Raw genomic sequence first — 70,031 nt, 5'->3', positions numbered from 1 at the left:
TATCCCGAGTGTGTAGGAAGCACAGTTCTTTTGTTCTGAGCAAGCTCACTGTTCTGGCCCTATAGGAAACACAGTAGAGTAGAAGAGTGCTCTTTTCTCAAAAGCAGAGTGTGTTTCTCGTAAGGCGAGCTAGAGTTTGTTTCCTAGTCCTAAATGGAGTTGAATCACATACAGTTTCTGGTCCTACGATCCAGAATTGTTTTCTGGTAAGAGGAGTCACTATTGCGCTCCCATTGCCATACACAGTGCAAATAGCACTAGCGTCTGTTCGAACAAGTACAGTGTATTGGAATGAAGAGAAGCTACTGTTCTTGTCAGTTTCCTAAGCGGAGTTGAACTAGATATGGCCCGTGTGTGTAGGAAGCACAGTTCTTTTGTTCTGAGCAAGCTCACTGTTCTGGACCTATAGGAAACACAGTAGAGTAGAAGAGTGCTCTTTTCTCAAAAGCAGAGTGTGTTTCTTGTAAGGCGAGCTAGTGTTTGTTTCCCAGTCCTAAATGAAGTTGAATCACATGCAATTTCTGGTCCTACGAGCAAGAGTTGTTTTCTGGTAAGAAGAGTCACTATTGCGCTCCCATTGCCATACACAGTGCAAATAGCACTCGCGTCTGTTCCCAGCAAGTACAGTGTATTGGACTGAAGAAAAGCTACTGTTCTTGTCAGTTTCCTAAGGGGAGTTGAAATAGATATGGCCCGTGTGTGTAGGAAGCACAGTTCTTTTATTCTGAGCAAGCTCACTGTTCTGGCCCTATAGGAAACACAGTAGAGTAGAAAAGTGCTCTTTTCTCAAAAGCAGAGTGTGTTCCTTGTAAGGCGAGCTAGAGTTTGGTTCCCAGTCCTAAATGGAGTTGAATCACATGCAGTTTCTGCTCCTACGAACCAAAGTTTTTTTCTGGTAAGAGGAGTCACTATTGCACTCTCATTGCCATACACAGTGCAAATAGCACTCGCGTCTGTTTGAACAATTACAGTGTATTGGACTGAAGAGAAGCTACTGTACTTGTCAGTTTCCTAAGGGGAGTTGAACTAGATATGGCCCGAGTGTGTAGGAAGCACAGTTCTTTTGTTCTGAGCAAGCTCACTGTTCTGGCCCTATAGGAAACACAGTAGAGTAGAAGAGTGCTCTTTTTTGAAAAGCAGAGTGTGTTTCTTGTAAGGCGAGCTAGAGTTTGTTTCCTAGTCCTAAATGGAGTTGAATCACATACAGTTTCTGGTCCTACGAACCAGAGTTGTTTTCTGGTAAGAGGAGTCACTATTGCGCTCCCATTGCCATAGACAGTGCAAATAGCACTCGCGTATGTTCGAACAAGTACAGTGTATTGGACTGAAGAGAAGCTACTGTTCTTGTCAGTTTCCTAAGCGGAGTTGAACTAGATATGGCCCGTGTGTGTAGGAAGCACAGTTCTTTTGTTCTGAGCAAGCTCACTGTTCTGGCCCTATAGGAAACACAGTAGAGTAGAAGAGTGCTCTTTTCTCAAAATTAGAGAATGTTTCCTGTAAGGCGAGCTAGTGTTTGTTTCCCAGTCCTAAATGGAGTTGAATCACATGCAGTTTCTGGTCCTACGAGCAAGAGTTTTTTTTTGGTAAGGAGAGTCACTGTTGTGCTCCCATTTCCACACAGTGCAAATAGCACTGGCGTCTGTTGCCAGCAAGTACAGTGTATTGGACTGAAGAGAAGCTACTGTTCTTGTCAGTTTCCTAAGCGGAGTTGAACTAGATATGGCCCGTGTGTGTAGGAAGCACAGTTCTTTTGTTCTGAGCAAGCTCACTGTTCTGGCCCTATAGAAAACACAGTAGAGTAGAAGAGTGCTCTTTTCTCAAAAGCAGAGTGTGTTTCTTGTAAAGCGAGCTAGAGTTTGTTTCCCAGTCCTAAATGGAATTGAATCACATACAGTTTCTGGTCCTACGAACCAGAGTTGTTTTCTGGTAAGAGGAGTCACTATTGCGCTCCCATTGCCATACACAGTGCAAATAGCACTCGCGTCTGTTCGAACAAGTACAGTGTATTGGACTGAAGAGAAGCTATTGTTCTTGTCAGTTTCCTAAGCGGAGTTGAACTAGATATGGCCCATGTGTGTAGGAAGCACAGTTCTTTTGTTCTGAGCAAGCTCACTGTTCTGGCCCTATAGGAAACACAGTAGAGTAGAAGAGTGCTCTTTTCTCAAAAGCAGAGTGTGTTTCTCGTAAGGTGAGCTAGTGTTTGTTTCCCAGTCCTAAATGAAGTTGAATCACATGCAATTTCTGGTCCTACGAGCAAGAGTTGTTTTCTGGTAAGAAGAGTCACTATTGTGCTCCCATTGCCATACACAGCGCAATTAGCACTCGCGTCTTTTCCCAGCAAGTACAGTGTATTGGACTGAAGAGAAGCTACTGTTCTTGTCAGTTTCATAAGGAGAGTTGAACTAGATATGGCCCGTGTGTGCAGGAAGCACAGTTCTTTTATTCTGAGCAAGCTCACTGTTCTGGCCCTATAGGAAACTCAGTAGAGTGGAAGAGTGCTCTTTTCTCAAAAGCAGAGTGTGTTCCTTGTAAGGCGAGCTAGAGTTTGTTTCCCAGTCCTAAATGGAGTTGAATCACATGCAGTTTCTGCTCCTACGAATCAAAGTTGTTTTCTGGTAAGAGGAGTCACTATTGCGCGCCCATTTCCACACAGTACAAATAGCACTCGCGTCTGTTCCCAGCAAGTACAGTGTATTGGACTGAAGAGAAGCTACTGTTCTTGTCAGTTTCCTAAGCGGAGTTGAACTAGATATCGCCCGTGTGTGTAGGAAGCACAGTTCTTATGTTCTGAGCAAGCTCACTGTTCTGGCCCTATAGGAAACACAGTAGAGTAGATGAGTGCTCTTTTCTCAAAATTAGAGAATGTTTCCTGTAAGGCGAGCTAGTGTTTGTTTCCCAGTCCTAAATGGAGTTGAATCACATGCAGTTTCTGGTCCTACGAGCAAGAGTTTTTTTTTGGTAAGGAGAGTCACTGTTGCGCTCCCATTTCCACACAGTGCAAATAGCACTGGCGTCTGTTGCCAGCAAGTACAGTGTATTGGACTGAAGAGAAGCTACTGTTCCTGTCAGTTTCCTAAGCGGAGTTGAGCTAGATATGGCCCATGTGTGTAGGAAGCACAGTTCTTTTGTTCTGAGCAAGCTCACTGTTCTGGCCCTATAGGAAACACAGTAGAGTAGAAGAGTGCTCTTTTCTCAAAAGCAGAGTGTGTTTCTTGTAAGGCGAGCTAGTGTTTGTTTCCCAGTCCTAAATGAAGTTGAATCACATGCAATTTCTGGTCCTACGAGCAAGAGTTGTTTTCTGGTAAGAAGAGTCACTATTGTGCTCCCATTGCCATACACAGCGCAAATAGCACTCGCGTCTTTTCCCAGCAAGTACAGTGTATTGGACTGAAGAGAAGCTACTGTTCTTGTCAGTTTCCTAAGGAGAGTTGAACTAGATATGGCCCGTGTGTGCAGGAAGCACAGTTCTTTTATTCTGAGCAAGCTCACTGTTCTGGCCCTATAGGAAACTCAGTAGAGTGGAAGAGTGCTCTTTTCTCAAAAGCAGAGTGTGTTCCTTGTAAGGCGAGCTAGAGTTTGTTTCCCAGTCCTAAATGGAGTTGAATCACATGCAGTTTCTGCTCCTACGAACCAAAGTTGTTTTCTGGTAAGAGGAGTCACTATTGCGCGCCCATTTCCACACAGTACAAATAGCACTCGCGTCTGTTCCCAGCAAGTACAGTGTATTGGACTGAAGAGAAGCTACTGTTCTTGTCAGTTTCCTAAGCGGAGTTGAACTAGATATCGCCCGTGTGTGTAGGAAGCACAGTTCTTATGTTCTGAGCAAGCTCACTGTTCTGGCCCTATAGGAAACACAGTAGAGTAGATGAGTGCTCTTTTCTCAAAATTAGAGAATGTTTCCTGTAAGGCGAGCTAGTGTTTGTTTCCCAGTCCTAAATGGAGTTGAATCACATGCAGTTTCTGGTCCTACGAGCAAGAGTTTTTTTTTGGTAAGGAGAGTCACTGTTGCGCTCCCATTTCCACACAGTGCAAATAGCACTGGCGTCTGTTGCCAGCAAGTACAGTGTATTGGACTGAAGAGAAGCTACTGTTCCTGTCAGTTTCCTAAGCGGAGTTGAGCTAGATATGGCCCATGTGTGTAGGAAGCACAGTTCTTTTGTTCTGAGCAAGCTCACTGTTCTGGCCCTATAGGAAACACAGTAGAGTAGAAGAGTGCTCTTTTCTCAAAAGCAGAGTGTGTTTCTTGTAAGGCGAGCTAGTGTTTGTTTCCCAGTCCTAAATGAAGTTGAATCACATGCAATTTCTGGTCCTACGAGCAAGAGTTGTTTTCTGGTAAGAAGAGTCACTATTGTGCTCCCATTGCCATACACAGCGCAAATAGCACTCGCGTCTTTTCCCAGCAAGTACAGTGTATTGGACTGAAGAGAAGCTACTGTTCTTGTCAGTTTCATAAGGAGAGTTGAACTAGATATGGCCCGTGTGTGCAGGAAGCACAGTTCTTTTATTCTGAGCAAGCTCACTGTTCTGGCCCTATAGGAAACTCAGTAGAGTGGAAGAGTGCTCTTTTCTCAAAAGCAGAGTGTGTTCCTTGTAAGGCGAGCTAGAGTTTGTTTCCCAGTCCTAAATGGAGTTGAATCACATGCAGTTTCTGCTCCTACGAATCAAAGTTGTTTTCTGGTAAGAGGAGTCACTGTTGCGCGCCCATTTCCACACAGTACAAATAGCACTCGCGTCTGTTCCCAGCAAGTACAGTGTATTGGACTGAAGAGAAGCTACTGTTCTTGTCAGTTTCCTAAGCGGAGTTGAACTAGATATCGCCCGTGTGTGTAAGAAGCACAGTTCTTATGTTCTGAGCAAGCTCACTGTTCTGGCCCTATAGGAAACACAGTAGAGTAGATGAGTGCTCTTTTCTCAAAATTAGAGAATGTTTCCTGTAAGGCGAGCTAGTGTTTGTTTCCCAGTCCTAAATGGAGTTGAATCACATGCAGTTTCTGGTCCTACGAGCAAGAGTTATTTTTTGGTAAGGAGAGTCACTGTTGCGCTCCCATTTCCACACAGTGCAAATAGCACTGGCGTCTGTTGCCAGCAAGTACAGTGTATTGGACTGAAGAGAAGCTACTGTTCCTGTCAGTTTCCTAAGCGGAGTTGAGCTAGATATGGCCCATGTGTGTAGGAAGCACAGTTCTTTTGTTCTGAGCAAGCTCACTGTTCTGGCCCTATAGGAAACACAGTAGAGTAGAAGAGTGCTCTTTTCTCAAAAACAGAGTGTGTTTCTTGTAAGGCGAGCTAGTGTTTGTTTCCCAGTCCTAAATGAAGTTGAATCACATGCAATTTCTGGTCCTACGAGCAAGAGTTGTTTTCTGGTAAGAAGAGTCACTATTGCGCTCCCATTGCCATACACAGCGCAAATAGCACTCGCGTCTTTTCCCAGCAAGTACAGTGTATTGGACTGAAGAGAAGCTACTGTTCTTGTCAGTTTCTTAAGGAGAGTTGAACTAGATATGGCCCGTGTGTGCAGGAAGCACAGTTCTTTTATTCTGAGCAAGCTCACTGTTCTGGCCCTATAGGAAACTCAGTAGAGTGGAAGAGTGCTCTTTTCTCAAAAGCAGAGTGTGTTCCTTGTAAGGCGAGCTAGAGTTTGTTTCCCAGTCCTAAATGGAGTTGAATCACATGCAGTTTCTGCTCCTACGAACCAAAGTTGTTTTCTGGTAAGAGGAGTCACTATTGCGCGCCCATTTCCACACAGTACAAATAGCACTCGCGTCTGTTCCCAGCAAGTACAGTGTATTGGACTGAAGATAAGCTACTGTTCTTGTCAGTTTCCTAAGCGGAGTTGAACTAGATATCGCCCGTGTGTGTAGGAAGCACAGTTCTTATGTTCTGAGCAAGCTCACTGTTCTGGCCCTATAGGAAACACAGTAGAGTAGATGAGTGCTCTTTTCTCAAAATTAGAGAATGTTTCCTGTAAGGCGAGCTAGTGTTTGTTTCCCAGTCCTAAATGGAGTTGAATCACATGCAGTTTCTGGTCCTACGAGCAAGAGTTTTTTTTTGGTAAGGAGAGTCACTGTTGCGCTCCCATTTCCACACAGTGCAAATAGCACTGGCGTCTGTTCCCAGCAAGTACAGTGTATTGGACTGAAGAGAAGCTACTGTTCTTGTCAGTTTCCTAAGCGGAGTTGAACTAGATATTGCCCGTGTGTGTAGGAAGCACAGTTCTTTTGTTCTGAGCTAGCTCACTGTTCTGGCCCTATAGGAAACACAGTAGAGTAGAAGAGTGCTCTTTTCTCAAAAGAAGAGTGTGTTTCTCATAAGGCGAGCTAGTGTTTGTTTCCCAGTCCTAAATGGAGTTGAATCATATGCAGTTTCTGGTCCTACGAGAAAGAGTTGTTTTCTGGTAAGAGGAGTCACTATTGCACTCCCATTGCCATACACAGTGCAAATAGCACTGGCGTCTGTTCCCAGCAAGTACAGTGTATTGGACTGAAGAGAAGCTACTGTTCTTGTCAGTTTCATAAGGGGAGTTGACCTAGATATGGCCCGAGTGTGTAGGAAGCACAGTTCTTTTGTTCTGAGCAAGCTCAATGTTCTGGCCCTATTGGAAACACAGTAGAGTAGAAGAGTGCTCTTTTCTCAAAAGCAGAGTGTGTTTCTTGTAAGGCGAGCTAGAGTTTGTTTCCTAGTCCTAAATGGAGTTGAATCACATACAGTTTCTGGTCCTACGAACCAGAGTTGTTTTCTGGTAAGAGGAGTCACTATTGCGCTCCCATTGCCATACACAGCACAAATAGCACTCACGTCTGTTCCCAGCAAGTACAGTGTATTGGACTGAAGAGAAGCTACTGTTCTTGTCAGTTTCCTAAGGAGAGTTGAACTAGATATGGCCCGTGTGTGTAGGAAGCACAGTTCTTATGTTCTGAGCTAGCTCACTGTTCTGGCCCTATAGGAAACACAGTAGAGTAGAAGAGTGCTCTTTTCTCAAAGAAGAGTGTGTTTCTCGTAAGGCGAGCTAGTGTTTGTTTCCCAGTCCTAAATGGAGTTGAATCACATGCAGTTTCTGGTCCTACGAGCAAGAGTTGTTTTCTGGTAAGAGGAGTCACTATTGCACTCCCATTGCCATACACAGTGCAAATAGCACTCGCGTCTGTTCGAACAAGTACAGTGTATTGGACTGAAGAGAAGCTACTGTTCTTGTCCGTTTCCTAAGGGGAGTAGAACTAGATATGGCCCGTGTGTGTAGGAAGCACAGTTCTTTTGTTTTGAGCAAGCTCACTGTTCTGGCCCTATAGGAAACACAGTAGAGTAGAAGAGTGCTCTTTTCTCAAAAGCAGAGTGTGTTTCTTGTAAGGCGAGCTAGAGTTTGTTTCCGAGTCCTAAATGGAGTTCAATCACATACAGTTTCTGGTCCTATGAACCAGAGTTGTTTTCTGGTAAGAGGAGTCACTATTGCGCTCCCATTGCCATACACAGTGCAAATAGCACTCGCGTCTGTTCGAACAAGTACAGTGTATTGGACTGAAGAGAAGCTACTGTTCTTGTCAGTTTCCTAAGGGGAGTTGAACTAGATATGGCCCGTGTTTGTAGGAAGCACAGTTCTTTTGTTCTGAGCAAGCTCACTGTTCTGGCCCTATAGAAAACACAGTAGAGTAGAAGAGTGCTCTTTTCTCAAAAGCAGAGTGTGTTTCTTGTAAAGCGAGCTAGAGTTTGTTTCCCAGTCCTAAATGGAATTGAATCACATGCAGTTTCTGGTCCTACGAACCACAGTTGTTTTCTGGTAAGAGGAGTCACTATTGCGCTCCCATTGCCATACACAGTGCAAATATCACTCCCGTCTGTTCGAACAAGTACAGTGTATTGGACTGAAGAGAAGCTACTGTTCTTGACAGTTTCCTAAGCGGAGTTGAACTAGATATGGCCCGTGTGTGTAGGAAGCACAGTTCTTTTGTTCTGAGCAAGCTCACTGTTCTGGCCCTATAGGAAACACAGTAGAGTAGAAGTGTGCTCTTTTCTCAAAAGCAGAGTATGTTTCTTGTAAGACTAGCTAGTGTTTGTTTCCCAGTCCTAAATGGAGTTGAATCACATGCAGTTTCTGGTCCTACGAGCAAGAGTTGTTTTTTGGTAAGAACAGTCACTATTGCGCTCCCTTTTCCACACAGTGCAAATAGCACTTGCGTCTGTTCCAAGCAAGTACAGTGTATTGGACTGAAGAGAAGCTACTGTTCTTGTCAGTTTCCTAATCGGAGTTGAACTAGATATGGCCCGTGTGTAGGAAGCACAGTTCTTTTGTTCTGAGCAAGCTCACTGTTCTGGCCCAATAGGAAACACAGTAGAGTAGAAGAGTGCTCTTTTCTCAAAAGTAGAGTGTGTTTCTTGTAAGGCGAGCTAGTTTTTGTTTCCCAGTCCTAAGTGGAGTTGAATCACATGCAGTTTCTGGTCCTACGAGCAAGAGTTGTTTTCTGGTAAGAAGAGTCACTATTGCGCTCCCATTGCCATACACAGTGCAAATTGCACTCTCGTCTGTTCCCAGCAAGTACAGTGTATTAGACTGAAGTGAAGCTACTGTTCTTGTCATTTTCCTAAGGGGAGTTCAACTAGATATGACCCGTGTGTGAAGGAAGCACAGTTCTTTTATTTTGAGCAAGCTCACTGTTCTGGCCCTATAGGAAACACAGTAGAGTGGAAGAGTGCTCTTTTCTCAAAAGCAGAGTGTGTTCCTTGTAAGGCGAGCTAGAGTTTTTTTCCCAGTCCTAAATGGAGTTGAATCACATGCACTTTCTGCTCCTACGAACCAAAGTTGTTTTCTGGAAAGAGGAGTCACTATTGCACTCTCATTGCCATACACTGTGCAAATAGCACTCACATCTTTTCGAACAAGTACAGTGTATTGGACTGAAGAGAAGCTACTGTTCTTGTCAGTTTCCTAAGGGGAGTTGAACGAGATATGGCCCGTGTGTGTAGGAAGCACAGTTCTTTTGTTCTGAGCAAGCTCACTGTTCTGGCCCTATAGGAAACACAGTAGAGTAGAAGAGTGCTCTTTTCTCAAAAGCAGAGTGTGTTTCTTGTAAGGCGAGCTAGTGTTTGTTTCCCAGTCCTAAATGGAGTTGAATCACATGCAGATTCTGGTCCTACGAGCAAGAGTTTTTTTTTGGTAAGTAGAGTCACTGTTGTGCTCCCATTTCCACACAGTGTAAATAGCACTGGCGTCTGTTCCCAGCAAGTACAGTGTATTGGACTGAAGAGAAGCTACTGTTCTTGTCAGTTTCCTAAGCGGAGTTGAACTAGATATGGCCCGTGTGTGTAGGAAGCACAGTTCTTTTGTTCTGAGCAAGCTCACTGTTCTGGCCCTATAGGAAACACAGTAGAGTAGAAGAGTGCTCTTTTCTCAAAAGCAGAGTGTGTTTCTTGTAAGGCGAGCTAGTGTTTGTTTCCCAGTCCTAAATGGAGTTGAAAAACATGCAGTTTCTGGTCCTATGAGCAAGAGTTGTTTTCTGGTAAGAAGAGTCACTATTGTTCTCCCATTTCCACACAGTGCAAATAGCACTGGCGTCTGTTCCCAGCAAGTACAGTGTATTGGACTGAAGAGAAGCTACTGTTCTTGTCAGTTTCCTAAGAAGAGTTGAACTAGATATGGCCTGTGTGTGTAGGACGCACAGATCTTTTTTTCTGAGCAAGCTCACTGTTCTGGCCCTGTAGGAACCACACTAGAGTAGATGAGTGCTCTTTTCTCAAAAGCAGAGTGTGTTCCTTGTAAGGCGAGCTAGAGTTTGTTTCCCAGTCTTTAATGGAGTTGAATCACATGCAGTTTCTTCTCCTACGAACCAAAGTTGTTTTCTGGTAAGAGGAGTCACTATTGCACTCCCATTGCCATACACAGTGCAAATAGCACTCGTGTCTGTTCGAACAAGTACAGTGAATTGGACTGAAGAGAAGCTACTGTTCTTGTCATTTTCCTAAGCGGAGTTGAACTAGATATGGCCCGTGTGTGTAGGAAGCACAGTTCTTTTGTTCTGAGCAAGCTCACTGTTCTGGCCTTATAGGAAACACAGTAGAGTAGAAGAGTGCTTTTTTCTCAAAAGCAGAGTGTGTTTCTTGTAAAGCGAGCTAGAGTTTGTTTCCCAGTCCTAAATGGAGTTGAATCACATACAGTTTCTGGTCCTACGAACCAGAGTTGTTTTCTGGTAAGAGGAGTCACTAATGCGCTCCCATTGCCATACACAGTGCAAATAGCACTCGCGTCTATTCGAACAAGTACAGTGTATTGGACTGAAGAGAAGCTACTGTTCTTGTCAGTTTTTTAAGCGGAGGTGAACTAGATATGGCCCGTGTGTGTAGGAAGCACAGTTCTTATGTTCTGAGGAAGCTCACTGTTCTGGCCCTATAGGAAACACAGTAGAGTAGAAGAGTGCTCTTTTCTCAAAAGAAAAGTGTGTTTCTTGTAACGCGAGCTAGTGTTTGTTTCCCAGTCCTAAATGGAGTTGAATCACATGCAGTTTCTGGTCCTACGAGCAACAGTTGTTTTCTGGTAAGAAGACTCACTATTGCACTCCCATTGCCGTACACAGTGCAAATAGCCCTCGCGTCTGTTCCCAGCAAGTACAGTGTATTGGACTGAAGAGAATCTACTGTTCTTGTCAGTTTCCTAAGCGGAGTTGAACTAGATATGGCCCGAGTGTGTAGGAAGCACAGTTCTTTTGTTCTGAGCAAGCTCACTGTTCTGGACCTATACGAAACACAGTAGAGTAGAAGAGTGCTCTTTTCTCATAAGCAGAGTGTGTTTCTTGTAAGGCGAGCTAGTGTTTGTTTCCCAGTCCTAAATGGAGTTGAATCACATGCAATTTCTGATCCTTCGAGCAAGAGTTGTTATCTGGTAAGAAGAGTCACTATTGAGTTTCCATTGCCGTACACAGTGCAAATATCCCGCGCGTCTGTTCCCAGCGGTACAGTGTATTGGACTGAAGAGAAGCTACTGTTCTTGTCAGTTTCCTAAGGGGAGTTGAACTAGATATGGCCACTGTGTGTAGGAAGCACAGTTCTTTTGTTCTGAGCAAGCTCACTGTTCTGGCCCTATAGGAAACACAGTAGAGTAGAAGAGTGCTCTTTTCTCAAAAGCAGAGTGTGTTTCTTTTAAGGCGAGCTAGTGTTTGTTTCCCAGTCCTAAATGGAGTTGAATCACATGCAGTTTCTGGTCCTACGAGCAAGAGTTGTTTTCTGGTAAGAAGAGTCACTACTGTGCTCCCATTTCCACACAGTGCAAAGAGCACTCGCGTCTGTTCCCAGCATGTACAGTGTATTGGACTGAAGAGAAGCTACTGTTCTTGTCAGTTTCCTAGGTGGAGTTGAACTAGATATGGCTCGTGTGTTTAGGAAGCACAGTTCTTTTGTTCTGGGCAAGCTCACTGTTCTGGACCTATAGGAAACACAGTAGAGTAGAAGAGTGCTCTTTTCTCAAAAGCAGAGTGTTTTTATTGTAAGGTGAGCTAGAGTTTGATTCCCAGTACTAAATGGAGTTGAATCACATACAGTTTCTGGTCCTACGAGCAAGAGTTTTTTTTTGGTAAGTAGAGTCACCGTTGCGCTACCATTTCCACACAGTGCAAATAGAACTGGCGTCTGTTCCCAGCAAGTACAGTGTATTGGACTGAAGAGAAGCTACTGTTCTTGTCAGTTTCCTAAGTGGAGTTGAACTAGATATGGCCCGTGTGTGTAGGAAGCACAGATCTTTTTTCTGTGCAAGCTCACTGTTCTGGCACTATAGGAAACACAGTAGAGTAGAAGAGTGCTCTTTTCTCAAAAGCAGAGTGTGTTTCTTGTAAGGCGAGCTAGTGTTTGTTTCCCAGTCTTAAATGGAGTTGAATCACATGCAGTTTCTGGTCCTAAGAGCAAGAGTTTTTTTCTGGTAAGAAGAGTCACTATTGTGCTCCCATTGCCATAGACAGTGCAAATAGCATTCGCGTCTGTTCCCAACAAGTACAGTGTATTGGACTGAAGAGAAGCTACTGTTTTTGTCAGTTTCCTAAGGGGAGTTGAACTAGATATGGCCTGTGTGTGTAGGAAGCACAGTTCTTTTGTTCTGAGCAAGCTCACTGTTCTGGCCCTATAGGAAACACAGTAGAGTAGAAGAGTGCTCTTTTCTCAAAAGCAGAGTGTGTTTCTTGTAAGGCGAGCTAGTGTTTGTTTCCCAGTCCTAAATGGAGTTGAATCCCATGCAGTTTCTGGTCCTATGAGCAACAGTTGTTTTCTGGTATGAAGAGTCACTGTTGCGCTCCCATTTCCATGCACAGTGCAAATAGCACTGGCGTCTTTTCCAGCAAGTACAGTGGATTGGACTGAAGAGAAGCTACTGTTCTTGTCAGTTTCCTAAGGAGAGTTGAACTAGATATGGCCCGTGTGTGCAGGAAGCACAGTTCTTTTATTCTGAGCAAGCTCGCTGTTCTGGTCCTATAGGAAACTCAGTACAGTGGAAGAGTGCTCTTTTCTCAAAAGCAGAGTGTGTTCCTTGTAAGGCGAGCTAGTGTTTGTTTCCCAGTCCTAAATGGAGTTGAATCACATGCAGTTTCTGCTCCTACGAACCAAAGTTGTTTTCTGGTAAGAGTTGTCACTATTGCACTCTCATTGCCATACACAGTGCAAATAGCACTCGCGTCTGTTCGAACAAGTACAGTGTATTGGACTGAAGAGAAGCTACTGTTCTTGTCCGTTTCCTAAGGGGAGTAGAACTAGATATGGCCCGTGTGTGTAGGAAGCACAGTTCTTTTGTTTTGAGCAAGCTCACTGTTCTGGCCCTATAGGAAACACAGTAGAGTAGAAGAGTGCTCTTTTCTCAAAAGCAGAGTGTGTTTCTTGTAAGGCGAGCTAGAGTTTGTTTCCGAGTCCTAAATGGAGTTCAATCACATGCAGTTTCTGGTCCTATGAACCAGAGTTGTTTTCTGGTAAGAGGAGTCACTATTGCGCTCCCATTGCCATACACAGTGCAAATAGCACTCGCGTCTGTTTGAACAAGTACAGTGTATTGGACTGAAGAGAAGCTACTGTTCTTGTCAGTTTCCTAAGGGGAGTTGAACTAGATATGGCCCGTGTTTGTAGGAAGCACAGTTCTTTTGTTCTGAGCAAGCTCACTGTTCTGGCCCTATAGAAAACACAGTAGAGTAGAAGAGTGCTCTTTTCTCAAAAGCAGAGTGTGTTTCTTGTAAAGCGAGCTAGAGTTTGTTTCCCAGTCCTAAATGGAATTGAATCACATGCAGTTTCTGGTCCTACGAACCAGAGTTGTTTTCTGGTAAGAGGAGTCACTATTGCGCTCCCATTGCCATACACAGTGCAAATATCACTCCCGTCTGTTCGAACAAGTACAGTGTATTTGACTGAAGAGAAGCTACTGTTCTTGTCAGTTTCCTAAGCGGAGTTGAACTAGATATGGCCCGTGTGTGTAGGAAGCACAGTTCTTTTGTTCTGAGCAAGCTCACTGTTCTGGCCCTATAGGAAACACAGTAGAGTAGATGTGTGCTCTTTTCTCAAAAGCAGAGTATGTTTCTTGTAAGGCTAGCTAGTGTTTGTTTCCCAGTCCTAAATGGAGTTGTATCACATGCAGTTTCTGGTCCTACGAGCAAGAGTTGTTTTTTGGTAAGAACAGTTACTATTGCGCTCCCTTTTCCACACAGTGCAAATAGCACTTGCGTCTGTTCCCAGCAAGTACAGTGTATTGGACTGAAGAGAAGCTACTGTTCTTGTCAGTTTCCTAATCGGAGTTGAACTAGATATGGCCCGTGTGTAGGAAGCACAGTTCTTTTGTTCTGAGCAAGCTCACTGTTCTGGCCCTATAGGAAACACAGTAGAGTAGAAGAGTGCTCTTTTCTCAAAAGCAGAGTGTGTTTCTTATAAGGCGAGCTAGTTTTTGTTTCCCAGTCCTAAATGGAGTTGAATCACATGCAGTTTCTGGTCCTACGAGCAAGAGTTGTTTTCTGGTAAGAAGAGTCACTATTGCGCTCCCATTGCCATACACAGTGCAAATTGCACTCTCGTCTGTTCCCAGCAAGTACAGTGTATTAGACTGAAGTGAAGCTACTGTTCTTGTCATTTTCCTAAGGGGAGTTCAACTAGATATGACCCGTGTGTGAAGGAAGCACAGTTCTTTTATTTTGAGCAAGCTCACTGTTCTGGCCCTATAGGTAACACAGTAGAGTGGAAGAGTGCTCTTTTCTCAAAAGCAGAGTGTGTTCCTTGTAAGGCGAGCTAGAGTTTGTTTCCCAGTCCTAAATGGAGTTGAATCACATGCAGTTTCTGCTCCTACGAACCAAAGTTGTTTTCTGGAAAGAGGAGTCACTATTGCACTCTCATTGCCATACACTGTGCAAATAGTACTCGCATCTTTTCGAACAAGTACAGTGTATTGGACTGAAGAGAAGCTACTGTTCTTGTCAGTTTCCTAAGGGGAGTTGAACTAGATATGGCCCGTGTGTGTAGGAAGCACAGTTCTTTTGTTCTGAGCAAGCTCACAGTTCTGGCCCTATAGGAAACACAGTAGAGTAGAAGAGTGCTCTTTTCTCAAAAGCAGAGTGTGTTTCTTGTAAGGCGAGCTAGCGTTTGTTTCCCAGTCCTAAATGGAGTTGAATCACATGCAGATTCTGGTCCTACGAGCAAGAGTTGTTTTTTGGTAAGAACAGTCAGTATTGCGGTCCCATTCCCACACAGTGCAAATAGCACTGGCGTCTGTTCCCAGCAAGTACAGTGTATTGGACTGAAGAGAAGCTACTGTTTTTGTCAGTTTCCTAAGGGGAGTTGAACTAGATATGGCCCGTGTGTGTAGGAAGCACAGTTCTTTTGTTGTGAGCAAGCTCACTGTTCTGGCCCTATAGGAAACACAGTAGAGTAGAAGAGTGCTGTTTTCTCAAAATCAGAGTGTGTTTCTTGTAAGGCGAGCTAGAGTTTGTTTCCGAGTCCTAAATGGAGTTCAATCGAATACAGTTTCTGGTCCTACGAACCAGAGTTGTTTTCTGGTAAGGGGAGTCACTATTGCGCTCCCATTGCCATACACAGTGCAAATAGCACTCGCGTCTGTTCGAACAAGTACAGTGTATTGGACTGAAGAGAAGCTACTGTTCTTGTCAGTTTCCTAAGCAGAGTTGAACTAGATATGGCCCATGTGTGTAGGAAGCACAGTTCTTTTGTTCTGAGCAAGCTCACTGTTCTGGCCCTATAGGAAACACAGTAGAGTAGAAGTGTGCTCTTTTCTCAAAAGCAGAGTATGTTTCTTGTAAGGCTAGCTAGTGTTTGTTTCCCAGTCCTAAATGGAGTTGAATCATATGCAGTTTCTGGTCCTACGAGCAAGAGTTGTTTTTTGGTAAGAACAGTCACTATTGCGTTCCCTTTTCCACACAGTGCAAATAGCACTTGCGTCTGTTCCAAGCAAGTACAGTGTATTGGACTGAAGAGAAGCTACTGTTCTTGTCAGTTTCCTAATCGGAGGTGAACTAGATATGGCCCGTGTGTAGGAAGCACAGTTCTTTTGTTCTGAGCAAGCTCACTGTTCTGGCCCTATAGGAAACACAGTAGAGTAGAAGAGTGCTCTTTTCTCAAAAGCAGAGTGTGTTTCTTGTAAGGCGAGCTAGTGTTTGTTTCCCAGTCCTAAATGGAGTTGAATCACATGCAGTTTCTGGTCCTCCGAGCAAGAGTTGTTTTCTGGTAAGAAGAGTCACTATTGCGCTCCCATTGCCATACACAGTGCAAATTGCACTCGCGTCTGTTCCCAGCAAGTACAGTGTATTGAACTGAAGAGAAGATACTGTTCTTGTCATTTTCCTAAGGGGAGTTGAACTAGATATGACCCGTGTGTGTAGGATGCACAGTTCTTTTATTCTGAGCAAGCTCACTGTTCTGGCCCTATAGGAAACACAGTAGAGTAGAAGAGTGCTCTTTTCTCAAAAGCAAAGTGTGTTCCTTGTAAGGCAAGCTAGAGTTTGTTTCCCAGTTAAATGGAGTTGAATCACCTGCAGTTTCTGCTCCCATGAACCAAAGTTGTTTTCTGGTAAGAGGAGTCACTATTGCACTCTCATTGCCATACACTGTGCAAATAGCACTCGCGTCTGTTCTAACAAGTACAGTGTATTGGACTGAAGAGAAGCTACTGTTCTTGTCAGTTTCCTAAGGGGAGTTGAACTAGATATGGCCCGTGTGTGTAGGAAGCACAGTTCTTTTTTTCTGAGCAAGCTCACTCTTCTGGCCCTATAGGAAACACAGTAGAGTAGAAGAGTGCTCTTTTCTCAAAAGCAGAGTGTGTTTCTTGTAAGGCGAGCTAGTGTTTGTTTCCCAGTCCTAAATGGAGTTGAATCCCATGCAGTTTCTGGTCCTACGAGCAAGAGTTATTTTCTGGTATGAAGAGTCACTGTTGCGCTCCCATTGCCATACACAGTGCAAAGAGCACTGGCGTCTTTTCCAGCAAGTACAGTGGATTGGACTGAAGAGAAGCTACTGTTCTTGTCAGTTTCCTAAGCGGAGTTGAACTAGAAATGGCCCGTGTGTGTAGGAAGCACAGTTCTTTTGTTCTGAGCAAGCTCACTGTTCTGGCCTATAGGAAACACAGTAGAGTAGAAGAGTGCTCTTTTCTCAAAAGCAGAGTGTGTTTCTTGTAAGGTGAGCTAGTGTTTGTTTCCCAGTCCTAAATGGAGTTGAATCACATGCAGTTTCTGGTCCTACGAGCAAGAGTTGTTTTCTGGAAAGAGGAGACACTCTTGTGCTCCCATTGCCATACACAGTGCAAATAGCACTGGCGTCCATTCCAAACAAGTACAGTGTATTGGACTGAAGAGAAGCTACTGTTCTTGTCAGTTTCCTAAGCGGAGTTGAACTTGATATGGCCCCTGTGTGTAGGAAGCACAGTTCTTTTGTTCTGAGCAAGCTCACTGTTGTGGTCCTATAGGAAACACTATAGAGTAGAAGAGTGCTCTTTTCTCAAAAGCAGAGTGTGTTTCTTGTAAGGCGAGCTAGTGTTTGTTTCCCAGTCCTAAATGGAGTTGAATCACATGCAGTTTCTGGTCCTATGAGCAAGGTTTGTTTTCTGGGAGGAAGAGTCACTCTTGTGCTCCCATTGCCATACACAGTGCAAATAGCACTGGCGTCTGTTCCCAGCAAGTACAGTGTATTGGACTGAAGAGAAGCTACTGTTCTTGTCAGTTTCCTAAGCGGAGTTGAACTAGATATGGCCCATGTGTATAGGAAGCACAGTTCTTTTGTTCTGAGCAAGCTCACTGTTCTGGCCCTATAGGAAACACAGTAGAGTAGAAGAGTGCTCTTTTCTCAAAAGCAGAGTGTGTTTCTTGTAAGGCAAGCTAGTGTTTGTTTCCCAGTCCTAAATGAAGTTGAATCACATGCAATTTCTGGTCCTACGAGCAAGAGTTGTTTTCTGGTAAGAAGAGTCACTATTGCGCTCCCATTGCCATACACAGCTCAAATAGCACTGGCGTCTGTTCCCAGCAAGTACATTGTATTGGACTGAAGAGAAGCTACTGTTCTTGTCAGTTTCCTAGGAGAGTTGAACTAGATATGGCCCGTGTGTGTAGGAAGCACAGTTCTTTTGTTCTGAGCAAGCTCACTGTTCTGGCCCTATAGGAAACACAGTAGAGTGGAAGAGTGCTCTTTTCTTAAAAGCAGAGTGTGTTTCTTGTAAGGCGACCTAGAGTTTGTTTCCCAGTCCTAAATGGAGTTGAATCACATGCAATTTCTGGTCCTACGAACCAGAGTTGTTTTCTGGTAAGAGGAGTCACTATTGTACTCCCATTGCAATACACAGTGCAAATAGCACTAGCATCTGTTCGAACAAGTACAGTGTATTAGACTGAAGAAAAGCTAAGGTTCTTGTCAGTTTCCTAAGGGGAGTTGAACTAGATATGGCCCGTGTGTGTAGGAAGCACAGTTCTTTTGTTTTGAGCAAGCTCACTGTTCTGGCCCTATAGGAAACACAGTACAGTAGAAGAGTGCTCTTTTCTCAAAAGCAGAGTGTGTTTCTTGTAAGGCGAGCTAGAGTTTGTTTCCGAGTCCTAAATGGAGTTTTATCACATACAGTTTCTGGTCCTATGAACCAGAGTTGTTTTCTGGTAATAGGAGTCACTATTGCGCTCCCATTGCCATACACAGTGTAAATAGCACTATCGTCTCTTCGAACAAGTACAGTGTATTGGACTGAAGAGAAGCTACTGTTCTTGTCAGTTTCCTAAGGGGAGATGAACTAGATATGGCCCGTGTGTGTAGGAAGCACAGTTCTTTTGTTGTGAGCAAGCTCACTCTTCTGGCCCTATAGAAAACTCAGTAGAGTAGAAGAGTGCTCTTTTCTCAAAAGCAGAGTGTGTTTCTTGTAAAGCGAGCTAGAGATTGTTTCCCAGTCCTAAATGGAATTGAATCACATACAGTTTCTGGTCCTACGAACCACAGTTGTTTTCTGGTAAAAGGAGTCACTATTGCACTCCCATTGCCATACACAGTGCAAATAGCACTCGCGTCTGTTTGAACAAGTACAGTGTATTGGACTGAAGAGAAGCTACTGTTCTTGTCAGTTTCCTAAGCGGAGTTGAACTAGATATGGCCGTGTGTGTAGGAAGCACAGTTCTTTTGTTCTGAGCAAGCTCACTCTTCCGGCCCTATAGGAAACACAGTAGAGTAGAAGAGTGCACTTTTCTCAAAAGCAGAGTGTGTTTCTTGTAAGGCGAGCTAGTGTTTGTTTCCCAGTCCTAAATGGAGTTGAATCACATGCAGTTTCTGGTCCTACGAGCAAGAGTTGTTTTCTGGTAAAAAGAGTCACTATTGCGCTCCCATTGCCATACACAGTGCAAATAGCACTGGCGTCTGTTCCCAGCAAGTACAGTGTATTGGACTGAAGAGAAGCTACTGTTCTTGTCATTTTCCTAAGGGGAGTTGAACTAGATATGACCCGTGTGTGTAGGAAGCACAGTTCTTTTATTCTGAGCAAGCTCACTATTCTGGCCCTATAGAAAACACAGTAGAGTGGAAGAGTGCTCTTTTCTCAAAAGCAGAGTGTGTTCCTTGTAAGGCGAGCTAGAGTTTGTTTCCCAGTCCTAAATGGAGTTGAATCACATGCAGTTTCTGCTCCTACGAACCAAAGTTGTTTTCTGGTAAGAGGAGTCACTATTGCACTCTCATTGCCATACACTGTGCAAATAGCACTCGCGTCTGTTCGAACAAGTACAGTGTATTGGACTGAAGAGAAGCTACTGTTCTTGTCAGTTTCCTACGGGGAGTTGAACTAGATATGGCCCGTGTGTGTAGGAAGCACAGTTCTTTTGTTCTGAGCAAGCTCACTCTTCTGGCCCTATAGGAAACACAGTAGAGTAGAAGAGTGCTCTTTTCTCAAAAGCAGAGTGTGTTTCTTGTAAGGCGAGCTAGTGTTTGTTTCCCAGTCCTAAATGGAGTTGAATCCCATGCAGTTTCTGGTCCTACGAGCAAGAGTTGTTTTCTGGTATGAAGAGTCACTGTTGCGCTCCCATTGCCATACACAGTGCAAAGAGCACTGGCGTCTTTTCCAGCAAGTACAGTGGATTGGACTGAAGAGAAGCTACTGTTCTTGTCAGTTTCCTAAGCGGAGTTGAACTAGAAATGGCCCCTGTGTGTAGGAAGCACAGTTCTTTTGTTCTTAGCAAGCTCACTGTTCTGGCCCTATAGGATACACAGTAGAGTAGAAGAGTGCTCTTTTTTCAAAAGCAGAGTATGTTTCTTGTAAGGCGAGCTAGAGTTTGTTTCCCAGTCCTAAATGGAGTTGAATCACATGCAGTTTCTGGTCCTACGAACCAGAGTTGTTTTCTGGTAAGAGGAGTCACTATTGTGCTCCCATTGCAATACACAGTGCAAATAGCCTCTCGCATCTGTTCGAACAATACAGTGTATTGGACTGAAGAGAAGCTACTGTTCTTGTAAGTTTCCTAAGCGTAGTTGAACTAGATGTGGCCCGTGTGTGTAGGAAGCACAGTTTTTTTGTTCTGAGCTAGCTCACTTTTCTGGCCCTATAGGAAACACAGTAGAGTAGAAGAGTGCTCTTTTCTCAAAAGCAGAGTGTGTTCTTGTAAGGCGAGCTAGCATTTGTTTCCCAGTCCTAAATGGAGTTGAATCACATGCAGTTTCTGGTCCTACGAGCAAGAGTTGTTTTTTGGTAAGAACAGTCACTATTGCGCTCCCATTTCCACACAGTGCAAATAGCACTGGCGTCTGTTCCCAGCAAGTACAGTGTATTGGACTGAAGAGAAGCTACTGTTCTTGTCAGTTTCCTAATCGGAGTTGAACTAGATATGGCCCGTGTGTGTAGGAAGCACAGTTCTTTTGTTCTGAGAAAGCTCACTGTTCTGGCCCTATAGGAAACACAGTAGAGTAGAAGAGTGCTCTTTTCTCAAAAGCAGAGTGTGTTTCTTGTAAGGTGAAATAGTGTTTGTTTCCCAGTCCTAAATGGAGTTGAATCACATGAAGTTTCTGGTCCTACGAGCAAGAGTTGTTTTCTGGAAAGAAGAGTCACTCTTGTGCTCCCATTGCCATACACATTGCAAATAGCACTGGCGTCCATTCCAAACAAGTACAGTGTATTGGACTGAAGAGAAGCTACTGTTCTTGTCAGGTTCCTAAGCGGAGTAGAACTTGATATGGCCCCTGTGTGTAGGAAGCACAGTTCTTTTGTTCTGAGCAAGCTCACTGTTGTGGTCCTATAGGAAACACTATAGAGTAGACGAGTGCTCTTTTCTCAAAAGCAGAGTGTGTTTCTTGTAAGGCGAGCTAGTGTTTGTTTCCCAGTCCTAAATGGAGTTGAATCACATGCAGTTTCTGGTCCTATGAGCAAGGTTTGTTTTCTGGGAGGAAGAGTCACTATTGTGCTCCCATTGCCATACACAGTGCAAATAGCACTGGCGTCTGTTCCCAGCAAGTACAGTGTATTGGACTGAAGAGAAGCTACTGTTCTTGTCAGTTTCCTAAGCGGAGTTGAACTAGATATTACCCATGTGTATAGGAAGCACAGTTCTTTTGTTCTGAGCAAGCTCACTGTTCTGGCCATATAGGAAACACAGTAGAGTAGAAGAGTGCTCTTTTCTCAAAAGCAGAGTGTGTTTCTTGTAGGGCAAGCTAGTGTTTGTTTCCCAGTCCTAAATGAAGTTGAATCACATGCAATTTCTGGTCCTACGAGCAAGAGTTGTTTTCTGGTAAGAAGAGTCACTATTGCGCTCCCATTGCCATACACAGCTCAAATAGCACTGGCGTCTGTTCCCAGCAAGTACAGTGTATTGGACTGAAGAGAAGCTACTGTTCTTGTCAGTTTCCTAAGGAGAGTTGAACTAGATATCGCCCGTGTGTGTAGGAAGCACAGTTCTTTTATTCTGAGCAAGCTCACTGTTCTGGCCCTATAGGAAACACAGTAGAGTGGAAGAGTGCTCTTTTCTCAAAAGCAGAGTGTGTTTCTTGTAAGGCGACGTAGAGTTTGTTTCCCAGTCCTAAATGGAGTTGAATCACATGCAATTTCTGGTCCTACGAACCAGAGTTGTTTTCTGGTAAGAGGAGTCACTATTGTACTCCCATAGCAATACACAGTGCATATAGCACCTGCATCTGTTCGAACAAGTACAGTGTATTAGACTGAAGAGAAGCTACGGTTCTTGTCAGTTTCCTAAGGGGAGTTGAACTAGATATGGCCCGTGTGTGTAGGAAGCACAGTTCTTTTGTTGTGAGCAAGCTCACTGTTCTGGCCCTATAGAAAACTCAGTAGAGTAGAAGAGTGCTCTTTTCTCAAAAGCAGAGTGTGTTTCTTGTAAAGCGAGCTAGAGATTGTTTCCCAGTCCTAAATGGTGTTGAATCACATACAGTTTCTGGTCCTACGAACCACAGTTGTTTTCTGGTAAGAGGAGTCACTATTGCGCTCCCATTGCCATACACAGTGCAAATAGCACTCGCGTCTGTTCGAACAACTACAGTGTATTGGACTGAAGAGAAGCTACTGTTCTTGTCAGTTTCCTAAGCGGAGTTGAACTAGATATGGCCGTGTGTGTAGGAAGCACAGTTCTTTTGTTCTGAGCAAGCTCACTGTTCTGGCCCTATTGGAAACACAGTAGAGTAGAAGTGTGCTCTTTTCTCAAAAGCAGAGTATGTTTCTTGTAAGGCTAGCTAGTGTTTGTTTCCCAGTCCTAAATGGAGTTGAATCACCTGCAGTTTCTGGTCCTACGAGCAAGAGTTGTTTTTTGGTAAGAACAGTCACTATTGCGCTCCCTTTTCCACACAGTGCAAATAGCACTTGTGTCTGTTCCCAGCAAGTACAGTGTATTGGACTGAAGAGAAGCTACTGTTCTTGTCAGTTTCCTAATCGGAGTTGAACTAGATATGGCCCGTGTGTAGGAAGCACAGTTCTTTTGTTCTGAGCAAGCTCACTGTTCTGGCCCTATAGGAAACACAGTAGAGTAGAAGAGTGCACTTTTCTCAAAAGCAGAGTGTGTTTCTTGTAAGGCGAGCTAGTGTTTGTTTCCCAGTCCTAAATGGAGTTGAATCACATACAGTTTCTGGTCCTACGAGCAAGAGTTGTTTTCTGGTAAAAAGAGTCACTATTGCGCTCCCATTGCCATACACAGTGCAAATTGCACTCGCGTCTGTTCCCAGCAAGTACAGTGTATTGGACTGAAGAGAAGCTACTGTTCTTGTCAGTTTCCTAAGCGGAGTTGAACTAGATATGACCCGTGTGTGTAGGAAGCACAGTTCTTTTATTCTGAGCAAGCTCACTATTCTGGCCCTATAGAAAACACAGTAGAGTGGAAGAGTGCTCTTTTCTCAAAAGCAGAGTGTTTTCCTTGTAAGGGGAGCTAGAGTTTGTTTCCCAGTCCTAAATGGAGTTGAATCACATGCAGTTTCTGCTCCTATGAACCAAAGTTGTTTTCTGGTAAGAGGAGTCACTATTGCGCTCCCTTTGCCATACAGAGTGCAAATAGCACTGGCGTCTCTTCCCTGCAAGTACAGTGTATTGGACTGAAGAGAAGCTATTGTTCTTGTCAGTTTCCTAAGGGGAGTTGAACTAGATATGACCCGTGTGTGTAGGAAGCATAGTTCTTTTATTCTGAGCAACCTCACTGTTCTGGCCCTATAGGAAACACAGTAGAGTGGAAGAGTGCTCTTTTCTCAAAAGCAGAGTGTATTCCTTGTAACGCGAGCTAGAGTTTGTTTCCCAGTCCTAAATGGAGTTGAATCACATGCAGTTTCTGCTCCTACGAACCAAAGTTTTTTTCTGGTAAGAGGAGTCACTATTGCACTCTCATTGCCATACACAGTGCAAATAGCCCTCGCATCTGTTCGAACAAGTACAGTGTATTGGACTGAAGAGAAGATACTGTTCTTGTCAGTTTCCTAAGGGGAGTTGAACTAGATATGGCCCGTGTGTGTAGGAAGCACAGTTCTTTGTTCTGAGCAAGCTCACTGTTCTGGCCCTATAGGAAACACAGTAGAGTAGAAGAGTGCACTTTTTTCAAAAGCAGAGTGTGTTTCTTGTAAGGCAAGCTAGAGTTTGTTTCCTAGTCCTAAATGGATTGAATCACATAAAGTTTCTGGTCCTACGAACCAGAGTTGTTTTCTGGTAAGAGGAGTCACTATTGCGCTCCCATTGCCATACACAGTGCAAATAGCACTCGCGTCTGTTCGAACAGGTACAGTGTATTGGACTGAAGAGAAGCTACTCTTCTTGTCAGTTTCCTAAGGGGAGTTGAACTAGATATGGCCCGTGTGTGTAGGAAGCACAGTTCTTTTGTTCTGAGCAAGCTCACTGTTCTGGCCCTATAGGAAACACAGTAGAGTAGAAGAGTGCTCTTTTCTCAAAAGCAGAGTATGTTTCTTATAAGGCAAGCTAGTGTTTGTTTCTCAGTCCTAAATGGATTTGAATCACATGCAGTTTCTGGTCCTATGAGCAAGAGGTTTTTTTTGGTAAGTAGAGTCACTGTTGTGCTCCCATTTCCACACAGTGCAAATAGCACTGGCATGTGTTCCCAGCAAGTACAGTGTATTGGACTGAAGAGAAGCTACTGTTCTTGTGAGTTTCTTAAGGGGAGTTGAACTAGATATGGCCCGTGTGTGTAGGAAACACAGTTCTTATGTTCTGAGCAAGCTCAATGTTCTGGCCCAATAGGAAACACAGTAGAGTAGAAGAGTGCTCTTTTCTCAAAAGCAGAGTGTGTTTCTTGTAAGGCGAGCTAGTGTTTGTTTCCCAGTCCTAAATGGAGTTGAATCACATGCAGTTTCTGGTCCTACGAGCAAGAGTTGTTTTCTGGTAAGAAGAGTCACTATTGCGCTCCCATTGCCATACACAGTGCAAATAGCACTGGCGTCTGTTCCCAGCAAGTACAGTGTATTGGACTGAAGAGAAGCTACTGTTCTTGTCAGTTTCCTAAGCGGAGTTGAACTAGATATGGCCCGTGTGTGTAGGAAGCACAGTTCTTTTGTTCTGAGCAAGCTCACTGTTCTGGCCCTATAGGAAACACAGTAGAGTAGAAAAGTGCTCTTTTCTCAAAAGCAGAGTGTGTTTCCTGTAAGGCGAGCTAGTGTTTGTTTCCTAGTCCTAAATGGAGTTGAATCACATGGAGTTTCTGGTCCTACAAGCAAGAGTTTTTTTTTTTGGTAAGAAGAGTCACTACTGCGCTCCCATTTCAACACAGTGCATATAGCTCTCGTGTCTGTTCCCACCAAGTACAGTGTATTGGACTGAAGAGAAGCTACTGTTCTTGTCGGTTTCCTAAGCGGAGTTGAACTAGATATGGCCCGTGTGTGTAGGAAGCACAATTCTTTTGTTCTGAGCAAGCTCACTGTTCTGGCCCTATAGGAAACACAGTAGAGTAGAAGAGTACTCTTTTCTCAAAAGCAGAGTGTGTTTCTTGTAAGGCGAGGTAGTGTTTGTTTCCCAGTCTTAAATGGAGTTGAATCACATGCAGTTTCTGGTCCTACGAGGAAGAGTTGTTTTCTCTTAAGAAGAGTCACTATTGCACTCCCTTTGCCCTACACAGTGCAAACAGCACTGGCGTCTGTTCCCAGCAAGTACAGTGTATTGGACTGAAGAGAATCTACTGTTCTTGTCATTTCTTAAGGGGAGTTGAACTAGATATGGCCCATGTGTGTAGGAAGCACAGTTCTTTTGTTCTGAGCAAGCTCACTGATCTGGCCCTTTAGGAAACACAGTAGAGTAGACGAGTGCTCTTTTCTCAGAAGCAGAAGGTGTTTCTTGTAAGGCGAGCTAGAGATTGTTTCCCAGTCCTAAATGGAGTTGAAAAACATGCAGTTTCTGGTCCTACGAACCAGAGTTGTTTTCTGGTAAGAGGAGTCACTATTGCGCTCCCATTGCCATACACAGTGCAAATAGCACTGGCATCTGTTCCCAGCAAGAACAGTGTATAGGACTGAAGAGTAGGTTCTGTTCTTGTCAGTTTTTTAAGCGGAGTTGAACTAGATATGGACCGTTTGTGTAGGAAGCACAGTTCTTTGTTCTGATTAAGCTCACTGTTCTGGCCCTATAGGAAACACAGTAGAGTAGAAGAGTGCTCTTTTCTCAAAAGCAGAGTATGTTTCTTGTAAGGTGAGCTAGTGTTTGTTTCCCAGTCCTAAATGGAGTTGAATCACATGCTGTTTCTGGTCCTATGAGCAAGAGTTGTTTTCTGGTAAGAAGAGTCACTATTGTGCTCCCATTGCCATACACAGTGCAAATAGCACTCGCGTCTGTTCCCAGCAAATACAGTGTATTGGACTGAAGAGAAGCTACTGTTCTTGTCAGTTTCCTAAGCGGAGTTGAACTAGACATGGCCCGTGTGTGTAGGAAGCACAGTTCTTTTGTTCTGAGCAAGCTCACTGTTCTGGCCCTATAGGAAACACAGTAGAGTGCAAGAGTGCTCTTTTCTGAAAAGCAGAGTGTGTTTCTTGTAAGGCGAGCTAGTGTTTGTTTCCCAGTCCTAAATGGAGTTGAATCACATGCAGTTTCTGGTCCTACGAGCAAGAGTTGTTTTCTGGTACGAAGAGTCACTATTGCGCTCCCATTGCCATACACAGTGCAAATAGCACTCGTGTCTGTTCCCAGCAAGTACAGTGTATTGGACTGTAGAGAAGCTACTGTTCTTGTCAGTTTCCTAAGGGGAGTTGAACTAGATATGGCCCGTGTGTGTAGGAAGCACAGTTCTTTTGTTCTGAGCAAGCTCACTGTTCTGGCCCTATAGGAAACACAGTAGAGTAGAAGAGTGCTCTTTTCTCAAAAGCAGAGTGTGTTTCTTGTAAGGCGAGCTAGTGTTTGTTTCCCAGTCCTAAATGGAGTTGAATCACATGCAGTTTCTGGTCCTACGAGGAAGAGTTGTTTTCTCTTAAGAAGAGTCACTATTGCACTCCCTTTGCCCTACACAGTGCAAACAGCACTGGCGTCTGTTCCCAGCAAGTACAGTGTATTGGACTGAAGAGAATCTACTGTTCTTGTCATTTCTTAAGGGGAGTTGAACTAGATATGGCCCATGTGTGTAGGAAGCACAGTTCTTTTGTTCTGAGCAAGCTCACTGATCTGGCCCTTTAGGAAACACAGTAGAGTAGACGAGTGCTCTTTTCTCAGAAGCAGAAGGTGTTTCTTGTAAGGCGAGCTAGAGATTGTTTCCCAGTCCTAAATGGAGTTGAAAAACATGCAGTTTCTGGTCCTACGAACCAGAGTTGTTTTCTGGTAAGAGGAGTCACTATTGCGCTCCCATTGCCATACACAGTGCAAATAGCACTGGCATCTGTTCCCAGCAAGAACAGTGTATAGGACTGAAGAGTAGGTTCTGTTCTTGTCAGTTTTTTAAGCGGAGTTGAACTAGATATGGACCGTTTGTGTAGGAAGCACAGTTCTTTGTTCTGATTAAGCTCACTGTTCTGGCCCTATAGGAAACACAGTAGAGTAGAAGAGTGCTCTTTTCTCAAAAGCAGAGTATGTTTCTTGTAAGGTGAGCTAGTGTTTGTTTCCCAGTCCTAAATGGAGTTGAATCACATGCTGTTTCTGGTCCTATGAGCAAGAGTTGTTTTCTGGTAAGAAGAGTCACTATTGTGCTCCCATTGCCATACACAGTGCAAATAGCACTCGCGTCTGTTCCCAGCAAATACAGTGTATTGGACTGAAGAGAAGCTACTGTTCTTGTCAGTTTCCTAAGCGGAGTTGAACTAGACATGGCCCGTGTGTGTAGGAAGCACAGTTCTTTTGTTCTGAGCAAGCTCACTGTTCTGGCCCTATAGGAAACACAGTAGAGTGCAAGAGTGCTCTTTTCTGAAAAGCAGAGTGTGTTTCTTGTAAGGCGAGCTAGTGTTTGTTTCCCAGTCCTAAATGGAGTTGAATCACATGCAGTTTCTGGTCCTACGAGCAAGAGTTGTTTTCTGGTACGAAGAGTCACTATTGCGCTCCCATTGCCATACACAGTGCAAATAGCACTCGTGTCTGTTCCCAGCAAGTACAGTGTATTGGACTGTAGAGAAGCTACTGTTCTTGTCAGTTTCCTAAGGGGAGTTGAACTAGATATGGCCCGTGTGTGTAGGAAGCACAGTTCTTTTGTTCTGAGCAAGCTCACTGTTCTGGCCCTATAGGAAACACAGTAGAGTAGAAGAGTGCTCTTTTCTCAAAAGCAGAGTGTGTTTCTTGTAAGGCGAGCTAGTGTTTGTTTCCCAGTCCTAAATGGAGTTGAATCACATGCAGTTTCTGGTCCTACGAACCAGAGTTGTTTTCTGGTAAGAGGAGTCACTATTGTGCTCCCATTGCCATACACAGTGCAAATAGCACTGATTTCTGTTCCCAGCAAGTACAGTGTATTGGACTGAAAAGAAGCTACTGTTCTTGTCAGTTTCCTAAGTGCAGTTGAACTAGATATTGCCCGTGTGTGTAGGAAGCACAGTTCTTTTGTTCTGAGCAAGCTCACTGTTCTGGCCCTATAGGAAACACAGTGGAGCAGAAGAGTGCTCTTTTATCAAAAGCAGAGTGTGTTTCTTGTAAGGCAAGCTAGTGTTTGTTTCCCAGTTCTAAATGGAGTTGAATCACATGCAGTTTCTGGTCCTACGAACCAGAGTTGTTTTCTTGTAAGAAGAGTCACTATTTTGCTCCCATTGCCATACACAGTGCAAATAGCACTCGCGTCTCTTCGAACAAGTACAGTGTATTGGACTGAAGAGAAGCTACTGTTCTTGTCAGTTTCTTAAGGGGAGTTGAACTAGATATGGCCCGTGTGTGTAGGAAGCACAGTTCTTTTGTTCTGAGCAAGCTCACTGTTCTGGCCCTATAGGAATCACAGTAGTGTAGAAGAGAGCTCTTTTCTCAAAAGCAGAGTGTGTTTCTTGTAAGGCGAGCTAGAGTTTGTTTCCTAGTCCTAAATGGAGTTGAATCACATACAGTTTCTGGTCCTACGAACCAGAGTTGTTTTCTGGTAAGAGGAGTCACTATTGTGCTCCTATTGCCATACAGAGTGCAAATAGCACTCGCGTCTGTTCGAACAAGTACAGTGTATTGGACTGAAGAGAAGCTACTGTTCTTGTCAGTTTCCTAAGTGGAGTTGAACTAGATATGGCCCGTGTGTGTAGGAAGCATAGTTCTTTTTTTCTGAGCAAGCTCACTGTTCTGGCCCTATAGGAAACACAGTAGTGTAGAAGAGAGCTCTTTTCTCAAAAGCAGAGTATGTTTCTTGTAAGGCGAGCTAGTGTTTGTTTCCCAGTCCTAAGTGGAGTTGAATCACATGCAGTTTCTGGTCCTACGAGCAAGAGTTGTTTTTTGATAAGAAGAGTCATTACTGCGCTCCCATTTCCACACAGTGCAAATAGCACTCGCGTCTGTTCCCAGCAAGTACAGTGTATTGGACTGAAGAGAAGCTACTGTTCTTGTCAGTTTCCTAAGCGGAGTTGAACTAGATATGGCCACTGTGTGTAGGAAGCACAGTTCTTTTGTTCTGAGCAAGCTCACTGTTCTGGCCCTATAGGAAACACAGTAGAGTAGAAGAGTGCTCTTTTCTCAAAAGCAGAGTGTGTTTCTTGTAAGGCGAGCTAGTGTTTGTTTCCCAGTCCTAAATGGAGTTGAATCACATGCAGTTTCTGGTCCTACGAACCAGAGTTGTTTTCTGGTAAGAGGAGTCACTATTGTGCTCCCATTGCCATACACAGTGCAAATAGCACTCGCATCTGTTCCCAGCAAGTACAGTGTATTGGACTGAATAGAAGCTACTGTTCTTGTCAGTTTCCTAAGTGCAGTTGAACTAGATATTGCCCGTGTGTGTAGGAAGCACAGTTCTTTTGTTCTGAGCAAGCTCACTGTTCTGGCCCTATAGGAAACACAGTAGAGCAGAAGAGTGCTCTTTTATCAAAAGCAGAGTGTGTTTCTTGTAAGGCAAGCTAGTGTTTGTTTCCCAGTCCTGAATGGAGTTGAATCACATGCAGTTTCTGGTCCTACGAGCAAGAGTTGATTTCTGGTAAGAAGAGTCACTACTGCGCTCCCATTTCCACACAGTGCAAAGAGCACTCGCGTCTGTTCCCAGCATGTACAGTGTATTGGACTGAAGAGAAGCTACTGTTCTTGTCAGTTTCCTAAGCGGAGTTGAACTAGATATGGTCCGTGTGTGTAGGAAGCACAGTTCTTTTGTTCTGAGCAAGCTCACTGTTCTGGCCCTATAGGAAACACAGTAGAGTAGAAGAGTGCTCTTTTCTCAAAAGCAGAGTGTGTTTCTTGTAAGGCAAGCTAGTGTTTGTTTCCAAGTCCTAAATGGAGTTGAATCACATGCAGTTTCTGGTCCTATACGCAAGAGTTGTTTTTTGGTAAGAAGAGTCACTACTGCGTTCCCATTTCCACACAGTGCAAATAGCACTCGTGTGTGTTCCCAGCAAGTACAGTGTATTGGACTGAAGAGAAGCTACTGTTCTTCTCAGTTTCCTAAGCGGAGTAGAACTAGATATGGTCCGTGAGTGTAGGAAGCACAGTTCTTTTGTTCTGAGCAAGCTCACTGTTCTGGCCCTATAGGAAACACAGTAGAGTAGAAGAGTGCTCTTTTCTCAAAAGCAGAGCATGTTTCTTGTAAGGCGAGCTAGTGTTTGTTTCCCAGTCATAAATGAAATCGAATAACGTGCAGTTTCTGGTCCTACGAGCAAGAGTTGTTTTCTCGGAAGAAGAGTCACTATTGCTCTCCCATTGCCATACACAGTGCAAATAGCAATCGCGTCTGTTCCCAGCAACTACAGTGTATTGGACTGAAGAGAAGCTACTGTTCTTGTCAGTTTCCTAAGGGGAGTTGAACTAGATATGGCCCGTGTGTAGGAAGCACAGTTCTTTTGTTCTGAGCAAGCTCACTGTACTGGCCCTATAGGAAACACAGTAGAGTAGAAGAGTGCTTTTTTTTCAAAATAAGAGTGTGATTCTTGTAAGGCGAGCTAGTGTTTGTTTCCCAGTCCTAAATGGAATTGAATCACATGCAGTTTCTGGTCCTACGAACAAGAGTTGTTTTCTGGTAAGAAGAGTCACTATTGCACTCCCTTTGCCCTACACAGTGCAAAAAGCACTGGCGTCTGTTCCCAGCAACTACAGTGTATTGGACTGAAGAGAAGCTACTGTTCTTGTCAGTTTCCTAAGGGGAGTTGAACTAGATATGGCCCGTGTGTGTAGGAAGCACAGTTCTTTTGTTCTGAGCAAGCTCACTGTTCAGGCCATATAGGAAACACAGTAGAGTAGAAGAGTGCTCTTTTCTCAAAAACAGAGTGTGTTTTTTGTAAGGCCAGCTAGAGTTTGTTTCCCAGTCCTAAATGGAGTTTAATCACATGCAGTTTCCGGTCCTATGAGCAAGAGTTGTTTTCTGGTAAGAAGAGTCACTATTGCGCTCCCATTGCCATACACAGTGAAAATACCACTGGCGTCTGTTCCCAGCAAGGACAGTGTATTGGACTGAAGAGAAGCTACTGTTCTTGTCAGTTTCCTAAGCGGAGTTGAACTAGATATGGCCCGTGTGTGTAGGAAGCACAGTTCTTTTGTTCTGAGCAAGCTCACTGTTCTGGCCCTATAGGAAACCCAGTAGAGTAGAAGAGTGCTCTTTTCTCAAAATCAGAGTGTGTTTCTTGTAAGGCGAGCTAGTGTTTGTTTCCCAGTCCTAAGTGGAGTTGAATCACATGCAGTTTCTTGTCCTACGAGCAAGAGTTGTTTTCTGGTAAGAAGAGTCACTATTGTGCTCCCATTGCCATACACAGTGCAAATAGCACTGGCGTCTGTTCCCAGCAAGTACAGTGTATTGGACTGAAGAGAAGCTACTGTTCTTGTCCGTTTCTTAAGGGGAGTTGAACTAGATATGGCCCCTGTGTGTAGGAAGCACAGTTCTTTTGTTCTGAGCAAGCTCACTGTTCTGGCCCTATAGGAATCACAATAGTGTAGAAGAGTGCTCTTTTCTCAAAAGCAGAGTGTGTTTCTTGTAAGGCGAGCTAGAGTTTGTTTCCTAGTCCTAAATGGAGTTGAATCACATACAGTTTCTGGTCCTACGAACCAGAGTTGTTTTCTGGTAAGAGGAGTCACTATTGTGCTCCTATTGCCATACAGAGTGCAAATAGCACTCGCGTCTGTTCGAACAAGTACAGTGTATTGGACTGAAGAGAAGCTATTGTTCTTGTCAGTTTCCTAAGTGGAGTTGAACTAGATATGGCCCGTGTGTGTAGGAAGCACAGTTCTTTTTTTCTGAGCAAGCTCACTGTTCTGGCCCTATAGGAAACACAGTAGTGTAGAAGAGTGCTCTTTTCTCAAAAGCAGAGTATGTTTCTTGTAAGGCGAGCTAGTGTTTGTTTCCCAGTCCTAAGTGGAGTTGAATCACATGCAGTTTCTGGTCCTACGAGCAAGAGTTGTTTTTTGATAAGAAGAGTCATTACTGCGCTCCCATTTCCACACAGTGCAAATAGCACTGGCGTCTGTTCCCAGCAAGTACAGTGTATTGGACTGAAGAGAAGCTACTGTTCTTGTCAGTTTCCTAAGGGGAGTTGAACTAGATATGGCTCGTGTGTGTAGGAAACACAGTTCTTTTGTTCTGAGCAAGCTCACTGTTCTGGCCCTATAGGAAACACAGTAGAGTAGAAGAGTGCTCTTTTCTCAAAAGCAGAGTGTGTTTCTTGTAAGGCGAGCTAGTGTTTGTTTCCCAGTCCTAAATGGAGTTGAATCACATGCAGTTTCTGGTCCTACGAACCAGAGTTGTTTTCTGGTAAGAGGAGTCACTATTGTGCTCCCATTGCCATACACAGTGCAAATAGCACTCGCATCTGTTCCAAGCAAGTACAGTGTATTGGACTGAAGAGAAGCTACTGTTCTTGTCAGTTTCCTAAGTGCAGTTGAACTAGATATTGCCCGTGTGTGTAGGAAGCACAGTTCTTTTGTTCTGAGCAAGCTCACTGTTCTGGACCTATAGGAAACACAGTAGAGCAGAAGAGTGCTCTTTTCTCAAAAGCAGAGTGTGTTTCTCGTAAGGCGAGCTAGTGTTTGTTTCCCAGTCCTAAATGGAGTTGAATCACATGCAGTTTCTGGTCCTACAAGCAAGAGTTGTTTTCTGGTAAGAAGAGTCACTATTGCGCTCCCATTGCCATACACAGTGCAAATAGCACTCGCGTCTGTTCCCAGCAAGTACAGTGTATTTGACTGAAGAGAAGCTACTGTTCTTGTCAGTTTCCTAAGCGGAGTTGAACTAGATATTGCCCGTGTGTGTAGGAAGCACAGTTCTTTTGTTCTGAGCAAGCTCACTGTTCTGGCCCTATAGGAAACACAGTAGAGTAGAAGAGTGCTCTTTTCTCAAAAGCAGAGTGTGTTCCTTGTAAGGTGAGCTAGTGTTTGTTTCCCAGTCCTAAATGGAGTTGAATCACATGGAGTTTCTGTTCCAACGAGCAAGAGTTTTTTTTTTTTGGTAAGAAGAGTCACTACTGTGCTCCCATTTCCACACAGTGCAAAGAGCACTCGCGTCTGTTACCAGCATGTACAGTGTATTGGACTGAAGAGAAGCTACTGTTCTTGTCAGTTTCCTAAGCGGAGTTGAACTAGATATGGCCCGTGTGTAGGAAGCACAGTTCTTTTGTTCTGAGCAAGCTCACTGTTCTGGCCCTATAGGAAACACAGTAGAGTAGAAGAGTGCTCTTTTCTCAAAAGCAGAGTGTGTTTCTGTAAGGCAAGCTAGTGTTTGTTTCCAAGTCCTAAATGGAGTTGAATCACATGCAGTTTCTGGTCCTATACGCAAGAGTTGTTTTTTGGTAAGAAGAGTCACTACTGCGTTCCCATTTCCACACAGTACAAATAGCACTCGTGTGTGTTCCCAGCAAGTACAGTGTATTGGACTGAAGAGAAGCTACTGTTCTTGTCAGTTTCCTAAGCGGAGTTGAACTAGATATGGCCCGTGTGTGTAGGAAGCACAGTTCTTTTGTTCTGAGCAAGCTCACTGTTCTGGCCCTATAGGAAACACAGTAGAGTAGAAGAGTGCTCTTTTCTCAAAAGCAGAGTGTGTTTCTTGTAAGGCGAGCTAGTGTTTGTTTCCCAGTCATAAATGAAATCGAATAACGTGCCGTTTCTGGTCCTACGAGCAAGAGTTGTTTTCTGGGAAGAAGAGTCACTATTGCTCTCCCATTGCCATACACAGTGCAAATAGCAATCGCGTCTGTTCCCAGCAACTACAGTGTATTGGACTGAAGAGAAGCTACTGTTCTTGTCAGTTTCCTAAGGGGAGTTGAACTAGATATGGCCCATGTGTGTAGGAAGCACAGTTCTTTTGTTCTGAGCAAGCTCACTGTTCTGGCCCTATAGGAAACACAGTAGAGTAGAAGAGTGCTCTTTTTTCAAAATAAGAGTGTGTTTCTTGTAAGGCGAGCTAGTGTTTGCTTCCCAGTCTTAAATGGAGTTGAATCACATGCAGTTTCTGGTCCTACGAGCAAGAGTTGTTTTCTGGTAAGAAGAGTCACTATTGCACTCCCTTTGCCCTACACAGTGCAAACAGCACTGGCGTCTGTTCCCAGCAACTACAGTGTATTGGACTGAAGAGAAGCTACTGTTCTTGTCAGTTTCCTAAGGGGAGTTGAACTAGATATGGCCCGTGTGTTTAGGAAGCACAGTTCTTTTGTTCTGAGCAAGCTCACTGTTCTGGCCCTATAGGAAACACAGTAGAGTAGAAGAGTGCTCTTTTCTCAAAAACAGAGTGTGTTTTTTGTAAGGCCAGCTAGAGTTTGTTTCCCAGTCCTAAGGGGGTTTAATCACATGCAGTTTCCGGTCCTATGAGCAAGAGTTGTTTTCTGGTAAGAAGAGTCACTATTGCTCTCCCATTGCCATACACAGTGCAAATAGCACTCGCTTCTGTTCCCAGCAACTACAGTGTATTGGACTGAAGAGAAGCTACTGTTCTTGTCAGTTTCCTAAGCGGAATTGAACTAGATATGTCCCGTGTGTGTAGGAAGCACAGTTCTTTTGTTCTGAGCAAGCTCACTGTTCTGGCCCTATAGGAAACACAGTAGAGTAGAAGAGTGCTCTTTTTTCAAAAGAAGAGTGTGTTTCTTGTAAGGCGAGCTAATGTTTGTTTCCCAGTCCTAAATGTAGTTGTATCACATGCAGTTTCTGGTCCTACGAACCAGAATTGTTTTCTGGTAAGAGGAGTCACTATTGCGCTCACATTGCCATACAACGTGCAAATAGCACTCGCGTCTGTTCGAACAAGTACAGTGTATTGGACTGAAGAGAAGCTACTGTTCTTGTCAGTTTCCTAAGAGGATTGAACTAGATATGGCCCCTGTGTGTAGGAAGCACAGTTCTTTTGTTCTGAGCAAGCTCACTGTTCTGGCCCTATAGGAAACACAGTAGAGTAGAAGAGTGCTCTTTTTTCAAAAGAAGAGTTTGTTTCTTGTAAGGCGAGCTAGTGTTTGTTTCCCAGTCCTAAATGGAGTTGAATCACATGCAGTTTCTGGTCCTACAAGCAAGAGTTGTTTTTTGGTAAGAACAGTCACTATTGCGATCCCATTTCCACACAGTGCAAATAGCACACGCGTCTGTTCCCAGCAAGTACAGTGTATTGGACTGAAGAGAAGCTACTGTTCTTGTCAGTTTCCTAATTGGAGTTGAAGTAGATATGGCCCCTGTGTGTAGGAAGCACAGTTCTTTTGTTCTGAGCAAGCTCACTGTTCTGGCCCTATAGGAAACACAGTAGAGTAGAAGAGTGCTCTTTTCTCAAAAGCAGAGTGTGTTTCTTGTAAGGCGAGCTAGTGTTTGATTCCCAGTCCTAAATGGAGTTGAATCACATGCAGTTTCTGGTCCTACGAGCAAGAGTTGTTTTCTGGTAAGAAGAGTCACTATTGTGCTCCCATTGCCATACACAGTGCAAATAGCACTCGCATCTGTTCCCAGCAAGTACAGTGTATTGGACTGAAGAGAAGCTACTGTTCTTGTGAGTTTCCTAAGTGGAGTTGAACTAGATATGGCCCGTGTGTGTAGGAAGCACAGTTCTTTTGTTCTGAGCAAGCTCAGTGTTCTGGCCCTATAGGAAACACAGTAGAGTAGAAGAGTGCTCTTTTCTCAAAAGCAGAGTGTGTTTCTTGTAAGGCGAGCTAGTGTTTGTTTCCCAGTCCTAAATGGAGTTGCATCACATGCAGTTTCTGGTCCTATGAGCAAGAGTTGTTTTCTGGTAAGAAGGGTCACTATTGTGCTCCCATTGCCATACACAGTGGAAATAGCACTGGCGTCTGTTCCCAGCAACTACAGTGTATTGGACTGAGGAGAAGCTACTGTTCTTGTCAGTTTCCTAAGAGGAGTTGAACTAGATATGGCCCATGTGTGTAGGAAGCACAGTTCTTTTGTTCTGAGCAAGCTCACTGTTCTGGCCCTATAGGAAACACAGTAGAGTAGAAGAGTGCTCTTTTCTCAAAAACAGAGTGTGTTTTTTGTAAGGCCAGCTAGAGTTTGTTTCCCAGTCCTAAATGGAGTTTAATCACATGCAGTTTCCAGTCCTATGAGCAAGAGTTGTTTTCTGGTAAGAAGAGTCACTATTGCGCTCCCATTGCCATACACAGTGAAAATAGCACAGGCGTCTGTTCCCAGCAAGTACAGTGTATTGGACTGAAGAGAAGCTACTGTTCTTGTCAGTTTCCTAAGCGGAGTTGAACTAGATATGGCCTGTGTGTGTAGGAAGCACAGTTCTTTTGTTCTGAGCAAGCTCACTGTTCTGGCCCTATAGGAAACACAGTAGAGTACAAGAGTGCTCTTTTCTCAAAAGCAGAGTGTGTTTCTTGTAAGGCAAGCTAGTGTTTGTTTCCCAGTCCTAAGTGCAGTTGAATCACATGCAGTTTCTGCTCCTACGAGCAAGAGTTGTTTTTTGGTAAGAACAGTCACTATTGCGATCCCATTTCCACAAAGTGCAAATAGCACACGTGTCTGTTCCCATCAAGTACAGTGTATTGGACTGAAGAGAAGCTACTGTTCTTGTCAGTTTCCTATGCAGAGTTGAACTAGATATGCCCCGTGTGTGTAGGAAGCACAGTTCTTTTGTTCTGAGCAAGCTCACTGTTCTGGCCCTATAGAAAACACAGTAGAGTAGAAGAGTGCTCTTTTCTCAAAAGCAGAGTGTGTTTCTTGTAAGGCGAACTAGTGTTTGTTTCCCAGTCCTAAATGGAGTTGCATCACATGCAGTTTCTGGTCCTACGAGCAAGAGTTGTTTTCTGGTAAGAGGAGTCACTATTGCGCTCCCATTGCCATACACAGTGCAAATAGCACTGGCGTCTGTTCCCAGCAAGTACAGTGTTGTGGACTGAAGAGAAGCTACTGTTCTTGTCAGTTTCCTAAGGGGAGTTGAACTAGATATGGCCCGTGTGTGTAGGAAGCACAGTTCTTTTGTTCTGAGCAAGCTCACTGTTCTGGCCCTATAAGAATAACACAGTAGAGTAGAAGAGTGCTCTTTTCTCAAAATCAGAGCATGTTTCTTGTAAGGCGAGCTAGTGTTTGTTTCCCAGTCCTAAGTGGAGTTGAATCACATGCAGTTTCTGCTCCTACGAACCAAAGTTGTTTTCTGGTAAGAGGAGTCACTATTGCACTCTCATTGCCATACACAGTGCAAATAGCACTCGCGTGTGTTCGAACAAGTACAGTGTATTGGACTGAAGAGAAGCTACTGTTCTTGTCAGTTTCCTCAGGGGAGTTGAACTAGATATGGCCCGTGTGTGTAGGAAGCACAGTTCTTTTGTTCTGAGCAAGCTCACTGTTCTGGCCCTATAGGAAACACAGTAGGGTAGAACAGTGCTCTTTTCTCAAAAGCAGAGTGTGTTTCTTGTAAGGCTAGCTAGAGTTTGTTTCCCAGTCCTAAATGGAGTTGAATCACATACAGTTTCTGGTCCTACGAACCAGAGTTGTTTTCTGGTAATAGGAGTCACTATTGCGCTCCCATTGCCATACACAGTGCAAATAGCACTCGCGTCTGTTCGAACAAGTACAGTGTATTGGACTGAAGAGAAGCTACTGTTCTTGTCAGTTTCCTCAGGGGAGTTGAACTAGATATGGCCCGTGTGTGTAGGAAGCACAGTTCTTTTGTTCTGAGCAAGCTCACTGTTCTGGCCCTATAGGAAACACAGTAGTGTAGAAGAGTGCTCTTTTCTCAAAAGCAGAGTATGTTTCTTGTAAGGCGAGCTAGTGTTTGTTTCACAGTCCTAAATGGCGTTGAATCACATGCAGTTTCTGGTCCTACGAGCAAGAGTTGTTTTTTGGTAAGAACAGTCACTATTGCGATCCCATTTCCACACAGTGCAAATAGCACACGCGTCTGTTCCCAGCAAGTACAGTGTATTGGACTGAAGAGAAGCTACTGTTCTTGTCAGTTTCCTAAGGGGAGTTGAACTAGATATGGCCTGTGTGTGTAGGAAGCACAGTTCTTTTGTTCTGAGCAAGCTCATTGTTCTGGCCCTATAGGGAACACAGTAGAGTAGAAGAGTGCTCTTTTCTCAAAAGCAGAGTGTGTTTCTTGTAAGGTGAGCTATTGTTTTTTTCCCAGTCCTAAATGGAGTTTAATCACATGCAGTTTCCGGTCCTACAAGCAAGAGTTGTTTTCTGGTAAGAAGAGTCACTATTGTGCTCCCATTGCCATACACAATGAAAATAGCACTCCCGTCTGTTCCCAGCAATTACTGTGTATTGGACTGAAGAGAAGCTACTGTTCTTGTTAGTTTCCTAAGTGGAGTTGAACTAGATATGGCCTGTGTGTGTAGGAAGCACAGTTCTTTTGTTCTGAGCAAGCTCACTGTTCTGGCCCTATAGGAAACACAGTAGAGTAGAAGAGTGCTCTTTTCTCAAAATCGGAGCATGTTTCTTGTAAGGCGAGCTAGTGTTTGTTTCCCAGTCCTAAGTGGAGTTGAATCACATGCAGTTTCTGGTCCTACGAGCAAGAGTTGTTTTTTGGTAAGAACAGTCACTATTGCGATCCCATTTCCACACAGTGCAAATAGCACACGCGTCTGTTCCCAGCAAGTACAGTGTATTGGACTGAGGAGAAGCTACTGTTCTTGTCAGTTTCCTAAGCAGAGTTGAACTAGATATGGCCCGTGTGTGTAAGAAGCACAGTTCTTTTGTTCTGAGCAAGCTCACTGTTCTGGCTTTATAGGAAACACAGTAGAGTAGAAGAGTGCTCTTTTCTCAAAAGCAGAGTGTGTTTCTTGTAAGGCGAGCTAGTGTTTCTTTCCCAGTCCTAAATGGAGTTGAATCACATGCAGTATCTGGTCCTACAAGCAAGAGTTGTTTTCTGGTAAGAAGAGTCACTCTTGTGCTCCCTTTTCCACACAGTGCAAATAGCACTCCCATCTCTTCCCAGCAATGACAGTGTATTGGACTGAAGAAAAGCTACTGTTCTTGTCAGTTTCCTAAGCGGAGTTGAACTAGATATGGCCCATGTGTGTAGGAAGCACAGTTCTTTTGTTCTGAGCAAGCTCACTGTTCTGGCCCTATAGGAAACACAGTAGAGTAGAAGAGTGCTCTTTTTTCAAAATAAGAGTGTGTTTCTTGTAAGGCGAGCTAGTGTTTGCTTCCCAGTCTTAAATGGAGTTGAATCACATGCAGTTTCTGGTCCTACGAGCAAGAGTTGTTTTCTGGTAAGAAGAGTCACTATTGCACTCCCTTTGCCCTACACAGTGCAAACAGCACTGGCGTCTGTTCCCAGCAACTACAGTGTATTGGACTGAAGAGAAGCTACTGTTCTTGTCAGTTTCCTAAGGGGAGTTGAACTAGATATGGCCCGTGTGTTTAGGAAGCACAGTTCTTTTGTTCTGAGCAAGCTCACTGTTCTGGCCCTATAGGAAACACAGTAGAGTAGAAGAGTGCTCTTTTCTCAAAAACAGAGTGTGTTTTTTGTAAGGCCAGCTAGAGTTTGTTTCCCAGTCCTAAGGGGGTTTAATCACATGCAGTTTCCGGTCCTATGAGCAAGAGTTGTTTTCTGGTAAGAAGAGTCACTATTGCGCTCACATTGCCATACAACGTGCAAATAGCACTGGCGTCTGTTCGAACAAGTACAGTGTATTGGACTGAAGAGAAGCTACTGTTCTTGTCAGTTTCCTAAGAGGAGTTGAACTAGATATGGCCCCTTTGTGTAGGAAGCACAGTTCTTTTGTTCTGAGCAAGCTCACTGTTCTGGACCTATAGGAAACACAGTAGAGCAGAAGAGTGCTCTTTTCTCAAAAGCAGAGTGTGTTTCTCGTAAGGCGAGCTAGTGTTTGTTTCCCAGTCCTAAATGGAGTTGAATCACATGCAGTTTCTGGTCCTACAAGCAAGAGTTGTTTTCTGGTAAGAAGAGTCACTATTGCGCTCCCATTGCCATACACAGTGCAAATAGCACTCGCGTCTGTTCCCAGCAAGTACAGTGTATTTGACTGAAGAGAAGCTACTGTTCTTGTCAGTTTCCTAGCGGAGTTGAACTAGATATTGCCCGTGTGTGTAGGAAGCACAGTTCTTTTGTTCTGAGCAAGCTCACTGTTCTGGCCCTATAGGAAACACAGTAGAGTAGAAGAGTGCTCTTTTCTCAAAAGCAGAGTGTGTTTCTTGTAAGGTGAGCTAGTGTTTGTTTCCCAGTCCTAAATGGAGTTGAATCACATGGAGTTTCTGTTCCAACGAGCAAGAGTTTTTTTTTTGGTAAGAAGAGTCACTACTGTGCTCCCATTTCCACACAGTGCAAAGAGCACTCGCGTCTGTTACCAGCATGTACAGTGTATTGGACTGAAGAGAAGCTACTGTTCTTGTCAGTTTCCTAAGCGGAGTTGAACTAGATATGGCCCGTGTGTGTAGGAAGCACAGTTCTTTTGTTCTGAGCAAGCTCACTGTTCTGGCCCTATAGGAAACACAGTAGAGTAGAAGAGTGCTCTTTTCTCAAAAGCAGAGTGTGTTTCTTGTAAGGCAAGCTAGTGTTTGTTTCCAAGTCCTAAATGGAGTTGCATCACATGCAGTTTCTGGTCCTATACGCAAGAGTTGTTTTTTGGTAAGAAGAGTCACTACTGCGTTCCCATTTCCACACAGTACAAATAGCACTCGTGTGTGTTCCCAGCAAGTACAGTGTATTGGACTGAAGAGAAGCTACTGTTCTTGTCAGTTTCCTAAGCGGAGTTGAACTAGATATGGCCCGTGTGTGTAGGAAGCACAGTTCTTTTGTTCTGAGCAAGCTCACTGTTCTGGCCCTATAGGAAACACAGTAGAGTAGAAGAGTGCTCTTTTCTCAAAATAAGAGTGTGTTTCTTGTAAGGCGAGCTAGTGTTTGCTTCCCAGTCTTAAATGGAGTTGAATCACATGCAGTTTCTGGTCCTACGAGCAAGAGTTGTTTTCTGGTAAGAAGAGTCACTATTGCACTCCCTTTGCCCTACACAGTGCAAACAGCACTGGCGTCTGTTCCCAGCAACTACAGTGTATTGGACTGAAGAGAAGCTACTGTTCTTGTCAGTTTCCTAAGGGGAGTTGAACTAGATATGGCCCGTGTGTTTAGGAAGCACAGTTCTTTTGTTCTGAGCAAGCTCACTGTTCTGGCCCTATAGGAAACACAGTAGAGTAGAAGAGTGCTCTTTTCTCAAAAACAGAGTGTGTTTTTTGTAAGGCCAGCTAGAGTTTGTTTCCCAGTCCTAAGGGGGTTTAATCACATGCAGTTTCCGGTCCTATGAGCAAGAGTTGTTTTCTGGTAAGAAGAGTCAGTATTGCTCTCCCATTGCCATACACAGTGCAAATAGCACTCGCTTCTGTTCCCAGCAACTACAGTGTATTGGACTGAAGAGAAGCTACTGTTCTTGTCAGTTTCCTAAGCGGAATTGAACTAGATATGTCCCGTGTGTGTAGGAAGCACAGTTCTTTTGTTCTGAGCAAGCTCACTGTTCTGGCCCTATAGGAAACACAGTAGAGTAGAAGAGTGCTCTTTTTTCAAAAGAAGAGTGTGTTTCTTGTAAGGCGAGCTAATGTTTGTTTCCCAGTCCTAAATGGAGTTGCATCACATTCAGTTTCTGGTCCTACGAACCAGAATTGTTTTCTGGTAAGAGGAGTCACTATTGCGCTCACATTGCCATACAACATGCAAATAGCACTCGCGTCTGTTCGAACAAGTACAGTGTATTGGACTGAAGAGAAGCTACTGTTCTTGTCAGTTTCCTAAGAGGAGTTGAACTAGATATGGCCCCTGTGTGTAGGAAGCACAGTTCTTTTGTTCTGAGCAAGCTCACTGTTCTGGCCCTATAGGAAACACAGTAGAGTAGAAGAGTGCTCTTTTTTCAAAAGAAGAGTTTGTTTCTTGTAAGGCGAGCTAGTGTTTGTTTCCCAGTCCTAAATGAAGTTGAATCACATGCAGTTTCTGGTCCTACAAGCAAGAGTTGTTTTTTGGTAAGAACAGTCACTATTGCGATCCCATTTCCACACAGTGCAAATAGCACTCCCGTCTGTTCCCAGCAAGTACAGTGTATTGGACTGAAGAGAAGCTACTGTTCTTGTGAGTTTCCTAAGTGGAGTTGAACTAGATATGGCCCGTGTGTGTAGGAAGCACAGTTCTTTTGTTCTGAGCAAGCTCAGTGTTCTGGCCCTATAGGAAACACAGTAGAGTAGAAGAGTGCTCTTTTCTCAAAAGCAGAGTGTGTTTCTTGTAAGGCGAGCTAGTGTTTGTTTCCCAGTCCTAAATGGAGTTGCATCACATGCAGTTTCTGGTCCTATGAGCAAGAGTTGTTTTCTGGTAAGACGGGTCACTATTGTGCTCCCATTGCCATACACAGTGGAAATAGCACTGGCGTCTGTTCCCAGCAACTACAGTGTATTGGACTGAGGAGAAGCTACTGTTCTTGTCAGTTTCCTAAGAGGAGTTGAACTAGATATGGCCCATGTGTGTAGGAAGCACAGTTCTTTTGTTCTGAGCAAGCTCACTGTTCTGGCCCTATAGGAAACACAGTAGAGTAGAAGAGTGCTCTTTTCTCAAAAACAGAGTGTGTTTTTTGTAAGGCCAGCTAGAGTTTGTTTCCCAGTCCTAAATGGAGTTTAATCACATGCAGTTTCCAGTCCTATGAGCAAGAGTTGTTTTCTGGTAAGAAGAGTCACTATTGCGCTCCCATTGCCATACACAGTGAAAATAGCACAGGCGTCTGTTCCCAGCAAGTACAGTGTATTGGACTGAAGAGAAGCTACTGTTCTGGTCAGTTTCCTAAGCGGAGTTGAACTAGATATGGCCTGTGTGTGTAGGAAGCACAGTTCTTTTGTTCTGAGCAAGCTCACTGTTCTGGCCCTATAGGAAACACAGTAGAGTACAAGAGTGCTCTTTTCTCAAAAGCAGAGTGTGTTTCTTGTAAGGCAAGCTAGTGTTTGTTTCCCAGTCCTAAGTGCAGTTGAATCACATGCAGTTTCTGCTCCTACGAGCAAGAGTTGTTTTTTGGTAAGAACAGTCACTATTGCGATCCCATTTCCACACAGTGCAAATAGCACACGTGTCTGTTCCCATCAAGTACAGTGTATTGGACTGAAGAGAAGCTACTGTTCTTGTCAGTTTCCTATGCGGAGTTGAACTAGATATGCCCCGTGTGTGTAGGAAGCACAGTTCTTTTGTTCTGAGCAAGCTCACTGTTCTGGCCCTATAGAAAACACAGTAGAGTAGAAGAGTGCTCTTTTCTCAAAAGCAGAGTGTGTTTCTTGTAAGGCGAACTAGTGTTTGTTTCCCTGTCCTAAATGGAGTTGCATCACATGCAGTTTCTGGTCCTACGAGCAAGAGTTGTTTTCTGGTAAGAAGAGTCACTATTGCGCTCCCATTGCCATACACAGTGCAAATAGCACTGGCGTCTGTTCCCAGCAAGTACAGTGTTGTGGACTGAAGAGAAGCTACTGTTCTTGTCAGTTTCCTAAGGGGAGTTGAACTAGATATGGCCCGTGTGTGTAGGAAGCACAGTTCTTTTGTTCTGAGCAAGCTCACTGTTCTGGCCCTATAGGAAACACAGTAGAGTAGAAGAGTGCTCTTTTCTCAAAAACAGAGTGTGTTTTTTGTAAGGCGAGCTAGTGTTTGTTTCCCAGTCCTAAATGGAGTTAATTACATGCAGTTTCCGGTCCTACGAGCAAGAGTTGTTTTCTGGTAAGAAGAGTCACTATTGCGCTCCCATTGCCATATACAGTGCAAATAGCACTGGCGTCTGTTCCCAGCAAGTACAGTGTATTGGACTGAAGAGAAGCTACTGTTCTTGTCAGTTTCCTAAGTGGAGTTGAACTAGATATGGCCCGTGTGTGTAGGAAGCACAGTTCTTTTGTTCTGAGCAAGCTCACTGTTCTGGCCCTATAAGAATAACACAGTAGAGTAGAAGAGTGCTCTTTTCTCAAAATCAGAGCATGTTTCTTGTAAGGCGAGCTAGTGTTTGTTTCCCAGTCCTAAGTGGAGTTGAATCACATGCAGTTTCTGCTCCTACGAACCAAAGTTGTTTTCTGGTAAGAGGAGTCACTATTGCACTCTCATTGCCATACACAGTGCAAATAGCACTCGCGTCTGTTCGAACAAGTACAGTGTATTGGACTGAAGAGAAGCTACTGTTCTTGTCAGTTTCCTCAGGGGAGTTGAACTAGATATGGCCCGTGTGTGTAGGAAGCACAGTTCTTTTGTTCTGAGCAAGCTCACTGTTCTGGCCCTATAGGAAACACAGTAGGGTAGAACAGTGCTCTTTTCTCAAAAGCAGAGTGTGTTTCTTGTAATGCTAGCTAGAGTTTGTTTCCCAGTCCTAAATGGAGTTGAATCACATACAGTTTCTGGTCCTACGAACCAGAGTTGTTTTCTGGTAATAGGAGTCACTATTGCGCTCCCATTGCCATACACAGTGCAAATAGCACTCGCGTCTGTTCGAACAAGTACAGTGTATTGGACTGAAGAGAAGCTACTGTTCTTGTCAGTTTCCTCAGGGGAGTTGAACTAGATATGGCCCGTGTGTGTAGGAAGCACAGTTCTTTTGTTCTGAGCAAGCTCACTGTTCTGGCCCTATAGGAAACACAGAAGTGTAGAAGAGTGCTCTTTTCTCAAAAGCAGAGTATGTTTCTTGTAAGGCGAGCTAGTGTTTGTTTCACAGTCCTAAATGGCGTTGAATCACATGCAGTTTCTGGTCCTACGAGCAAGAGTAGTTTTTTGGTAAGAACAGTCACTATTGCGATCCCATTTCCACACAGTGAAAATAGCACACGCGTCTGTTCCCAGCAAGTACAGTGTATTGGACTGAAGAGAAGCTACTGTTCTTGTCAGTTTCCTAAGGGGAGTTGAACTAGATATGGCCCGTGTGTGTAGGAAGCACAGTTCTTTTGTTCTGAGCAAGCTCATTGTTCTGGCCCTATAGGGAACACAGTAGAGTAGAAGAGTGCTCTTTTCTCAAAAGCAGAGTGTGTTTCTTGTAAGGTGAGCTAGTGTTTTTTTCCCAGTCCTAAATGGAGTTTAATCACATGCAGTTTCCGGTCCTACAAGCAAGAGTTGTTTTCTGGTAAGAAGAGTCACTACTGTGCTCCCATTGCCATACACAGTGAAAATAGCACTCCCGTCTGTTCCCAGCAATTACAGTGTATTGGACTGAAGAGAAGCTACTGTTCTTGTTAGTTTCCTAAGTGGAGTTGAACTAGATATGGCCCGTGTGTGTAGGAAGCACAGTTCTTTTGTTTTGAGCAAGCTCACTGTTCTGGCCCTATAGGAAACACAGTAGAGTAGAAGAGTGCTCTTTTCTCAAAATCGGAGCATGTTTCTTGTAAGGCGAGCTAGTGTTTGTTTCCCAGTCCTAAGTGGAGTTGAATCACATGCAGTTTCTGGTCCTACGAGCAAGAGTTGTTTTTTGGTAAGAACAGTCACTATTGCGATCCCATTTCCACACAGTGCAAATAGCACACGCGTCTGTTCCCAGCAAGTACAGTGTATTGGACTGAGGAGAAGCTACTGTTCTTGTCAGTTTCCTAAGCAGAGTTGAACTAGATATGGCCCGTGTGTGTAAGAAGCACAGTTCTTTTGTTCTGAGCAAGCTCACTGTTCTGGCTTTATAGGAAACACAGTAGAGTAGAAGAGTGCTCTTTTCTCAAAAGCAGAGTGTGTTTCTTGTAAGGCGAGCTAGTGTTTCTTTCCCAGTCCTAAATGGAGTTGAATCACATGCAGTATCTGGTCCTACAAGCAAGAGTTGTTTTCTGGTAAGAAGAGTCACTGTTGTGCTCCCTTATCCACACAGTGCAAATAGCACTCCCATCTCTTCCCAGCAATGACAGTGTATTGGACTGAAGAAAAGCTACTGTTCTTGTAAGTTTCCTAAGCTGAGTTGAACTAGATATGGCCCGTGTGTGTAGGAAGCACAGTTCTTTTGTTCTGAGCAAGCTCACTGTTCTGGCCCTATAGGAAACACAGTAGATTAGAAGAGTGCTCTTTTTTCAAAATAAGAGTGTGTTTCTTGTAAGGCGAGCTAGTGTTTGCTTCCCAGTGTTAAATGGAGTTGAATCACATGCAGTTTCTGGTCCTACGAGCAAGAGTTGTTTTCTGGTAAGAAGAGTCACTATTGCACTCCCTTTGCCCTACACAGTGCAAACAGCACTGGCGTCTGTTCCCAGCAAGTACAGTGTATTGGACTGAAGAGAAGCTACTGTTCTTGTCAGTTTCCTAAGGGGAGTTGAACTAGATATGGCCCGTGTGTTTAGGAAGCACAGTTCTTTTGTTCTGAGCAAGCTCACTGTTCTGGCCCTATAGGAAACACAGTAGAGTAGAAGAGTGCTCTTTTCTCAAAAACAGAGTGTGTTTTTTGTAAGGCCAGCTAGAGTTTGTTTCCCAGTCCTAAGGGGGTTTAATCACATGCAGTTTCCGGTCCTATGAGCAAGAGTTGTTTTCTGGTAAGAAGAGTCACTATTGCGCTCACATTGCCATACAACGTGCAAATAGCACAGGCGTCTGTTCGAAAAAGTACAGTGTATTGGACTGAAGAGAAGCTACTGTTCTTGTCAGTTTCCTAAGAGGAGTTGAACTAGATATGGCCCCTGTGTGTAGGAAGCACAGTTCTTTTGTTCTGAGCAAGCTCACTGTTCTGGACCTATAGGAAACACAGTAGAGCAGAAGAGTGCTCTTTTCTCAAAAGCAGAGTGTGTTTCTCGTAAGGCGAGCTAGTGTTTGTTTCCCAGTCCTAAATGGAGTTGAATCACATGCAGTTTCTGGTCCTACAAGCAAGAGTTGTTTTCTGGTAAGAAGAGTCACTATTGCGCTCCCATTGCCATACACAGTGCAAATAGCACTCGCGTCTGTTCCCAGCAAGTACAGTGTATTTGACTGAAGAGAAGCTACTGTTCTTGTCAGTTTCCTAAGCGGAGTTGAACTAGATATTGCCCGTGTGTGTAGGAAGCACAGTTCTTTTGTTCTGAGCAAGCTCACTGTTCTGGCCCTATAGGAAACACAGTAGAGTAGAAGAGTGCTCTTTTCTCAAAAGCAGAGTGTGTTTCTTGTAAGGTGAGCTAGTGTTTGTTTCCCAGTCCTAAATGGAGTTGAATCACATGGAGTTTCTGTTCCAACGAGCAAGAGTTTTTTTTTTTGGTAAGAAGAGTCACTACTGTGCTCCCATTTCCACACAGTGCAAAGAGCACTCGCGTCTGTTACCAGCATGTACAGTGTATTGGACTGAAGAGAAGCTACTGTTCTTGTCAGTTTCCTAAGCGGAGTTGAACTAGATATGGCCCGTGTGTGTAGGAAGCACAGTTCTTTTGTTCTGAGCAAGCTCACTGTTCTGGCCCTATAGGAAACACAGTAGAGTAGAAGAGTGCTCTTTTCTCAAAAGCAGAGTGTGTTTCTTGTAAGGCAAGCTAGTGTTTGTTTCCAAGTCCTAAATGGAGTTGCATCACATGCAGTTTCTGGTCCTATACGCAAGAGTTGTTTTTTGGTAAGAAGAGTCACTACTGCGTTCCCATTTCCACACAGTACAAATAGCACTCGTGTGTGTTCCCAGCAAGTACAGTGTATTGGACTGAAGAGAAGCTACTGTTCTTGTCAGTTTCCTAAGCGGAGTTGAACTAGATATGGCCCGTGTGTGTAGGAAGCACAGTTCTTTTGTTCTGAGCAAGCTCACTGTTCTGGCCCTATAGGAAACACAGTAGAGTAGAAGATTGCTCTTTTCTCAAAAGCAGAGTGTGTTTCTTGTAAGGCGAGCTAGTGTTTGTTTCCCAGTCATAAATGAAATCGAATAACGTGCAGTTTCTGGTCCTACGAGCAAGAGTTGTTTTCTGGGAAGAAGAGTCACTATTGCTCTCCCATTGCCATACACAGTGCAAATAGCAATCGCGTCTGTTCCCAGCAACTACAGTGTATTGGACTGAAGAGAAGCTACTGTTCTTGTCAGTTTCCTAAGGGGAGTTGAACTAGATATGGCCCGTGTGTGTAGGAAGCACAGTTCTTTTGTTCTGAGCAAGCTCACTGTTCTGGCCCTATAGGAAACACAGTAGAGTAGAAGAGTGCTCTTTTCTCAAAAACAGAGTGTGTTTTTTGTAAGGCGAGCTAGTGTTTGTTTCCCAGTCCTAAATGGAGTTAATTACATGCAGTTTCCGGTCCTACGAGCAAGAGTTGTTTTCTGGTAAGAAGAGTCACTATTGCGCTCCCATTGCCATATACAGTGCAAATAGCACTGGCGTCTGTTCCCAGCAAGTACAGTGTATTGGACTGAAGAGAAGCTACTGTTCTTGTCAGTTTCCTAAGTGGAGTTGAACTAGATATGGCCCGTGTGTGTAGGAAGCACAGTTCTTTTGTTCTGAGCAAGCTCACTGTTCTGGCCCTATAAGAATAACACAGTAGAGTAGAAGAGTGCTCTTTTCTCAAAATCAGAGCATGTTTCTTGTAAGGCGAGCTAGTGTTTGTTTCCCAGTCCTAAGTGGAGTTGAATCACATGCAGTTTCTGCTCCTACGAACCAAAGTTGTTTTCTGGTAAGAGGAGTCACTATTGCACTCTCATTGCCATACACAGTGCAAATAGCACTCGCGTCTGTTCGAACAAGTACAGTGTATTGGACTGAAGAAAAGCTACTGTTCTTGTCAGTTTCCTCAGGGGAGTTGAACTAGATATGGCCCGTGTGTGTAGGAAGCACAGTTCTTTTGTTCTGAGCAAGCTCACTGTTCTGGCCCTATAGGAAACACAGTAGGGTAGAACAGTGCTCTTTTCTCAAAAGCAGAGTGTGTTTCTTGTAAGGCTAGCTAGAGTTTGTTTCCCAGTCCTAAATGGAGTTGAATCACATACAGTTTCTGGTCCTACGAACCAGAGTTGTTTTCTGGTAATAGGAGTCACTATTGCGCTCCCATTGCCATACACAGTGCAAATAGCACTCGCGTCTGTTCGAACAAGTACAGTGTATTGGACTGAAGAGAAGCTACTGTTCTTGTCAGTTTCCTCAGGGGAGTTGAACTAGATATGGCCCGTGTTTGTAGGAAGCACAGTTCTTTTGTTCTGAGCAAGCTCACTGTTCTGGCCCTATAGGAAACACAGTAGTGTAGAAGAGTGCTCTTTTCTCAAAAGCAGAGTATGTTTCTTGTAAGGCGAGCTAGTGTTTGTTTCACAGTCCTAAATGGCGTTGAATCACATGCAGTTTCTGGTCCTATGAGCAAGAGTTGTTTTTTGGTAAGAACAGTCACTATTGTGATCCCATTTCCACACAGTGGAAATAGCACACGCGTCTGTTCCCAGCAAGTACAGTGTATTGGACTGAAGAGAAGCTACTGTTCTTGTCAGTTTCCTAAGGGGAGTTGAACTAGATATGGCCCGTGTGTGTAGGAAGCACAGTTCTTTTGTTCTGAGCAAGCTCATTGTTCTGGCCCTATAGGGAACACAGTAGAGTAGAAGAGTGCTCTTTTCTCAAAAGCAGAGTGTGTTTCTTGTAAGGTGAGCTAGTGTTTTTTTCCCAGTCCTAAATGGAGTTTAATCACATGCAGTTTCCGGTCCTACAAGCAAGAGTTGTTTTCTGGTAAGAAGAGTCACTATTGTGCTCCCATTGCCATACACAGTGAAAATAGCACTCCCGTCTGTTCCCAGCAATTACAGTGTATTGGACTGAAGAGAAGCTACTGTTCTTGTTAGTTTCCTAAGTGGAGTTGAACTAGATATGGCCCGTGTGTGTAGGAAGCACAGTTCTTTTGTTCTGAGCAAGCTCACTGTTCTGGCCCTATAGGAAACACAGTAGAGTAGAAGAGTGCTCTTTTCTCAAAATCGGAGCATGTTTCTTGTAAGGCGAGCTAGTGTTTGTTTCCCAGTCCTAAGTGGAGTTGAATCACATGCAGTTTCTGGTCCTACGAGCAAGAGTTGTTTTTTGGTAAGAACAGTCACTATTGCGATCCCATTTCCACACAGTGCAAATAGCACACGCGTCTGTTCCCAGCAAGTACAGTGTATTGGACTGAGGAGAAGCTACTGTTCTTGTCAGTTTCCTAAGCAGAGTTGAACTAGATATGGCCCGTGTGTGTAAGAAGCACAGTTCTTTTGTTCTGAGCAAGCTCACTGTTCTGGCTTTATAGGAAACACAGTAGAGTAGAAGAGTGCTCTTTTCTCAAAAGCAGAGTGTGTTTCTTGTAAGGCGAGCTAGTGTTTCTTTCCCAGTCCTAAATGGAGTTGAATCACATGCAGTATCTGGTCCTACAAGCAAGAGTTGTTTTCTGGTAAGAAGAGTCACTGTTGTGCTCCCTTTTCCACACAGTGCAAATAGCACTCCCATCTCTTCCCAGCAATGACAGTGTATTGGACTGAAGAAAAGCTACTGTTCTTGTCAGTTTCCTAAGTGGAGTTGAACTAGATATGGCCCGTGTGTGTAGGAAGCACAGTTCTTTTGTTCTGAGCAAGCTCACTGTTCTGGCCCTATAGGAAACACAGTAGAGTAGAAGAGTGCTCTTTTTTCAAAATAAGAGTGTGTTTCTTGTAAGGCGAGCTAGTGTTTGCTTCCCAGTCTTAAATGGAGTTGAATCACATGCAGTTTCTGGTCCTACGAGCAAGAGTTGTTTTCTGGTAAGAAGAGTCACTATTGCACTCCCTTTGCCCTACACAGTGCAAACAGCACTGGCGTCTGTTCCCAGCAACTACAGTGTATTGGACTGAAGAGAAGCTACTGTTCTTGTCAGTTTCCTAAGAGGAGTTGAACTAGATATGGCCCGTGTGTTTAGGAAGCACAGTTCTTTTGTTCTGAGCAAGCTCACTGTTCTGGCCCTATAGGAAACACAGTAGAGTAGAAGAGTGCTCTTTTCTCAAAAACAGAGTGTGTTTTTTGTAAGGCCAGCTAGAGTTTGTTTCCCAGTCCTAAGGGGGTTTAATCACATGCAGTTTCCGGTCCTATGAGCAAGAGTTGTTTTCTGGTAAGAAGAGTCACTATTGCGCTCACATTGCCATACAACGTGCAAATAGCACTGGCGTCTGTTCGAACAAGTACAGTGTATTGGACTGAAGAGAAGCTACTGTTCTTGTCAGTTTCCTAAGAGGAGTTGAACTAGATATGGCCCCTGTGTGTAGGAAGCACAGTTCTTTTGTTCTGAGCAAGCTCACTGTTCTGGACCTATAGGAAACACAGTAGAGCAGAAGAGTGCTCTTTTCTCAAAAGCAGAGTGTGTTTCTCGTAAGGCGAGCTAGTGTTTGTTTCCCAGTCCTAAATGGAGTTGAATCACATGCAGTTTCTGGTCCTACAAGCAAGAGTTGTTTTCTGGTAAGAAGAGTCACTATTGCGCTCCCATTGCCATACACAGTGCAAATAGCACTCGCGTCTGTTCCCAGCAAGTACAGTGTATTTGACTGAAGAGAAGCTACTGTTCTTGTCAGTTTCCTAGCGGAGTTGAACTAGATATTGCCCGTGTGTGTAGGAAGCACAGTTCTTTTGTTCTGAGCAAGCTCACTGTTCTGGCCCTATAGGAAACACAGTAGAGTAGAAGAGTGCTCTTTTCTCAAAAGCAGAGTGTGTTTCTTGTAAGGTGAGCTAGTGTTTGTTTCCCAGTCCTAAATGGAGTTGAATCACATGGAGTTTCTGTTCCAACGAGCAAGAGTTTTTTTTTTTGGTAAGAAGAGTCACTATTGTGCTCCCATTTCCACACAGTGCAAAGAGCACTCGCGTCTGTTACCAGCATGTACAGTGTATTGGACTGAAGAGAAGCTACTGTTCTTGTCAGTTTCCTAAGCGGAGTTGAACTAGATATGGCCCGTGTGTGTAGGAAGCACAGTTCTTTTGTTCTGAGCAAGCTCACTGTTCTGGCCCTATAGGAAACACAGTAGAGTAGAAGAGTGCTCTTTTCTCAAAAGCAGAGTGTGTTTCTTGTAAGGCAAGCTAGTGTTTGTTTCCAAGTCCTAAATGGAGTTGCATCACATGCAGTTTCTGGTCCTATACGCAAGAGTTGTTTTTTGGTAAGAAGAGTCACTACTGCGTTCCCATTTCCACACAGTACAAATAGCACTCGTGTGTGTTCCCAGCAAGTACAGTGTATTGGACTGAAGAGAAGCTACTGTTCTTGTCAGTTTCCTAAGCGGAGTTGAACTAGATATGGCCCGTGTGTGTAGGAAGCACAGTTCTTTTGTTCTGAGCAAGCTCACTGTTCTGGCCCTATAGGAAACACAGTAGAGTAGAAGAGTGCTCTTTTCTCAAAAGCAGAGTGTGTTTCTTGTAAGGCGAGCTAGTGTTTGTTTCCCAGTCATAAATGAAATCGAATAAGGTGCAGTTTCTGGTCCTACGAGCAAGAGTTGTTTTCTGGGAAGAAGAGTCACTATTGCTCTCCCATTGCCATACACAGTGCAAATAGCAATCGCGTCTGTTCCCAGCAACTACAGTGTATTGGACTGAAGAGAAGCTACTGTTCTTGTCAGTTTCCTAAGGGGAGTTGAACTAGATATGGCCCGTGTGTGTAGGAAGCACAGTTCTTTTGTTCTGAGCAAGCTCACTGTTCTGGCCCTATAGGAAACACAGTAGAGTAGAAGAGTGCTCTTTTTTCAAAATAAGAGTGTGTTTCTTGTAAGGCGAGCTAGTGTTTGCTTCCCAGTCTTAAATGGAGTTGAATCACATGCAGTTTCTGGTCCTACGAGCAAGAGTTCTTTTCTGGTAAGAAGAGTCACTATTGCACTCCCTTTGCCCTACACAGTGCAAACAGCACTGGCGTCTGTTCCCAGCAACTACAGTGTATTGGCCTGAAGAGAAGCTACTGTTCTTGTCAGTTTCCTAAGGGGAGTTGAACTAGATATGGCCCGTGTGTTTAGGAAGCACAGTTCTTTTGTTCTGAGCACGCTCACTGTTCTGGCCCTATAGGAAACACAGTAGAGTAGAAGAGTGCTCTTTTCTCAAAAACAGAGTGTGTTTTTTGTAAGGCCAGCTAGAGTTTGTTTCCCAGTCCTAAGGGGGTTTAATCACATGCAGTTTCCGGTCCTATGAGCAAGAGTTGTTTTCTGGTAAGAAGAGTCACTATTGCTCTCCCATTGCCATACACAGTGCAAATAGCACTCGCTTCTGTTCCCAGCAACTACAGTGTATTGGACTGAAGAGAAGCTACTGTTCTTGTCAGTTTCCTAAGTGGAATTGAACTAGATATGTCCCGTGTGTGTAGGAAGCACAGTTCTTTTGTTCTGAGCAAGCTCACTGTTCTGGCCCGGTAGGAAACACAGTAGAGTAGAAGAGTGCTCTTTTATCAAAAGAAGAGTGTGTTTCTTGTAAGGCGAGCTAATGTTTGTTTCCCAGTCCTAAATGGAGTTGCATCACATGCAGTTTCTGGTTCTACGAACCAGAGTTTTTTTCTGGTAAGAGGAGTCACTATTGCGCTCACATTGCCATACACAGTGCAAATAGCACTCGCGTCTGTTCGAACAAGTACAGTGTATTGGACTGAAGAGAAGCTACTGTTCTTGTCAGTTTCCTAAGAGGAGTTGAACTAGATATGGCCCCTGTGTGTAGGAAGCACAGTTCTTTTGTTCTGAGCAAGCTCACTGTTCTGGCCCTATAGGAAACACAGTAGAGTAGAAGAGTGCTCTTTTTTCAAAAGAAGAGTGTGTTTCTTGTAAGGCGAGCTAGTGTTTGTTTCCCAGTCCTAAATGGAGTTGAATCACATGCAGTTTCTGGTCCTACAAGCAAGAGTTGTTTTTTGGTAAGAACAGTCACTATTGCGATCCCATTTCCACACAGTGCAAATAGCACACGCGTCTGTTCCCAGCAAGTACAGTGTATTGGACTGAAGAGAAGCTACTGTTCTTGTCAGTTTCCTAATTGGAGTTGAAGTAGATATGGCCCCTGTGTGTAGGAAGCACAGTTCTTTTGTTCTGAGCAAGCTCACTGTTCTGGCCCTATAGGAAACACAGTAGAGTAGAAGAGTGCTCTTTTCTCAAAAGCAGAGTGTGTTTCTTGTAAGGCAAGCTAGTGTTTGATTCCCAGTCCTAAATGGAGTTGAATCACATGCAGTTTCTGGTCCTACGAGCAAGAGTTGTTTTCTGGTAAGAAGAGTCACTATTGTGCTCCCATTGCCATACACAGTGCAAATAGCACTCGCATCTGTTCCCAGCAAGTACAGTGTATTGGACTGAAGAGAAGCTACTGTTCTTGTGAGTTTCCTAAGTGGAGTTGAACTAGATATGGCCCGTGTGTGTAGGAAGCACAGTTCTTTTGTTCTGAGCAAGCTCAGTGTTCTGGCCCTATAGGAAACACAGTAGAGTAGAAGAGTGCTTTTTTCTCAAAAGAAGAGTGTGTTTCTTGTAAGGCGAGCTAGTGTTTGTTTCCCAGTCCTAAATGGAGTTGCATCACATGCAGTTTCTGGTCCTACGAGCAAGAGTTGTTTTCTGGTAAGAAGGGTCACTATTGTGCTCCCATTGCCATACACAGTGGAAATAGCACTGGCGTCTGTTCCCAGCAACTACAGTGTATTGGACTGAGGAGAAGCTACTGTTCTTGTCAGTTTCCTAAGAGGAGTTGAACTAGATATGGCCCATGTGTGTAGGAAGCACAGTTCTTTTGTTCTGAGCAAGCTCACTGTTCTGGCCCTATAGGAAACACAGTAGAGTAGAAGAGTGCTCTTTTCTCAAAAACAGAGTGTGTTTTTTGTAAGGCCAGCTAGAGTTTGTTTCCCAGTCCTAAATGGAGTTTAATCACATGCAGTTTCCAGTCCTATGAGCAAGAGTTGTTTTCTGGTAAGAAGAGTCACTATTGTGCTCCCATTGCCATACACAGTGAAAATAGCACAGGCGTCTGTTCCCAGCAAGTACATTGTATTGGACTGAAGAGAAGCTACTGTTCTTGTCAGTTTCCTAAGCGGAGTTGAACTAGATATGGCCCGTGTGTGTAGGAAGCACAGTTCTTTTGTTCTGAGCAAGCTCACTGTTCTGGCCCTATAGGAAACCCAGTAGAGTAGAAGAGTGCTCTTTTCTCAAAATCAGAGCATGTTTCTTGTAAGGCGAGCTAGTGTTTGTTTCCCTGTCCTAAGTGGAGTTGAATCACATGCAGTTTCTGGTCCTACGAGCAAGATTTTTTTTTTGGTAAGAACTGTCACTATTGCGATCCCATTTCCACACAGTGCAAATAGCACACGTGTCTGTTCCCATCAAGTACAGTGTATTGGACTGAAGAGAAGCTACTGTTCTTGTCAGTTTCCTAATCGGAGTTGAACTAGATATGGCCCATGTGTGTAGAAACCACAGTTCTTTTGTTCTGAGCAAGCTCACTGTTCTGGCCCTATAGGAAACACAGTAGAGTAGAAGAGTGCTCTTTTCTCAAAAGCAGAGTGTGTTTCTTGTAAGGCGAGCTAGTGTTTGTTTCCCAGTCCTAAATGGAGTTGAATCACATGCAGTTTCTGGTCCTACGATCAAAAGTTTTTTTTTTTGGTAAGTAGAGTCACTGTTGAGCTCCCATTTCCACACAGTGCAAATAGCACTGGCGTCTGTTCCCAGCAAGTACAGTGTAATGGACTGAAGAGAAGCTACTGTTTTTGTCAGTTTCCTAAGCGGAGTTGAACTAGATATGGCCCGTGTGTGTAGGAAGCACAGTTCTTTTATTCTGAGCAAGCTCACTGTTCTGGCCCTATAGGAAACAAAGTAGAGTAGAAGAGTGCTCTTTTCTCAAAAGCAGAGTGTGTTTCTTGTAAGGCGAGCTAGTGTTTGTTTCCCAGTCCTAAGTGGAGTTAAATCACATGCAGTTTCTGGTCCTACGAGCAAGAGTTGTTTTCTGGTAAGAAGAGTCACTATTGTGCTCCCATTGCCATACACAGTGCAAATAGCACTCGCGTCTGTTCCCAGCAAGTACAGTGTATTGGACTGAAGAGAAGCTACTGTTCTTGTCACTTTCCTAACGGGAGTTGAACTAGATATGGCCCGTGTGTGTAGGAAGCACAGTTCTTTTGTTCTGAGCAAGCTCACTGTTCTGGCCCTATAGGAAACACAGTAGAGTAGAAGAGTGCTCTTTTCTCAAAAGAAGAGTGTGTTTCTTGTAAGGCGAGCTAGTGTTTGTTTCCCAGTCGTAAATGGAGTTGCATCACATGCAGTTTCTGGTCCTACGAGCAAGAGTTGTTTTCTGGTAAGAAGAGTCACTATTGCTCTTCCATTGCCATACACAGTGCAAATAGCAATCGCGTCTGTTCCCAGCAACTACAGTGTATTGGACTGAAGAGAAGCTACTGTCCTTGTCAGTTTCCTAAGGGGAGTTGAACTAGATATGGCCCGTGTGTGTAGGAAGCACAGTTCTTTTGTTCTGAGCAAGCTCACTGTTCTGGCCCTATAGGAAACACAGTAGATTAGAAGAGTGCTCTTTTTTCAAAATAAGAGTGTGTTTCTTGTAAGGCGAGCTAGTGTTTGCTTCCCAGTCTTAAATGGAGTTGAATCACATGCAGTTTCTGGTCCTACGAGCAAGAGTTGTTTTCTGGTAAGAAGAGTCACTATTGCACTCCCTTTGCCCTACACAGTGCAAACAGCACTGGCGTCTGTTCCCAGCAACTACAGTGTATTGGACTGAAGAGAAGCTACTGTTCTTGTCAGTTTCCTAAGGGGAGTTGAACTAGATATGGCCCGTGTGTTTAGGAAGCACAGTTCTTTTGTTCTGAGCAAGCTCACTGTTCTGGCCCTATAGGAAACACAGTAGAGTAGAAGAGTGCTCTTTTCTCAAAAACAGAGTGTGTTTTTTGTAAGGCCAGCTAGAGTTTGTTTCCCAGTCCTAAGGGGGTTTAATCACATGCAGTTTCCGGTCCTATGAGCAAGAGTTGTTTTCTGGTAAGAAGAGTCACTATTGCTCTCCCATTGCCATACACAGTGCAAATAGCACTCACTTCTGTTCCCAGCAACTACAGTGTATTGGACTGAAGAGAAGCTACTGTTCTTGTCAGTTTCCTAAGCGGAATTGAACTAGATATGTCCCGTGTGTGTAGGAAGCACAGTTCTTTTGTTCTGAGCAAGCTCACTGTTCTGGCCCTATAGGAAACACAGTAGAGTAGAAGAGTGCTCTTTTTTCAAAAGAAGAGTGTGTTTCTTGTAAGGCGAGCTAATGTTTGTTTCCCAGTCCTAAATGGAGTTGCATCACATGCAGTTTCTGGTCCTACGAACCAGAGTTGTTTTCTGGTAAGAGGAGTCACTATTGCGCTCACATTGCCATACAACGTGCAAATAGCACTCGCGTCTGTTCGAACAAGTACAGTGTATTGGACTGAAGAGAAGCTACTGTTCTTGTCAGTTTCCTAAGAGGAGTTGAACTAGATATGGCCCCTGTGTGTAGGAAGCACAGTTCTTTTGTTCTGAGCAAGCTCACTGTTCTGGCCCTATAGGAAACACAGTAGAGTAGAAGAGTGCTCTTTTTTCAAAAGAAGAGTGTGTTTCTTGTAAGGCGAGCTAGTGTTTGTTTCCCAGTCCTAAATGGAGTTGAATCACATGCAGTTTCTGGTCCTATGATCAAAAGTTTTTTTTTTGGTAAGTAGAGTCACTGTTGTGCTCCCTTTTCCACACAGTGCAAATAGCTCTGGCGTCTGTTCCCAGCAAGTACAGTGTAATGGACTGAAGAGAAGCTACTGTTCTTGTCAGTTTCCTAAGCGGAGTTGAACTAGATATGGCCCGTGTGTAGGAAGCACAGTTCTTTTATTCTGAGCAAGCTCACTGTTCTGGCCCTATAGGAAACACAGTAGAGTAGAAGAGTGCTCTTTTCTCAAACGCAGAGTGTGTTTCTTGTAAGGCGAGCTAGTGTTTGTTTCCCAGTCCTAAATGGAGTTGAATCACATGCAGTTTCTGGTCCTACGAGCAAGAGTTGTTTTCTGGTAAGAAGAGTCACTATTGTGCTCCCATTGCCATACACAGTGCAAATAGCACTCGCGTCTGTTCACAGCAAGTACAGTGTATTGGACTGAAGAGAAGCTACTGTTCTTGTCATTTTCCTAAGGGGAGTTGAACTAGATATGGCCCGTGTGTGTAGAAAGCACAGTTCTTTTGTTCTGAGCAAGCTGACTGTTCTGGCCCTATAGGAAATACAGTAGAGTAGAAGAGTGCTCTTTTCTCAAAAGCAGAGTGTGTTTCTTGGAAGGTGAGCTAGTGTTTGTTTCCCAGTCCAAAATGGAGTTGAATCACATGCAGTTTCTGTTCCTACGAGCAAGAGTTCTTTTTTTGGTAAGAAGAGTCACTACTGCGCTCCCATTTCCACACAGTGCAAAGAGCACTCACGTCTGTTCCCAGCATGTACAGTGTATTGGACTGAAGAGAAGCTACTGTTCTTGTCAGTTTCCTAAGCGGAGTTGAACTAGATATGGCCCGTGTGTGTAGGAAGCACAGTTCTTTTGTTCTGAGCAAACTCACTGTTCTGGCCCTATAGGAAACACAGTAGAGTAGAAGAGTGCTCTTTTCTCAAAAACAGAGTGTGTTTTTTGTAAGGCCAGCTAGAGTTTGTTTCCCAGTCCTAAATGGAGTTGAATCACATGCAGTTTCCGGTCCTAGGAGCAAGAGTTGTTTTCTGGTAATAAGAGTCACTATTGCGCTCCCATTGCCATACACAGTGCAAATAGCACTCGCGTCTGTTCCCAGCAAGTACAGTGTATTGGACTGAAGAGAAGCTACTGTTCTTGTCAGTTTTCTAAGGGGAGTTGAACTAGATATGGCCCCTGTGTGTAGGAAGCACAGTTCTTTTGTTCTGAGCAAGCTCACTGTTCTGGCCCTATAGGAAACACAGTAGAGTAGAAGAGTGCTCTTTTCTCAAAAGCAGAGTGTGTTTCTTGTAAGGCGAGCTAGTGTTTGTTTCCCAGTCTTAAGTGGAGTTGAATCACATACAGTTTCTGGTCCTACGAACCAGAGTTGTTTTCTGGTAATAGGAGTCACTATTGCGCTCCCATTGCCATACACAGTGCAAATAGCACTCGCGTCTGTTTGAAGAAGTACAGTGTATTAGACTGAAGAGAAGCTACTGTTCTTGTCAGTATCCTAAGTGGAGTTGAACTAGATATGGCCCCTGTGTTTAGGAAGCACAGTTCTTTTGTTCTGAGCAAGCTCACTGTTCTGGCCCTATAGGAAACACAGTAGTGTAGAAGAGTGCTCTTTTCTCAAAAACAGAGTATGTTTCTTGTAAGGCGAGCTAGTGTTTGTTTCACAGTCCTAAATGGCGTTGAATCACATGCAGTTTCTGGTCCTACGAGCAAGAGTTGTTTTTTGGTAAGAACAATCACTATTGCGATCCCATTTCCACACAGTGCAAATAGCACACGCGTCTGTTCCCAGCAAGTACAGTGTATTGGACTGAGGAGAAGCTACTGTTCTTGTCAGTTTCCTAAGCAGAGTTGAACTAGATATGGCCCGTGTGTGTAAGAAGCACAGTTCTTTTGTTCTGAGCAAGCTCACTGTTCTGGCTTTATAGGAAACACAGTAGAGTAGAAGAGTGCTCTTTTCTCAAAAGCAGAGTGTGTTTCTTGTAAGGCGAGCTAGTGTTTCTTTCCCAGTCCTAAATGGAGTTGAATCACATGCAGTATCTGGTCCTACAAGCAAGAGTTGTTTTCTGGTAAGAAGAGTCACTATTGTGCTCCCATTGCCATACACAGTGCAAATAGCACTGGCGTCTGTTCCCAGCAAGTACAGTGTATTGGACTGAAGAGAAGCTACTGTTCTTGTCAGTTTCCTAAGGGGAGTTGAACTAGATATGGCCCCTGTGTGTAGGAAGCACAGTTCTTTTGTTCTGAGCAAGCTCACTGTTCTGGCCCTATAGGAAACACAGTAGAGTAGAAGAGTGCTCTTTTCTCAAAAACAGAGTGTGTTTTTTGTAAGGCCAGCTAGAGTTTTTTTCCAGTCCTAAATGGAGTTGAATCACATGCAGTTTCCGGTCCTACGAGCAAGAGTTGTTTTCTGGTAAGAAGAGTCACTATTGCGCTCCCATTGCCATACACAGTGAAAATAGCACTGGCGTCTGTTCCCAGCAAGTACAGTGTATTGGACTGAAGAGAAGCTACTGTTCTTGTCAGTTTCCTAAGCGGAGTTGAACTAGATATGGCCCGTGTGTGTAGGAAGCACAGTTCTTTTGTTCTGAGGAAGCTCACTGTTCTGGCCCTATAGGAAACACAGTAGAGTAGAAGAGTGCTCTTTTTTCAAAATCAGAGCATGTTTCTTGTAAGGCGAGCTAGTGTTTGTTTCTCAGTCCTAAATGGAGTTGAATCACATGCAGTTTCTGGTCCTACGAGTAAGAGTTATTTTTTGGTAAGAACAGTCACTATTGCGATCCCATTTCCACACAGTTCAAATAGCACTGGCGTCTGTTCCCAGCAAGTACAGTGTATTGGACTGAAGAGAAGCTACTGTTCTTGTCAGTTTCCTAAGCGGAGTTGAACTAGATATGGCCCGTGTGTGTAGGAAGCACAGTTCTTTTGTTCTGAGCAAGCTCACTGTTCTGGCCCTATAGGAAACACAGTAGAGTAGAAGAGTGCTCTTTTCTCAAAAGCAGAGTGTGTTTCTTGTAAGGCGAGCTAGTGTTTCTATCCCAGTCCTAAATGGAGTTGAATCACATGCAGTATCTGGTCCTACAAGCAAGAGTTGTTTTCTGGTAAAAAGAGTCACTGTTGTGCTCCCTTTTCCACACAGTGCAAATAGCACTCCCGTCTATTCCCAGCAAGTACAGTGTATTGGACTGAAGAGAAGCTACTGTTCTTGTCAGTTTCCTAAGCGGAGTTGAACTAGATATGGCCCGTGTGTGTAGGAAGCACAGTTCTTTTGTTCTGAGCAAGCTCACTGTTCTGGCCCTGGAGGAAACACAGTAGAGTAGAAGAGTGCTCTTTTCTCAAAAGTAGAGTGTGTTTTTTGTAAGGCGAGCTAGTGTTTGTTTCCTAGTCCTAAATGGAGTTGAATCACATGAAGTTTCTGGCCTTATGATCAAAAGTTTTTTTTGGGAAGTAGAGTCACTGTTGCGCTCCCATTTCCACACAGTGCAAATAGCGCTGGCGTCTGTTCCCAGCAAGTACAGTGTAATGGACTGAAGAGAAGCTACTGTTCTTGTCAGTTTCCTAAGCGGAGTTGAACTAGATATGGCCCGTGTGTGTAGGAAGCACAGTTCTTTTATTCTGAGCAAGCTCACTGTTCTGGCCCTATAGGAAACACAGTAGAGTAGAACAGTGCTCTTTTCTCAAAAGCAGAGTGTGTTTCTTGTAAGGCGAGCTAGTGTTTGTTTCCCAGTCCTAAATGGAGTTGAATCACATGCAGTTTCTGGTCCTACGAACCAGAGTTGTTTTCTGGTAAGAGGAGTCACTATTGCGCTCCCATTGCTATACACAGTGCAAATAGCACTGGCATCTGTTCCCAGCAAGAACAGTGTATTGGACTGAAGAGTAGGTACTGTTCTTGTCAGTTTCCTAAGCGGAGTTGAACTAGATATGGACCGTTTGTGTAGGAAGCACAGTTCTTTTGTTCTGAGCAAGCTCACTGTTCTGGCCCTATAGGAAACACAGTAGAGTAGAAGAGTGCTCTTTTTTCAAAATCAGAGCATGTTTCTTGTAAGGCGAGCTATTGTTTGTTTCCCAGTCCTAAGTGGAGTTGAATCACATGCAGTTTCTGGTCCTACGAGCAAGAGTTGTTTTTTGGTAAGAACAGTCACTATTGTGATCCCATTTCCACACATTGCAAATAGCACTCGCATCTGTTCCCAGCAAGTACAGTGTATTGGACTGAAGAGAAGCTACTGTTCTTGTCAGTTTCCTAAGCGGAGTTGAACTAGATATGGCCCGTGTGTAGGAAGCACAGTTCTTTTATTCTGAGCAAGCTCACTGTTCGGGCCCTATAGGAAACACAGTAGAGTAGAAGAGTGCTCTTTTCTCAAACGCAGAGTGTGTTTCTTGTAAGGCGAGCTAGTGTTTGATTCCCAGTCCTAAATGGAGTTGAATCACATGCAGTTTCTGGTCGTACGAGCAAGAGTTGTTTTCTGGTAAGAAGAGTCACTATTGTGCTCCCATTGCCATACACAGTGCAAATAGCACTCGCGTCTGTTCACAGCAAGTACAGTGTATTGGACTGAAGAGAAGCTACTGTTCTTGTCATTTTCCTAAGCGGAGTTGAACTAGATATGGCCCGTGTGTGTAGGAAGCACAGTTCTTTTGTTCTGAGCAAACTCACTGTTCTGGCCCTATAGGAAACACAGTAGAGTAGAAGAGTGCTCTTTTCTCAAAAACAGAGTGTGTTTTTTGTAAGGCCAGCTAGAGTTTGTTTCCCAGTCCTAAATGGAGTTGAATCACATGCAGTTTCCGGTCCTAGGAGCAAGAGTTGTTTTCTGGTAATAAGAGTCACTATTGCGCTCCCATTGCCATACACAGTGCAAATAGCACTCGCGTCTGTTCCCAGCAAGTACAGTGTATTGGACTGAAGAGAAGCTACTGTTCTTGTCAGTTTTCTAAGGGGAGTTGAACTAGATATGGCCCCTGTGTGTAGGAAGCACAGTTCTTTTGTTCTGAGCAAGCTCACTGTTCTGGCCCTATAGGAAACACAGTAGAGTAGAAGAGTGCTCTTTTCTCAAAAGCAGAGTGTGTTTCTTGTAAGGCGAGCTAGTGTTTGTTTCCCAGTCTTAAGTGGAGTTGAATCACATACAGTTTCTGGTCCTACGAACCAGAGTTGTTTTCTGGTAATAGGAGTCACTATTGCGCTCCCATTGCCATACACAGTGCAAATAGCACTCGCGTCTGTTTGAAGAAGTACAGTGTATTAGACTGAAGAGAAGCTACTGTTCTTGTCAGTTTCCTAAGTGGAGTTGAACTAGATATGGCCCCTGTGTTTAGGAAGCACAGTTCTTTTGTTCTGAGCAAGCTCACTGTTCTGGCCCTATAGGAAACACAGTAGTGTAGAAGAGTGCTCTTTTCTCAAAAACAGAGTATGTTTCTTGTAAGGCGAGCTAGTGTTTGTTTCACAGTCCTAAATGGCGTTGAATCACATGCAGTTTCTGGTCCTACGAGCAAGAGTTGTTTTTTGGTAAGAACAATCACTATTGCGATCCCATTTCCACACAGTGCAAATAGCACACGCGTCTGTTCCCAGCAAGTACAGTGTATTGGACTGAGGAGAAGCTACTGTTCTTGTCAGTTTCCTAAGCAGAGTTGAACTAGATATGGCCCGTGTGTGTAAGAAGCACAGTTCTTTTGTTCTGAGCAAGCTCACTGTTCTGGCTTTATAGGAAACACAGTAGAGTAGAAGAGTGCTCTTTTCTCAAAAGCAGAGTGTGTTTCTTGTAAGGCGAGCTAGTGTTTCTTTCCCAGTCCTAAATGGAGTTGAATCACATGCAGTATCTGGTCCTACAAGCAAGAGTTGTTTTCTGGTAAGAAGAGTCACTATTGTGCTCCCATTGCCATACACAGTGCAAATAGCACTGGCGTCTGTTCCCAGCAAGTACAGTGTATTGGACTGAAGAGAAGCTACTGTTCTTGTCAGTTTCCTAAGGGGAGTTGAACTAGATATGGCCCCTGTGTGTAGGAAGCACAGTTCTTTTGTTCTGAGCAAGCTCACTGTTCTGGCCCTATAGGAAACACAGTAGAGTAGAAGAGTGCTCTTTTCTCAAAAACAGAGTGTGTTTTTTGTAAGGCCAGCTAGAGTTTTTTTCCAGTCCTAAATGGAGTTGAATCACATGCAGTTTCCGGTCCTACGAGCAAGAGTTGTTTTCTGGTAAGAAGAGTCACTATTGCGCTCCCATTGCCATACACAGTGAAAATAGCACTGGCGTCTGTTCCCAGCAAGTACAGTGTATTGGACTGAAGAGAAGCTACTGTTCTTGTCAGTTTCCTAAGCGGAGTTGAACTAGATATGGCCCGTGTGTGTAGGAAGCACAGTTCTTTTGTTCTGAGGAAGCTCACTGTTCTGGCCCTATAGGAAACACAGTAGAGTAGAAGAGTGCTCTTTTTTCAAAATCAGAGCATGTTTCTTGTAAGGCGAGCTAGTGTTTGTTTCCCAGTCCTAAATGGAGTTGAATCACATGCAGTTTCTGGTCCTACGAGTAAGAGTTATTTTTTGGTAAGAACAGTCACTATTGCGATCCCATTTCCACATAGTTCAAATAGTTCTGGCGTCTGTTCCCAGCAAGTACAGTGTATTGGACTGAAGAGAAGCTACTGTTCTTGTCAGTTTCCTAAGCGGAGTTGAACTAGATATGGCCCGTGTGTGTAGGAAGCACAGTTCTTTTGTTCTGAGCAAGCTCACTGTTCTGGCCCTATAGGAAACACAGTAGAGTAGAAGAGTGCTCTTTTCTCAAAAGCAGAGTGTGTTTCTTGTAAGGCGAGCTAGTGTTTCTATCCCAGTCCTAAATGGAGTTGAATCACATGCAGTATCTGGTCCTACAAGCAAGAGTTGTTTTCTGGTAAAAAGAGTCACTGTTGTGCTCCCTTTTCCACACAGTGCAAATAGCACTCCCGTCTATTCCCAGCAAGTACAGTGTATTGGACTGAAGAGAAGCTACTGTTCTTGTCAGTTTCCTAAGCGGAGTTGAACTAGATATGGCCCGTGTGTGTAGGAAGCACAGTTCTTTTGTTCTGAGCAAGCTCACTGTTCTGGCCCTGGAGGAAACACAGTAGAGTAGAAGAGTGCTCTTTTCTCAAAAGTAGAGTGTGTTTTTTGTAAGGCGAGCTAGTGTTTGTTTCCTAGTCCTAAATGGAGTTGAATCACATGAAGTTTCTGGCCTTATGATCAAAAGTTTTTTTTGGGAAGTAGAGTCACTGTTGCGCTCCCATTTCCACACAGTGCAAATAGCGCTGGCGTCTGTTCCCAGCAAGTACAGTGTAATGGACTGAAGAGAAGCTACTGTTCTTGTCAGTTTCCTAAGCGGAGTTGAACTAGATATGGCCCGTGTGTGTAGGAAGCACAGTTCTTTTATTCTGAGCAAGCTCACTGTTCTGGCCCTATAGGAAACACAGTAGAGTAGAACAGTGCTCTTTTCTCAAAAGCAGAGTGTGTTTCTTGTAAGGCGAGCTAGTGTTTGTTTCCCAGTCCTAAATGGAGTTGAATCACATGCAGTTTCTGGTCCTACGAACCAGAGTTGTTTTCTGGTAAGAGGAGTCACTATTGCGCTCCCATTGCTATACACAGTGCAAATAGCACTGGCATCTGTTCCCAGCAAGAACAGTGTATTGGACTGAAGAGTAGGTACTGTTCTTGTCAGTTTCCTAAGCGGAGTTGAACTAGATATGGACCGTTTGTGTAGGAAGCACAGTTCTTTTGTTCTGAGCAAGCTCACTGTTCTGGCCCTATAGGAAACACAGTAGAGTAGAAGAGTGCTCTTTTTTCAAAATCAGAGCATGTTTCTTGTAAGGCGAGCTATTGTTTGTTTCCCAGTCCTAAGTGGAGTTGAATCACATGCAGTTTCTGGTCCTACGAGCAAGAGTTGTTTTTTGGTAAGAACAGTCACTATTGTGATCCCATTTCCACACATTGCAAATAGCACTCGCGTCTGTTCCCAGCAAGTACAGTGTATTGGACTGAAGAGAAGCTACTGTTCTTGTCAGTTTCCTAAGCGGAGTTGAACTAGATATGGCCCCTGTGTGTAGGAAGCACAGTTCTTTTGTTCTGAGCAAGCTCACTGTTCTGGCCCTATAGGAAACACAGTAGAGTAGAAGAGTGCTCTTTTCTCAAAAGCAGAGTGTGTTTCTTGTAAGGCGAGCTAGTGTTTGATTCCCAGTCCTAAATGGAGTTGAATCACATGCAGTTTCTGGTCGTACGAGCAAGAGTTGTTTTCTGGTAAGAAGAGTCACTATTGTGCTCCCATTGCCATACACAGTGCAAATAGCACTGGCGTCTGTTCCCAGCAACTACAGTGTATTGGACTGAAGAGAAGCTACTGTTCTTGTCAGTTTCCTAAGGGGAGTTGAACTAGATATGGCTCCTGTGTGTAGGAAGCACAGTTCTTTTGTTCTGAGCAAGCTCACTGTTCTGGCCCTATAGGAAACACAGTAGAGTAGAAGAGTGCTCTTTTCTCAAAAACAGAGTGTGTTTTTTGTAAGGCCAGCTAGAGTTTTTTTCCAGTCCTAAATGGAGTTTAATCACATGCAGTTTCCGGTCCTACGAGCAAGAGTTGTTTTCTGGTAAGAAGAGTCACTATTGCGCTCCCATTGCCATACACAGTGAAAATAGCACTGGCGTCTGTTCCCAGCAAGTACAGTGTATTGGACTGAAGAGAAGCTACTGTTCTTGTCAGTTTCCTAAGCGGAGTTGAACTAGATATGGCCCGTGTGTGTAGGAAGCACAGTTCTTTTGTTCTGAGGAAGCTCACTGTTCTGGCCCTATAGGAAACACAGTAGAGTAGAAGAGTGCTCTTTTTTCAAAATCAGAGCATGTTTCTTGTAAGGCGAGCTACTGTTTGTTTCCCAGTCATAAGTGGAGTTGAATCACATGCAGTTTCTGGTCCTACGAGTAAGAGTTATTTTTTGGTAAGAACAGTCACTATTGCGATCCCATTTCCACACAGTTCAAATAGCACTGGCGTCTGTTCCCAGCAAGTACAGTGTATTGGACTGAAGAGAAGCTACTGTTCTTGTCAGTTTCCTAAGCGGAGTTGAACTAGATATGGCCCGTGTGTGTAGGAAGCACAGTTCTTTTGTTCTGAGCAAGCTCACTGTTCTGGCCCTGGAGGAAACACAGTAGAGTAGAAGAGTGCTCTTTTCTCAAAAGTAGAGTGTGTTTTTTGTAAGGCGAGCTAGTGTTTGTTTCCCAGTCCTTAATGGAGTTGAATCACATGAAGTTTCTGGCTTATGATCAAAAGTTTTTTTTTGGGAAGTAGAGTCACTGTTGCGCTCCCATTTCCACACAGTGCAAATAGCACTGGCGTCTGTTCCCAGCAAGTACAGTGTAATGGACTGAAGAGAAGCTACTGTTCTTGTCAGTTTCCTAAGCGGAGTTGAACTAGATATGGCCCGTGTGTGTAGGAAGCACAGTTCTTTTATTCTGAGCAAGCTCACTGTTCTGGCCCTATAGGAAACACAGTAGAGTAGAAGAGTGCTCTTTTCTCAAAAGCAGACTGTGTTTCTTGTAAGGCGAGCTAGTGTTTGTTTCCCAGTCCTAAATGGAGTTGAATCACATGCAGTTTCTGGTCCTACGAACCAGAGTTGTTTTCTGGTAAGAGGAGTCACTATTGCGCTCCCATTGCTATACACAGTGCAAATAGCACTGGCATCTGTTCCCAGCAAGAACAGTGTATTGGACTGAAGAGTAGGTACTGTTCTTGTCAGTTTCCTAAGCGGAGTTGAACTAGATATGGACCGTTTGTGTAGGAAGCACAGTTCTTTTGTTCTGAGCAAGCTCACTGTTCTGGCCCTATAGGAAACACAGTAGAGTAGAAGAGTGCTCTTTTTTCAAAATCAGAGCATGTTTCTTGTAAGGCGAGCTATTGTTTGTTTCCCAGTCCTAAGTGGAGTTGAATCACATGCAGTTTCTGGTCCTACGAGCAAGAGTTGTTTTTTGGTAAGAACAGTCACTATTGTGATCCCATTTCCACACATTGCAAATAGCACTCGCGTCTGTTCCCAGCAAGTACAGTGTATTGGACTGAAGAGAAGCTACTGTTCTTGTCAGTTTCCTAAGCGGAGTTGAACTAGATATGGCCCCTGTGTGTAGGAAGCACAGTTCTTTTGTTCTGAGCAAGCTCACTGTTCTGGCCCTATAGGAAACACAGTAGAGTAGAAGAGTGCTCTTTTCTCAAAAGCAGAGTGTGGTTCTTGTAAGGCGAGCTAGTGTTTGATTCCCAGTCCTAAATGGAGTTGAATCACATGCAGTTTCTGGTCGTACGAGCAAGAGTTGTTTTCTGGTAAGAAGAGTCACTATTGTGCTCCCATTGCCATACACAGTGCAAATAGCACTGGCGTCTGTTCCCAGCAACTACAGTGTATTGGACTGAAGAGAAGCTACTGTTCTTGTCAGTTTCCTAAGGGGAGTTGAACTAGATATGGCTCCTGTGTGTAGGAAGCACAGTTCTTTTGTTCTGAGCAAGCTCACTGTTCTGGCCCTATAGGAAACACAGTAGAGTAGAAGAGTGCTCTTTTCTCAAAAACAGAGTGTGTTTTTTGTAAGGCCAGCTAGAGTTTTTTTCCAGTCCTAAATGGAGTTTAATCACATGCAGTTTCCGGTCCTACGAGCAAGAGTTGTTTTCTGGTAAGAAGAGTCACTATTGCGCTCCCATTGCCATACACAGTGAAAATAGCACTGGCGTCTGTTCCCAGCAAGTACAGTGTATTGGACTGAAGAGAAGCTACTGTTCTTGTCAGTTTCCTAAGCGGAGTTGAACTAGATATGGCCCGTGTGTGTAGGAAGCACAGTTCTTTTGTTCTGAGGAAGCTCACTGTTCTGGCCCTATAGGAAACACAGTAGAGTAGAAGAGTGCTCTTTTTTCAAAATCAGAGCATGTTTCTTGTAAGGCGAGCTACTGTTTGTTTCCCAGTCATAAGTGGAGTTGAATCACATGCAGTTTCTGGTCCTACGAGTAAGAGTTATTTTTTGGTAAGAACAGTCACTATTGCGATCCCATTTCCACACAGTTCAAATAGCACTGGCGTCTGTTCCCAGCAAGTACAGTGTATTGGACTGAAGAGAAGCTACTGTTCTTGTCAGTTTCCTAAGCGGAGTTGAACTAGATATGGCCCGTGTGTGTAGGAAGCACAGTTCTTTTGTTCTGAGCAAGCTCACTGTTCTGGCCCTGGAGGAAACACAGTAGAGTAGAAGAGTGCTCTTTTCTCAAAAGTAGAGTGTGTTTTTTGTAAGGCGAGCTAGTGTTTGTTTCCCAGTCCTTAATGGAGTTGAATCACATGAAGTTTCTGGCTTATGATCAAAAGTTTTTTTTTGGGAAGTAGAGTCACTGTTGCGCTCCCATTTCCACACAGTGCAAATAGCACTGGCGTCTGTTCCCAGCAAGTACAGTGTAATGGACTGAAGAGAAGCTACTGTTCTTGTCAGTTTCCTAAGCGGAGTTGAACTAGATATGGCCCGTGTGTGTAGGAAGCACAGTTCTTTTATTCTGAGCAAGCTCACTGTTCTGGCCCTATAGGAAACACAGTAGAGTAGAAGAGTGCTCTTTTCTCAAAAGCAGACTGTGTTTCTTGTAAGGCGAGCTAGTGTTTGTTTCCCAGTCCTAAATGGAGTTGAATCACATGCAGTTTCTGGTCCTACGAACCAGAGTTGTTTTCTGGTAAGAGGAGTCACTATTGCGCTCCCATTGCTATACACAGTGCAAATAGCACTGGCATCTGTTCCCAGCAAGAACAGTGTATTGGACTGAAGAGTAGGTACTGTTCTTGTCAGTTTCCTAAGAGGAGTTGAACTAGATATGGACCGTTTGTGTAGGAAGCACAGTTCTTTGTTCTGAGCAAGCTCACTGTTCTGGCCCTATAGGAAACACAGTGGGGTAGAAGAGTGCTCTTTTCTCAAAAGCCGAGTATGTTTCTTGTAAGGTGAGCTAGTGTTTGTTTCCCAGTCCTAAATGGAGTTGAATCACATGCAGTTTCTGGTCTTACGAACCAGAGTTGTTTTCTGGTAAGAGGAGTCACTATTGTGCTCCCATTGCCATACACAGTGCAAATAGCACTGGCATCTGTTCCCAGCAATTACAGTGTATTGGACTGAAGAGAAGCTACTGTTCTTGTCAGTTTCCTAAGCGGAGTTGAACTTGATATGGCCCGTGTGTGTAGGAAGCACAGTTCTTTTGTTCTGAGCAAGCTCACTGTTCTGGCCCTATAGGAAACACAGTTGAGTAGAAGAGTGCTCTTTTTTCAAAAGAAGAGTGTGTTTCTTGTAAGGCGAGCTAGTGTTTGTTTCCCAGTCCTAAATGGAGTTGCATCACATGCAGATTCTGGTCCTACGAGCAAGAGTTGTTTTCTGGTAAGAAGAGTCACTATTGTGCTCCCATTGCCATACACAGTGCAAATAGCACTGGCGTCTGTTCCCAGCAACTACAGTGTATTGGACTGAAGAGAAGCTACTGTTCTTGTCAGCTTTCTAAGTGGAGTTGAACTAGATATGGCCCGTGTGTGTAGGAAGCACAGTTCTTTTGTTCTGAGGAAACTCACTGTTCTGGCCCTATAGGAAACACAGTAGAGTAGAAGAGTGCTCTTTTCTCAAAAACAGAGTGTGTTTTTTGTAAGGCCAGCTAGAGTTTGTTTCCCAGTCCTAAATGGAGTTGAATCACATGCAGTTTCCGGTCCTAGGAGCAAGAGTTGTTTTCTGGT

Source organism: Peromyscus eremicus, chromosome 14 (genome assembly GCF_949786415.1).
Source record: "Peromyscus eremicus chromosome 14, PerEre_H2_v1, whole genome shotgun sequence".
NCBI lineage: Eukaryota > Metazoa > Chordata > Mammalia > Rodentia > Cricetidae > Peromyscus > Peromyscus eremicus.
The sequence above is the reverse complement of the archived record's forward strand: the minus strand, read 5'-3'. Positions refer to the sequence as shown.